Genomic DNA, 72089 nt, shown 5'->3' with positions numbered 1-72089 from the left:
GGACGTTTCGGTTCTGTTTTTGCCAGAAATTCTCCCGGACGACACCCAGACCAAAAGTCTTCGGGGACTAACAAAAACCCTGGACGGGGACAATCATATTAATCAAAATAATCAGGCAATAGGTCAAAGGAGTCCTTATCTCTTTCTACCAGTCGGCGTGTCCGTTCTGTTTTTCAAAATGTGCAAGGTGCAATTGCATTTCAGAGCACAACAGCAACGAACGAACGAACGAAAGGATCTCGTTCGTTGTGTTTGACTCGTAATACCCTAAAAGAGGAAAAACTAAAAAAAGACAGAAATAAATCTCCGTGAGTAAATGATTTTCGTTGCTGATAAGTCAATTAAATCCTGCTCTCCTCCGACTACGTATGTGTGTGTGTTTGCGATAGAAGTAAAACAATAAGCAGAGCTGTTCGATTTCCATTGAATAAGTTACGATCGCCATTGCTGGGATCGAGTTGCATTCGACGTTAGAGATGATGCCATTCCCATTCCTGGCTCGGTTTAATTGGCTTCCTTTTGGTCCTCCCGACGATTAATAACCTCTAACCCGTCGCGTGGTACTTTGTTGCAAAAGAAACGAAAACCCTGCCAAGTGTCACGAGTCTCGACCCGATCCAGACCTGCTCCCATTTGCCCTCTCCTCACTCGTGGAGCAATTCATTTGGATTTCGATAAATCAGGCCCAATTAAAGTCCGTGCCGCAAGACTTCCGTTCGTGTGTGTGCAACCGGTAGTCGGCGTCGGGCGCGGTTCAATAAATTTCCCAATGCCACCCGAAATCGGCCCGCAACGCCGCAGGTGCGCACATCCGGAAGGTGGCATAAGCTCGGCAGGGGACGCGTTAAAAACCCCCCTCCAGCTCCTTTTCCTCTACAACCTTTGGCCAAGGAGCAAATGAATGCATCCGCAAGGTAACCTCGCAGCATCGCGCTGGCGTCCTCCGGTGGTTCGGAGAAATACAACTAAATCTTCGACGCCAAAGGAGAAAACGGGAGGAAACCAGGGTCTGAAGACGCATTAAAACAAATGGTTATTACTTTCCACTCTCGGTTGCTTCCCTTCCACTTTGTCCACCAGACAAATTTCCCGCCGGACGGTTTCGGTTTTCTTATGAATGTTAATTAAATGGACTTTTAAAGTGCATCTGAATTATGCTGCACCGTGCGCCACTGGATCTGCGCAACTCGTGGCTTTTCCTTGCGAACCTCTTTTCCTCTATTCACTCCCCTTTTTCCTTTGACTCCTTCAAGGGGCTGCGAGTTGAAATGATTTACTTGAAGCAGTGATACTTTTCTGACATTCATGATACAATGCGCGGAGGTCTCGGATGAACCCTGACCAGGAACGAGAGAGCGAGTAAAGTCAAATCGTGCCTTCGACTGGCTTGAGAAAACAAAAACGAACACAAACATAGATATGGGTCATATAAGTGGGGCTTCTTAACACGGGAAGGGTGAAATATGAGTTATTATGTTAATCTTTAGCGACCATTTCTGCTGCCTCTCCTGTCTACGGCTGCGGACGGATGGAAGCATTTAAACATAAATGCATCTCAACTCAACAGTTTACTCATCTCTTCCTTTTCTCTTTGCATTTTGCCACTCGCAATTCATCCCCTTCTAGTAAAATAAGGGATGGGGAAGGAAAACAAAAGTCGAATTATCACCTAAAGTTGGTTGGTTTTGTATGGTAAATCTGTTGCCTAAAAGGAATTCAGTGTTTGTGATCGAAGCACGGTAAGCAAAACCAGGCACAAGACACAGGACACATGTGCCGGCCGATCACAAGGAAATATGATGGCAATTATTTTCGTATTTATAAAGATTTCAGGTATTCTTTTTATGGCCACCGTTTCCATTATCCTTTGTGGCTTAAACCGAGGCAATAACCGTTAACGAAAAGTGTGGTTGCGATCATAATATTATTCTTTTTTCACTTAACCCCCTCAGGCTCACTGGCTTCCATTTCGGACAAAAGATTGGCAAGTGCAAAATCAGAGAGGTTGTCCGTCTCTTTTCATCGTCCTTTCAAGGCCCTGGACCACATCTGATCCGACGCAGCATCCGATAAGCATCCGAAGAGCCACCGTCACCGTCAAACCAATAATTTACGATCATTTAGTGACCGGTGGACAATATTTTATTTTTATTTTTCTCTTCCACACATTTTGCGCGAAGTTCTTTCGATAAAGTGGAACCTTTTTGATCCGATACCGCCGCTGTTCAAAGCTTTTTCGCCATAAAAGCAGCTACAAGAATCATATCGAAGACTAATGTACACGAGGTGGCTTCGGTTTGGTTGAATCCCTTTTGAATCGCTGCATCAGCGCAACCTCATCTGAAGCTGCTCATCGAACATCACAATTCCATATTCATAAAACTTGTCGAGTATCGGTGGAGACTTTATCGAATGGGATGTTTTACGACCTGGCTACTTTGATAATTTTCGGGAAGGATATTGAAATTGAGGCCCAAGGTGAGCTACAAAAATAAATTACTTCAGCACAAGATTAAGCATTTTGAGTGTGTTGGACATGCAACAAAGTTCATTAAATTAACCTTCTGAGCAATTGATTTACTTTGCTCCAAATGACACTTGTAAACCTTCTTTCAACCTAAACATAATTTTTCCGACTCTCCCGGGTTGTAATGTTGTGAAATTTTCTCGAGCGCGAGGTCCGATGAGCTCCCGTACATGATTTATAAAATCGCCCCCCAGCAATACACACCTCGCGATCGGGTAACATTCCGCATCAGCCGTCCGATGTCGGTCAGCGAAACATACTCGACACGCGCAAGGGACAGACCGAACCGCACCCTCAACTCCCTCCCTACCCTCGGCGAGATAGGTCGATTAGATGCTGAGTACTGTCTATTTTACTTATGAAATATTGCCCTCAGATTACATGCCATAAATAAGTCCCGCAGCAGCAACCGCACTTTATTAAGCGATCCGGGCTTCATCGTCGGCAGCTTGAGTTTAGTCCCTCCCTCCCGAAAATGGACCCCTCCCCCGCGAGGGTGTAATGCTTTCCCCCCAGCTTCAGCCCGAGACGACGTGCGACGGAAAGGAAAAACAACCAAACGCACCCAAACTGTACCACTCCACCTATCGTCCAATGTTTGCAGAGCTGAAGAAAAAGTAAAAACCCGCACCCCCTGCTCGAAATGCACACCCACGCACGTCCATGTCGGAGGCCGCGGTGTGTAATTATTATAAGTTAACATGTTCATTTGCATTGGAAGTTTATTGTGCGGCGAACAACAAACCCGCAAACCTGCAACCAAATCCCTGCAGGCGACGGCCGAAGAACGACGCTGGCGCAACGATGGCCGATGATTAATTGGACAACCTGTCACCGAAAGTATGAGTTTTTGCTCCCCTTTGCAAGGGCGTTTGGCGTTGCGAAAAAGGCTGCAAAGTCTTCTCGTTCTTCGGATTGTGCGTCTGATCTGAACCGAAATGGAGGTAATATTCGTACCACACACACTCGAGTCGAGCACGCTGTTTCTTTATCCGTGTTTTCACACGCTATAAAAGCAATCAATTCAACAACACCAACAATAATACAAACAAACACAAACACCTCCTCCGGCGACGCGAAGAAGCCACGGACGGCGGGTGGCAATGAATTATGCCCGCAAACATGTTTCAAAAATAAATAAGAGATCTTCAGGAAGCCGCAGCCGGTCACGAGTGTTTCGGTCGTGTGCATCTGCATCTGCACTCTGCAAACTCTGGAATGGCTTCAGTATCCTCATGCAGACAAGTGTGAAACGACCCCGTTTTTAAGCCGTCCTCGACACGACAACGAAAAAGCTGGTGGCAGATTGGGCAAAGTGGCAAAAAAGATGATATATTGTTATATCTTCCAAACATGCACGTTCTTCCACGCGCGAGAGAGAACCAACTTGTTCCTTTTGATCCGGTTATTCGAATATTTTGGGGAAGATGTAAATAAAACCAACAAGCAAATAAACGAACGAACACAAAACCAACAAGCGATCTTGTTCTGATAAATGTGAGAACTTGTAACACCGGACGTTTATTGACTTATGATGTTTCAATTTGGTGTGAAATAATCGGATTTGCTGATATAACTCATCGCATGCACTTTGGTTGAAAGGTTCTTTCTTGTGTCTTTCTTTCATTTTAAATTCAAATAAATCATCATGCTGTAAGGTAAATATGGACCATCTGGTCTTCAAAGAGCTTCTTAAACTCAAGCATGAGGGAATGTATGATAAAGAAATGCTAAGAGGAGTAAAGAAAGCTTAGTTTTGAACACAAACAGTGAAGATGATCGATGTCCGTTCAAAACCATGGTCAAATTTTTGCCAAAACTTCCAAAAAGTTTATCAATCTCAAAGCGTGACGGCAGGGATTTCATACTCGAGCGAGGAGAACCTTCATGGCGCAATTATCTAGCAAACATCACCAACAAACGGCGAATGAAATGACATTTTTGACGAGCAGCATTTCCCATCAAAATCTTCCAAATTTCTCTGAAATTTCGAATGGACATCATGCGTTCCGTTGCTCCAACAGTGAGCTGTGAAGCTTCAGCCTCCCGCAGGGAAGTGTCGGATTTAAACATAAACACAAGCGAGTCAAGAAGAAATAACAATTCGCCGTGATTATGAGCAGAGGAAGCGCAACGAAAACGAATCCAACACCCTCCCCGGGTGGCGGGTGAAAACCGAAGGCCAGCTTCCCGTCAGAAGCCGCCTCATTAGACGACATTGAAAAGGCCCCGAGATAGTATCTCCGGCTCCAGTCTGTCAGCCCTCGTTTGTCTCGCTTGTTCATTAGCTGCCGAATGAAGGCGGAATTGGAAGCCGTGGGAATTTCGTCCACAACTGGAACGGAGAAACGGAACATTTGAACCCAAAATCGCCCAAAGGGATATAACTCGTTGGTGTTCGGTAAAATTAGCAAAACATCGCTTGTTCGCAATTCATTCCATGCAAAAGAACTTTTTTCGTTCGCTATATTAAAGTTGGAATTTGACTTTCTCTGCATTGGATCAACACTTCGAGTGATCGTCTTAATCATGGTCGTTTTATGGTATCTCAAAATTCAATCAACTCGAACAAAATGACAGAAGAAGATTGTGGAAGTTGATGGACGGTAGTATGGCAAGGAAACATAAAAACAAACTGGATAAAGCAATGAAGGACTAATGCGACAATCCGCATTCCCTTTGGATCAACACTAGTTTCATTCATTCACCCATTCATGCTTATGCTAACAAACCTTCCCTCCTCCCATCACCTGGTGGTAGTATATGGAAATGAAATGTTAATATAATCAGATTCCATCGACCGGCGAAGTTGCATGCCGGCTTTCGGACGGCACGGGTCGATGGACCCGATGGATCGACGGTGCTATTTGCTTCCCGCCCAATCGGACTGTCATGATGCGCCTCAAATTCACACCGAATAAAATAAACATTAGTTTCGAACGAGCCACTTGAGCTGCTAATTCGCGTGCCTTTCGGAACGCTCGATCGGATGCGGATAACGTTCGCGGTGACTTCACGCGCCATAAGCGACGAACCCTAGCTCGGTTCAGTCGGTTCGGTGTTTCAACAGAGGTGTGGGTGTTGACTCCAATTATGTCAAAAAGTCATGCTTCATTAGGATGGTATGCATTAGGAAATATGCAAAAAGGAGTGCTACCGGTCTCCGAAATGACCATTTTCCACGGCGACGCCCCTGTGCGAACATTTGAACTGGTCTACTCATGCTCTGACTCATACTTGTTTACGATCGCTTCCAATGGTGTTTTCTCGGGGGTTCGTTAGTATTCGTATTGTAGACTCGTATGGCGAGCTCCACCGACTTCGTTTTCCCACCAGTGATGGAAAACGACACTAGTCGCCAGGGAAAGCCCCAGCGCATCGTCAAAGCACAAGTGGCTCGCAGCGATAATCATGTGCGTGCATCTTTACGACCTTGGGACGCGAGGCAGCAAGAGATATCACCCCGAGGGGAAGCTGGAACGAAAAGAAATGGCTTAAGCTGGTGAGAAAAGTCAGCAAAGATCAATTTCATGTGGAAGTGTTCCGAAGTCGGCGTGAGGAACTCGGCAGTAATTGGTTTCAGCTCGCACTCTTCCTCAGTGTTCAGGTTGATGGCAAGTGCTGCAACATTATTTATGCGCCAACGAGCATCGTGTGTCCTCTTCCTCGAGTTTCTAACTGGAGGTCTCTGGAGGCAAGACACGCAAAAATGTGCCTCGGTGGAAAACGGAATCACACATCACAACGACTTGTTTCTAGCGCCTCGGTTACAAGAAGTGGCCATCCTCTCAAAGGAGGTCTGGAGAGCAAAGAAGTTCCCAGGGCTCAATCAAATTACTGCCTCACGTTCGAAATTCAACACCCGAATTACACAATCCACCTGGATCGCAATGTCTCTGTGGAATAATTCGGGTTTCGAGCCCTAAAGCTTCAATGTTCTGCAATTCTACGACACAAGCACAGATACATATATGAGTCGCGGGTTATCGTGTGGCACCAGAACCGACGCTGGTCGAGATCGTGATGTTGGACTTATTTATGGCACTCGAAACTTATTAGTCCAATGGTTAATGATACCACGAGACGGGACGGAAGATGGGCCTCCAGATTGCCCCGGGAACTCGGTCTTATTCAGACATTCCCCATCCACCAGATGGCAGCTCGCGTGATTTACGTAACTCTCTGAGGCGACGACATCGAGTCTCCGTCAGTGAACCCAAGTACTTCTGCAGGCTGGGACCGTGGCTGCACCGCTGTGTGCCAATAGCGTGACACGACCCGATACTGACATCAACACACTGGTACTTTGGGCGAAAAGATCGCGACACGCCGCTCGCGTCGGTCTAGTTTGCGGACCAAATTACCAGATCTGGTACGTGTTGAAAATGACGCCAGTTAGAACTCGCACGTCAACTTCAAAAACACTCCTTCGGTGTGGATTGGTCTACATTTCCTTCGGATCCCAACTCCTATTCACACCTTTCTTGAGAGAGCACGGAGACTCCACGGGGAGGGAACACCGATGAATAATTCATCGGACGGCGCGATATCGGACGGTCGGTATCGGCCACGCGTTCGGTAGCGGCATCCGGCGCTCCGTGCTTAATCATCTGCGCACCGTCGGTACGGCTCCACACGTCACCATATTTCACCGGGTAGCCGCTTCCGTGAGCCACCTCCAATGTCGTGTGGAAGACGCCTGCCCTGGGCTTTTCCCACCAAACCACGGAAGGGCTCCGAGGGCTACCCACGCTGACACGAACGAAACAGGAGGAGAAGAGATAAGGAAATTTTAAACAGCGAAATACTCATAATTAATTGGTCGCCGTCAAACGCGTCGCCTACCGGATAGTGTTCGCTTCGCCCTCCTGCGACGTGAGCGACCTCAACAAATCGTGCTTCAGCTGTCACATCTCGGAATCGGATGGAGTAGGGATTTTTCCGTTAAGCGTGGACCTTTCATGGTGAGATTTTGAGAAAGCCATTTCTTTTGTCTCCAAATGAAACGAACCTTCCATCGATCGACCGAGTCCTTCGCCCCCTGCTGCGTGTCGGTTCGGGTTCGATTGTGGCCATCGCGTAAATGTTCCGTTAGGTGTTGGTTTCTCACCGTTTATCAGAGGATTTTATTGGCTCTTCGAGTGATATAAAATGGTCCGAACCAATGGTTGGCTCCAAAAGGTGTCAAAATCGTGGCTCCGGGGAAGAGAAAGAGGGTGAGAGTGAAATGGAAAAAACAAATGTGAACAAGCATATTAAAACTATGGTTCCATTTGCATAAAATGGAGCCTCCGTCGTTCGGGCTGTAAGGCGCTCGATAAGGCGTCGGCTCGGGATCATCTGGGATGGTTGGTCGACACGCGTTATCGTCATGGCATTCGATTGTGGCTCTCGCTTAGATATGATGGCTACCAAAGTGTTTAACAGCTACAACAAGGCGAATTATTGCTCTTTGGATTTAGTCATATTAGTGTTGAAATTACGTCACTGGTTGGCTCCGGTCGTGTCTCCTGTTAGCTCCTCTAAAATAGCAAAATTCTTCGTGTTAACAGTGTCCTATCGCCCAACATTACCGTTCGTGCGTGTTCATACCATTGTCCAGTAGTGCTGCACCGTGTATCGTGTTATCGTGGTCCGTTTTCACCGCTATCCTGTGCATTCCGTGCTGCTGCCCTATTTCATCATTTTACCCGCGCCTCGCTGGAGCAATGGCGGCTGTTTGTTTTGCTTGTGCGAACGATCTCGCCCCGGGCTCGGATACGACGCAGTGCTCCATCTGTGAGGCTTGGTTTCACGATGCCTGCACTAAGATCCCGGACTCCATCCTGGCGGACATCAAGCTACACTCTTGCCTGCATTGGAGCTGCCCCGGTTGCACGAAGGCCCTCTCCAACCCCCGTAGCAAGGCCCTAAAGGACATCGGACTGCAAGCGGGTTTCCAGTCGGCGCTTGGCGCACTAGTCAACTCGCTTAAAGATGCTATTATCCCGCCGCTCACTAGTGAGATGCATTCATTGATGAAGGCGAGCACATCTCACTCTGCCAACACCGCACCGAATGTCGTCACCGCACCGATCGTTCATTCTTCTCCAGCACCTCGGTCCCACCGGCCTGCTTCCTATGCCGCGGTTGCAAGCCGCACTAATGCACCGGCGTACGAGGCGATCACGGGCTCGAGCACCGCATCGCCGAACTTAGTACCCGCACATGAACGCGTTCCACCACGGTTTTGGCTGCACCTCATGGGACTCGCAAATCATGTCACAGCCGACCAAGTGACAGCATCCGTGAGTCGTCGACTTGTCACGGAGGACGTTCTTGCCTTTTCACTCCTGAGCAGAGGTATTAGCCCAGCGTCGCGACGTACCCTTTCGTTTAAGGTGCGCATCCCCGAATCCTGCCGTGAGAAGGCTCTCCATCCGGATTCCTGGCCAGCAGGTGTGCGGGTGAGAGAGTTTATCATTGCTCCCCGCCGGGACACTCGTGCTCCGGACTTACTCGAGTCACCGCTACAGCCTCTCACTGATGCCACCCACAACGATATGTCCAGCCACAACCGCACACTTCTACACACAGGCTCACGCTCACCGTCGACACCACACACATCTGCACCCACTGAGCTGGGCTTCGTCGCCACTCCGAGACGGTCCCCTCTGCCGCCCGCCGCTCCGGCCAGCAGGAGACAAAGAATGCTGACTCGTAGTCAGAATACAGACGTACTGAGCCAACCGTTTCGCTCCTAATGCTGGCCCGAATGCTGCACCGAGGTGCTCGGAGCTGCACTGTTTTTATCAGAACGTGCGTGGCCTCCGGACCAAACTCGATTCCTTTCGCCTGGCCGTTTCCTCGTCGGACTACGATGTGATCATTCTCACCGAGACCTGGCTAGACGACACCATCACATCCTCATTACTGTTTGACGATGCCTTCGTTGCATTCCGATGTGACCGCAGCAGCGCAAATAGTACTCGCTCTCGTGGCGGTGGGGCACTTATCGCGTGCTCCTCATCGCTCGCTGTGACCCAAGTCAGTTCTCCTCTCCCGTCTCTCGAGGCTGTCTGGGTGCGCATCAAGCTTCGCCACGCACTCCTGTTCCTGGGTGCCATCTACATCCCACCCGACCAGAGCAACAACCCGGCTATCATCGAGCGACTCTACGACGGCATTGGAGCCCTAACTGAGCAACTTGGCCCAAACGATCTACTACTCATTGCCGGTGATTTTAACCTGCCATCCATCGTCTGGGGTCCTGACCCTGCCGTGCCGCCGTTCTATCGTCCGTCCTGTTTCGCCTCGAGCGACGTTGCGTTTATCGACGGAATGAACTTTAACGGACTCACGCAACTCTCGGGGATTCTCAACTCTAACGGACGACAACTTGATCTGATCCTGGGCAACACCCCGGCCACCGAGGTAGCTGGCACCATCTATCACGCGGCTCTGCATCTGCTACCCGAAGATGTGCACCACCCAGCATTGGAAATGTGTCTTGCGGTTGACTCCTCCTCGTCCGAGCCTGTCAGCCACCCCGCCCCATCCCCAGGACCGCCAGCACTGGACTACCGCAAGCTTGATCGAGCTAAACTCGCCCGCCTCATCTCAGAGCATGACTGGAGCTTCCTGGAGTCGGACTTCTCCGTAGACGACGCTGCTGCTAATTTTACTTCTGTGATCTCGTCTTTCCTAGTCTCCTGCTGTCCCGCCCATCATCCCCCTCCCCACCCGTTGTGGTCTGACGGTCACCTCCGTGCGCTTAAGTCCGGATTCAAGCGGGCGCTGCGAGCGTACCGCGTCTCTCGGTCCCAGTACCATTTGCGGGTATTTAAGTACGCAGCGTCCGCCTATCGTAGCTACAACCGGGTACGACTCAGGACCCATGTCTGGCGTATTCAGGGGAGGCTGTACTCCAATCCTCGGTCGTTCTGGCGGTTTGTTAACCAGCGCAGAGGCCAATCCCGTATCCCCTCCACCATGTCCTCGGGCAACCGCTCGGCTTCCTCACCCCAAGCGATCAGTAACCTGTTTGCTGAACATTTTGCTGGGCTTTTTGTCGACCCAGCGCAATCTACGGCGTCCCTCTCGTCAGGGGTGGCGAATGTACCGTGCGATGCAGTCAATATCGACGCCGTGGCCATTGATGTCCACTCGGTGACTGCTGCCCTTAACCAGCTGAAATGTTCCTATTCTCCTGGTCCTGACGGCATTCCTTCCTCGGTGCTGATCCAGGCCAGGGAAGCGTTCGCCCCCGTCCTTGCTCGGCTCTTCACTCGTTCGATCAGGGATGGGAGCTTTCCCACCATGTGGGCGTCTGCTTGGTTGGTTCCTAGGCATAAGGGTGGATGTCGTACGGCCATCCCTAACTACCGAGGCATTTCCCTCCTTTGTGCTGTCTCTAAAGTCCTCGAGTCTATTATCCACTCAGCCATCCTTCCTTGTGTTCTGCCTATCATCCCATCCGCCCAGCATGGTTTCATGCCTAGACGCTCCACTGTCACTAATCTCATGTCTTTGTTGCAAGACCTGTACCCGTGCCTGGCTTCTGGGGGGCAGGTCGATGTCATCTACACCGACTTCAAGGCGGCATTTGACTGCTTGCCCCACCAGTTGCTGTTGGCCAAACTCGAGCGGATGGGTTTTGGGGGGGCACTCCTGAGCTGGCTCCAGTCCTTCCTATCGGATCGGACGTACAGGGTCAGGGTCGGGAGGTCCCTCTCCGATCCGTTCATCGGCCTATCCGGTGTACCTCAGGGGAGCGTCCTGAGTCCTCTCCTTTTCACTCTTTTCATCTCGGATTGTGTCTGCGCCCTCCCACCAGAGGGCTGTTTGATGTACGCCGACGATGTCAAGTTCTATCTTCCTGTGTCCTCGTCCAGTGATCCCCTCTCTCTGCAAACCTTTGCAGATTCCTTCTCAGCTTGGTGCATCGCCAACGGTCTGGTGCTATGCGTGGCGAAGTGTTGTGTCATCTCTTTTGGTCGCTCTCCTGACAAATTGGTGCACAACTATCATCTCAGTGGCCTGCCCCTCCCCCGTGTGACTGTAGTCAAGGATCTGGGGGTGTGGCTGGACGATAGGCTGACATTCAGGTCACACCTGGACTCAGTCGTCGAACGGGCCAACAGGCTGCTGGGACTCATCGCCCGCATGTCATCAGAAATTCGCGACCCCCTATGCCTGAAGGCGTTGTACTGCTGCTGGGTTCGACCTATCATCGACTATGCCTGCGTTGTCTGGTCACCCGCGGGCGTCACAGCGATGGATAGGTTGGAGGGTGTGCAGAGGAAATTCACGCGTCTTGCCGTTAGGCGATTCCTGAATGACCCCTCTGCTACCTTGCCTCCTTACCCGGTCCGGTGCCGTTTGCTGGGGCTGGTTAGCGTCAAGGACCGCCACTGCCACGCTCGCTCGTTGCTGATCGCTAACATCCTACATGGCCATATTGACTCTCCTGGCCTTCTCGCAGCCATTCCTTTCTACGTCCCGTCCTACAGGTTGCGAGTCCGTCCTCCTCTTCACATTCCTACACGCCGGACTCTGTTTGCCCAGAATGACCCATGGCTACGTGCATTGTCCGACTTTAACGCCGTCGGTCACCTGTTTGACCACCACATGTCCTTGGTCAGCTTCCGTTCTCGTCTCCTGTCCACCGTTTCCTAATCTTTTTTCGTTACCCCTATCCTGTTCCTGTTGTAACCCCTCTAGTCTGTGTTTATCCTTCTGTTAGCTTTTAAGTTGGACTTTGTATAGCCACACGGCGAACAATTTGATAATAAAAAATAAAAAAATAATAATAATAATAATAATTACAGACAGTTTAATAATCACTGATTTTCTGCAATTCGCAAAGGCCTTCGAAGGGTTTCTCTACTGATCAACGTGTTCCAACAGGTTCAGCGCTAGAGATTTCCAGTCGGCGTGCTAAGGAACAGCATTGAATCATCCACTTGTAAGACCTTGTTTACAACATGAAGGAAAACACGAGAGAGCATAGATAATCTTCCGGAAAACCCGTCGAACATACGAAAGTCCATAAGATTTATATTCTGTAATTCGCATCGGATAGCTTCGGCTTCGGCATGTATGTGATGATGAAGAGTTTAATTAGAAGCTTCTTCAGTGCGGTCTTCACTGCACGCGGGACTCGGCGGGTATGGTTGGCCACGGTGGAGTCGGGAAAACGGTCCATAATTTATGCCATGCAACCAACACACAACAACTATCGGTGGCTGAAGAAGCTCACATTTTTCCATCTTCTGCCCTCAACACAGATCTCTCTCCCTAGTCTCTAGTATTATTGGACTAATGTATCCCCTTCCCTCCAACCCAACACCAACTCGGGAAAGCGTGATGTGTAATATTTTGACATTATTACACGACCATAAATTAGCTGATCGTCCTGCATTAACTAGAAAGGCCATCTTTCGCTGCGAGCTATAGATAAAACATCAATCAGGCAGCTTCACAAACGTTACAGAATATCAGAAGGCAGAAGAGAAAAGCTGCACCAACACGACCTTGAACATACGCGGAAACATGCATTAGATTTCATGCAGACGACTCTCTAATAAGACGTTCATTGATGAATAGGATCAGTTGGTAACTTTGTGCACGCTGCAAACGTCCTCTCGGATGTGACGAGATTTTAGATACACTCAATATTATCCGACGATCGATCGAGAGCTACATTTTATCGAGTGCTATGGAGGAAAACCCGCGGGAAAAAATATCCCAAGTACATGCAACATTGTAGCACGGTTTTTCCGCAGCCACGCAAACCACAGATGAGAAGTTCTCGGTGTTGCGTGACGGAATTTTCTTCGTTATGTTGGATGTTTAAATGGAAGGAAAACAGTTTGATCGACCATAGCTTTTCCAAACAGGTAATTTAAGTGAAGGTCGAATCGAATGACACAAAAAGAATGATGATAATTTTTTTACATGAACTTGCATGAACTACCGGTTCAACTGCATTCCATTTCACTTTCCATTTTCCTCAAAGGGAAATTTTTATACAAATGTGTTCCTTTCTCCCTTTACATTCTTGCCCGAGCAATTTGCTCAAACGCATCCCACGGAAGTCTTAAAAAGAGCCGAAACTATTCCCTCCTGGCGAGCTAGCCTAAGGTCGAATGGTACTGCAGCCCCTTTTGGACCACCTCGGAATCGATCCCGTGATAGATGTTTGCCTATTTTCCTTCTCAAAACAGCACAACTCGCCCATCGATGACGAAAAGTCGTTCGAGTTCGGCCGCAACACACAAAAACGCCTCAAAAACGAGAGCACTCGCACCTTCCGGGCATCACGGAGCACGCGATCGCGCCTTTCTAGATCACGACCATCGCCAGGTAGTGGCCCGGGCCCCTAACGAGTCGAAGCCGGCCAACTCATAAGCACCTAAGCACGGCGCGCGGGTTGTAAAATTATCATAGCCATTACCGTTGCTCGCTAAGCGCGCGCGGAATTGCCTTTTGCGTTGTAGATTTTATTAAAACACTTCTTACTACGGATGTACCTTCGAGGGGAGGAGGTGGAGTTGGTTACGGGGCAAATTGGGGGAGGACCGCGAGTTCTCGCGCTTTCGTTTTTTTTATTGCTCTCGACTCTTTCCATGTGTTTTGTTGCGTTAGGAGCTCGATCTTTCCTTGAAGGGAACGGGAGAAAACACCATTCAATATGTCAAAGAGGTTCATTATGTTCAGGAGAACACCATTCGAATGGGGAGGGGTAGAGGTGGCTGGTCTCTCGAGACGTAATTTGTATCAACCAAATTTGTTCAAATTGAAATCGCCAGCTAATTTTCAAATGTCAACTCACCCAATAAACAAAGGTCCAATTGCCTGCGCAAGTTCAGATTAGAAAAATTACATTAAATTGCCTTCAGCGTTCAAAGCAATCAAACGTTGTGCAAAAACAAAACATTAAATCCATTAGAGCGTTAGCAAAACGGATCGAAAGTTCAAACGCATTATCGATGGTTGTACTGAATTTATTTCGGTAATGAGTTGCACAAAAACTTCATTTGGACACGAAGAACAATTGAAATGATGTTTTCGTTATGTATTTGTTTGGGTTCGAATTGTCGTTGGTAATTTTTCATCAAAAGACATAAACACGGGTTAACTCTTTACACTCCTACACACACGATCTACTTTTCAAACAACACTAGAACTTCCCTAGCATTAATCTACTGATCTACCGAATTTCAAACTGAAACAAACCGTTACAGTCTCTCTCGATGCATCCGATGAAATTAATCTTCCAACCAACCAGAGATTATTTAAATTTCATTCCCACAACGTCCACCTTACGAAGGTGAAAAATAAATCATCACCACTTCATGGGAACGACGGGACACATCTTTCCAGTGCCTCGATCATCAATTCGATTGGTTTGTATTATTATTGATGCCCTTCTTGCAATTCAACAACACATCGCACTTCTTCTCCCTAAAACCTTAGAATGGACCTTCAAGCACTTTCACGGAAGAAGGTTGGGGTTGTTGGAGAGGTAAAATTATTAATTGAAAACCGATTGCGCGACGGGGGAAAAAGCGTGCACTTCGTCTCGATCGCCTGCCGTGTTGGTGGCGTGGAAAATCGGAAACATTATTAAAACCCGCACACCATGATTGATCGAAAGAAAGTGACCGCGGAGAGAGTGAGAGACTGTCGGGACGTCCCGCGGGACTCACCAAATGTGGCCAACACTGTGATGGATGTTACACCGATCGCAAAACGAAGGGAGAATCTCCCTTGCGTTGAAAAATCCCAAATCCAATCTGCCGCCGGCCCAAACATTTACGCGATCGAACCTTTATGGTTTTTGCGATAACTTGCCATGGTTGCTGGTGCGAAGTATGGAGTGGGTGTTATTGCCTTCACGACCACGAGTGGGTGGACAGACTGGCCAGAGAAAAGAATTCCAGGCCTCAGGTTGACGAGAAGGTGGGAATCTGGAAGGAAAGGAAAACAATATACACATCCATTAACCTTTCGCGTGCCTTATCAAAGCTGCCCATCATAATTCACCCCCTCGGAGGTATGGCGGCCTCGATCTCCACGGGGGTGAGGTCACCATTTTCCGCAAGTTCATCCGCGAGCCAAACTGCCGAAATGTTGGATCGCACGCAAAACTGGAGCAAAACAGCGAACGTCGTCGTCGTTGGAACCTGCAGGCGGTACGAACCGAAATGGATGGATTGAAGTCGGTGTCGGCAAGATGTGTGTGTGTGTGCTTTCGTCTTCGTCTTCGTCTTAGACCACAGGCCCCAAAACGGTGGACGACGGGGTCAAGGCTAATTTGAGCGTCCAATCTGGGTTAAGCTGGTGTGATGGAATTTCTATACTGCGCTGTCCGTTCGGCTTGAAGTATGACTTGACAATAGACAAAGTTGAGGGGGAAAAGGCCCGTGGACCGACCTACGCCTTCTCAGGCCGACCCTTCTGTCCCCAAACCCCCTCCCACCAGGAACGGACCGTTCGGTCGCGGACAAGTTCCGTGTAATTAATCATAATTTTTGATGAATCTAATTTCACCTCTATTCAGACGAGTGGGTTTTGTGGCTCTGTTTTTCTTTTTTTCGGCCATTTCACGTTCTTCACCTCCCTTTTTTCTTGTTGTTTTTTTGTCTGCAAGACGAAAGTATCTATTTTCTCGCTCCGAAAACGACAAGATTAACGTTGTCCACATCGGGTTCACAGCATGCGTGTGTGTGTATGTGTGTGTAAGTATGCATAATTATCAATTTTTCTCCTCCATTGATGCGTTGTTGACGTTTTGAGGCTCCCAAAAATCTGTCGAACGACACCGACCGACGGACCCAATTTCTCCCCCAAATTTGTGGAAGACATTTCTCGCTGCTTTTTTTTCGGGTTCAGAAAAGCTGGTGGCACACGCGGATCCAATGAAAAATGGTTGACCGCAGAAGGGATTGATAGTTTTTCGTCCGAATGCTCACACGCAAATGCGCGCCGGTGGAAGTGGATGATTGATTGTGTGCCGCACGCCCGTTAGCGCATCGTCTTGGTGTGGTTGACATTCCGCCATTGTCCGGCACGAGGACGAATCGGTTTCAACGCTGCTTGCACGCCTGCTCATACCCACGCACACAGTTCCAAGATGCTTTCTAATTCGCTTCGATTTTGCAGGAAAGAAAGCCACGGACGGGACGTTTTCACTCCTAATTCCCTAATTTACCTATCCGCTTCGGTCACTTGCTACCGCGAGTTGTTTGACGACCGTAACCAAGAAGTCCCCGTCGTGCGTTGTTTGTTATTAAATATCAATTTCGAAATGACTTCTCAAATTATAAATACTGCGTCGGTTAAAAACCACATCCACATAATCTACTCCGGAATCGCTTCCCACCGCAAAACAAACGACTTCGACGAAAGACTCAAGCGACGAACCTCTTGGACTTGCATGGCACGCTTAGATGAACCTCTTTCAGGAGCTCGGTTCCTTCGGTAGTTACGGCGCGCATTGTTATTTTAATGAATTACATCCAACACGGCTAATCGTGGAGTTTGGGTGACGTCTGGCCATCGGTCAGCATCTTTTTTTGACTGGCTGTCGTTACGCGTCGAAGCTCGCGCCCTCGGTGAGCCCATTTTCATGATGATTTCGGGAGTTGGCAGTCAGTGAGAAAACGACGTCCGACTGTGAGATGACCCCATCATGGAGAGCCCCCGAGGGCCACGTGATTGCGATGGGAGTCATTAGTTAATTTGTGAATTAGTCCTACGGGGGTTACCTCGGGGGTTTGGTCCGGTGGCCAAAATTAGTCCTCCCGTTCCTCTCTCCGAGTCTTCTCTCAACCGTGGAGTTGATACAAGTTGCTGTGGAGGGGCATTTTCCGTCACCACAGGGGAGAAAGTGTCACTTCTGAGATGGGGAGGTAACGGCGTTGGGGTGTATTATCGACGAGGGGATGGCGATTGGGTCAATTGTGGGTCATCTATGCACCCGCACGCCATACTCACCATCATTTCGAGAGGTTTTGAGGCCAAGAAAATAGCAAGGGGAGAAGACCTGCGAGATCATCACGAAACATTACACGAGTTCTTTCGTTCCCCACGCTTTCTTGTCATTTGAATTCGGTAAATTTGAATTTGAATAGCCGCCCATCAGCTGGGGCAAAGGGAAAGAAACACGCCGGATAAAATAAACAGCTTCCATCGCACGATCCACAGCGAGGTGTCACTTACGAGGGCGCGTAATCTACCCGTGCCCGTTCGTGTTTACTTTCCTGTATACTCGTTCGCCCTCGCCGGTCGGGAAAACCCATCGACCAGAACCGACCCACAACCCCGGGGAGACCCGATTCAATTCATGCGAAAACGCAACGACACGCTCAACGCCGACGGAGAAATTATCATAATGCGATGCGATGTCGTTTGAGAAATTATGCATTTAGCATCAGTTATTGCTTCTCCCATCGGGCGAACAATAAGCTGGAGGAGCATTTCTTGAGTGTAACGAGTAGAGTGTGCAAAATAAAGCCCACAACCTGGCCGAAGAAACACAGGAAAGCGGCATCTTAAGCCAGAGAAGAAGATACACCGAGGCATAAGAGCACTATCCACTTCAGGACGAAGTTCGCCGCTCGCGGTTCATGGTTCTAGTTGCAGAAGAAGTGCAACTGCTTTGCATGCAATATTTTATGTATCGCCACTTGCTGGTGCCGCTCCCTCCAAGGGTCCAGGTGCTCGGCACGACTCCCCGCCGTCGTCGGTGGTTGAGACTTTTGTTTTCATTTGTTCTCGATTTGTTTACCAGCTCGGTTGGTTTGTGTTTTTCTAATCAGAGTCTCTTTCTAGCCCGAAGCTAGGAGCAGGGAGTGCATAACAATGTGTGGAGTGCTTGCATAGACCTCACCGACCCGCGGCATCAACCTTTCGTTGGTTCGCGAAGGCGTGTACACGTGTGTCGAGCCGGATTATGAATCGTTTTGTCTCGTAAGCTATCGACAGGTCGAAAGAAACAGCTTACGGCGCAGCAGGAGGGCCGTTCGGTTGGGTGCAGTCACCACGAACACTACAATTCTATGGAAATGACGTCTGGCCTCAACGCTAGCCCATGGAGCGATTGAATATAAATATATTAAACCAACCAACAACATTAGAATATTTACTTACTCTAGGAACTCCTCAGTTTCATTATTCAGAGAAAAGCTGTTAATTTTTTTTTGAATAACATTATTAGCATAAAAGCAAATTAAAGCATTAAAAATACGGTTATACGAATATTCGCTCCCTTGCAAGTGTTTAAACTACGACTTGCAAGTAAAAGTGTCGCTTAAGATAAAAGTAGAAATTTCTTAGAGAAATAGAACAAGTCTTTCAATCGCAATCTCCAGCTTGTCAGACAAACTGTGTAAACAAATGAGTGCCCCGCTACACTTCTCCTATAGATGGATTGCATCTCGTGGGAGTGTTGGTAGTTAGTGCACAATTTATGAGTCTCTATGCACCTTTATCTCACACGACCGCGTGACGACGTGCAAGGCGTGCTTGCGGCACTAAACAATGCTGTCAAGATCAGGGTAACGCCTGGTTTGCAGCTTTGGTGGTTTATTAGATAACCGCAAACATGGCACTCGGCCGATGGCGCTCCGCCTTCAAACACAACCGATTAGTCGTGGACTGTGCTCGATCACTTGATCAATTATTCAATTCCATTAAGTTTGCGTCAAGAGCGCGGCTTAATGGCGAAGAGAAGTTGTCGTATTTCTTTCATGTTCTTCTCAATCGAATGCAAATTTTCAGTGCATTCAACTCCTTTGCGCCATGTCCAACCTTCCCGACAAACGCCGCCGAAAACGAGGATCGAAGATTATTTTCACAGTAATCGATTGAAGGCATATTTAAATCAGAAGTGTAATTCCAATCGCATATTCGCGGGAAATCGAACTGTCGTTTTCCAATGGCGGTTAAGACGTCAACCCGCTGCATCTTCTCAAGAAGCCAAAAACGGTCAGCTAATAAAACGGAAGCCAAGATGAAATCCCATCGAGGGAAATGGGTTGGGGAAGCGGAATGAGTCGCTCTGTCAATAAAATTTTATCGATTCGAAGAATTCTCATTAGCATTTCCATTAACATTTCCTCTTCCTGTCGATCTGTGATTCGCATTCGGTGCATTTCTTAGTTTTCGGGAGTATTTAATTGTTTTATGTCCCTTCCTCTCCACCTCATGCATTCCGCGTTTGAGCGTTTCCACTGACGTGCGTGGTTCATGTTTCCATCTTATTCTCATCTCTTTTTCCAGATGTCAATAACCTGACGTGCGAAGAAACCACACCGCAGCATCGCTGGCCGTCCGGACGAAAAAGCCGAGGAACGGAAGATCACCGGGTCAGCAGTCGCATGCACCTGCACTTTACGCTGCGTTCAGTTTTCGGACGGCGTGTCGTTCCCTCGTTTAAGTTCGATTGATTCAAAGGACCAAGCATTAAGCCAAAGCAAAGGAAAAGAAACCGACACGTACACAAACACATACACATGCATGTTGATCTGCCCATTCTGCATGCACGTGCGTGTTAATTCGACGTTGCCGACGAAAAACAAACCGCCCGAAGCCATTTCGGAAATCAGAGTGGTTCGAACTCGGACCGTGACCCTTTTCCTGACGCGGGGTGTCGGTCGGGGGACAGAGCCATCAACGGTCACTCCCAGAGTGCTGAGGTTTCCCGAAAAATAAACTCAGCCTACTGTGGATGGTATCGGAAACGCATTAACGTAAACGAACGAATGTGAGAAGCATTATCGACTGACCGACGGACGAAAGCGAAGCTGCCAATTAAAACGTGAGCGTCGGAGCGTCCACACCCACTTCCTACAGCCCTTCTTCGGTGCGGTTCACTTCTCAACCCATTTGTATGTATCCACCTTCATTCCGGTTCGTCCCCATCCGAAGGAGATACCAGGATCCAACCAGAACGAGGAATCATTCATCCTGAAGAGAAGCCACGAGGCTCTCCACCTCTTCACGAAGCCCCCCTCAACGACATCCCGACCCCCGACAACCGCATGCATATGTTGGATCTGGTCACCGATATCGTGATGGCGTCCTCGTCGAGCCAAATGGAAATCAGCGAACCATTCCGGACCGAGGACCTCTCGAAGACGGATTTCTTCGACTTCGTCACCGGCTCCGCCCCGGACATGGCCATCACCAGCAGCAGTAGTGGCGGCAGCAGCGGTAACACCAGCAACGGTGGAGGTGCCAGTGTGGCGATGCCTGGTGGCAACTCCGGCAACACCTCAGGCTCGAGTCGAACCCTTTCGAGTGCACTTCCGGGAATGACGGGGACGACGGTGACGGATCGACCGCCGGGTGGACGAACGGGTGGTGGGAACGAGGGGACGACGATGGACGTAAGCCGAGGTCAACCCACCGCCAGCAACACTGGTCCCGTCCCCGACAGCAACGATCAGCCGCTGCAAGGATTCGATCAGGTGGGGTTCTTATTGGGGTCGAATGAGAATTGAGATTGCAAACTAAATGTCATTTGAAATATCAAAAACAGTTTCTATGAGTGTCCAGTAGGTCTACCTTTTACTTGCTAGAACCACGAGACAGCTCTTAATTCTGACAACCGTGGAATAACTACCTAACATCCTCCAAATAAAACTGAAATCAAGAGTTGGTCACTTCTCTGACCTATTAAACATACATGGACTTTTAAACAATCGCTCTCCTAATGAAATTACAGACAATTAAGTCCTCACTTTTCTTGAGCCTTTGAAGATTAACAACTCCCATGTAATTCTGGAGAGTGATCACTGCATTGCGCCTGTAACCATCGTTGCAAATTATATTCTTGGATCTCTAAGACAGCATAATAAACACATTTCGATTCTTGCTTGCCTGCGGGACGACAGAGAAAATGTTGCATTTCGTCGTGCCAATGTCGGCGCAATCACCATCTTGCCTTGAAAGCTTGAGAAGCTCGTCTGGGCCGCTACCAAGATGGTCGCATCTTCAAGGCACCTTAATGATCGATCGTTAATAAAGAAATTATTATTATTTAAGAAAAGCCGACAGACACTGTCGGTCGACGACTCTCCAACTCGGTGCCGATTCTGCAGTTAGAGTTATGAAGAGTGGTTAGGTTGGAATATAAAATCCTCCGGCCTTCCTTCCTGCGTACGCGTTCCCACATGCGAACTGGCTAATCCAACCAGAGGTGTCCGACTCCGAGGATCGTTATAACGAAAGCGAAACTTAATAACAACCCTAACGCCGACTTCCTCCTTGCTCCGAACGTCTTCCTAGGTGATCGTTTGACGCGAACGTTGCTATTCGTGGTGAAAGGAGGATGGACTCGGTCGGCCAACCTTTCATCCCACCTGCATCCCGAGGAGGAAGCTTCTTCTACTTCTGCCGGCAAATAGTACTAATACAATAATTGGCAGCGGGAATGGAATGATCGCAACGATCGCGCGCGATGTAATTTGTTTGAGTACTTCAGAGCCGTAGCTGCGGTATGTTCGGATCGGCCATAAACCACGTACACACCGGAGGAACAGAACGGGACGGGTTTAGGTTGATCGGAGCGAGTGGTCAGCGGTGAAATGAAGAAATAAAGATCTTCCGTTCGCAGTCGCTGATGGACGGCAGTCACGAAGGGTGCGAAGGTTTGATTGATGGATGCGGAAAACTGGTGGAAAACTCTCGCCATCTTCCGTCACACCGCTGCCGTCGCCTCGAGCAACACGAAAATGGGGAGTTCTAGATCGGGAGCTGCATAGTTCACACTGAGCTCGGCTTCTGAACGTTGGGTTGGGATGTGAAACGGATGAATGTCTTCAATCTCCCGAGGAGGGAGGGACTCGAGTCCGGTGGACCGCATCGTATAGTCTGCCCGATCGTTAACAGCTTAATTAATTTAATTACTTCTCCCGAGGGCCTCCCCACCTCTGAATAGGATTGAAATTGAACTGCGGCATTCGTCATCGTCAGTCCTGCCTGAATTAAGATCTTAGCCTCTCGTCCGTGGAAACAAGGCAAAACCGACACCTTGGGCTCGCCGTTTCCCCACATTTCCACCCCATGCTCTAGAGTTGCCGAGATAAGATCGGACTCGAGTGTGTGATCGATTTTTCTTATTAAAAGTCCATGCAATACGGTTTTCCAAACGAACACTCCGTCGAGGACTGTTAACGAACGTATGATTATGCGATTCATTTTTAAACAGACCGTGTTTTACGACTGAACGCATCAATTCGCCGGCCTGCGGAAAATGACTAACGATGGAAAATTACGATCAGATCCGATCTGCATTGTGTCATATTCATTAAAATGAGACTAGCAACAAAGTGAGGAAGAAACTCACTGTTTTGTGCAAAGAAGAGGGATAGCTTGGGTTAACTAATGAATAATAACGCAATATGAACTGACTTTTGATCAGGTTGAAAACAAACAAGCTGTTGGATCAAATCTTTAGTTGGTTATACTCTAGTGTTCATGAGATGACTTGAAGAGAAATTACAGAAATATGCTGCTTGCTCACATCGGTTCCCAACCTTAAATTGTGAAGCAGTGTTGAGAATCTTCTAGTTTAAACATTTAAAGTTACTTGTTTAGGATTAAGATGGCGTTTGCAACTCAACGTTGAAGGAAAGTTGTTGTCATCGAATGGAGTTTGAAAATATTTTCTACTCAACCTCACCCAACGGTAAAAAGAAAAACCAGTTACACCCAAGCGCCGACTTTTCTGAGTGATCATTTAATGAGACATTCATCCACCGTCATTTCTTGGCTGATCGAAGTTAAGATATCGCGACCGAAACGTGCCGCTTTCCTACGCTTGACCGCAGGACGCCACCGATTGTCACCTATCGTTATGCGGAGTATCTGCAGGAAGCGATCGTCGTCGTCGTCGTCGTATTCGTGGTCGTTCCAGAGATTACATCGCCCATGGAGGGACCAGTGTCATGTGGCCACGAGCCCACGCACTCCTCCAGGGAGCGATGGTTGCTGGTCCTTTGAACCGGGCCGCATCAACAACAACCGCACGGACTCCGTCGTGGGAGACGAAGGTGATTCGGTTTAGTTTTTAAACTCCTCTCCGCTCCGGCCTCTACATACGTTTTACGATTTCTGGGTGAAAACTCTCGATGCCGTCGCGTTATCTTCCCCGAATGCACCTTTCTACCTTCTTCCCCCGCCAGCGGAGGAGTCGGTGATGATGATTTAGTGCCATTAGGCCACAGGGCCACACTACCGTCGCAAACTACAAGTGCACGACTTCGCCTTCGTTCCATCCCGCACCGACTGGGCCGACTAATCAACCTGAAGGCAGGAATCCTCGCAACCCTGTTCGAGCAAACCCGTTCCAAATAGATCCTCTCGCATTCGTCAATCAATTAACGCGCGATGTACGCGCCGTGCACGCCAACGACCGACGCACGAAGCGTCCATTTCCCAGCGGTCGTTTTCTTTTCGAAATGACTTTTAGATGAAACTGAAAGTTGGACCACCGGTAACCGAGGGAGGGGGGAAGGAGAGGGAGGCCCAGTGGCCGCCCGAAGGGTTGCAAGTCGTAAGATTTATTAGCAACGGACGATCGGCTCGACTGAGCGCAGGCGCAAACCACAAGCCAGTGCAGATCATTAGCTTCGAGGGGGAAATCTTTAGCGAGCCCGACTCGCTGTTCCGTTGTACGACCACCCTGGACGAGGAGCGCTCGCTGCAAATAAGCATCTTCATTTGGAAGCCGTAATGCTTAGGTTAATCTAAAGAAAATGGAGATGCAAATTTTAAACTATATTCCTGGAACGTGGAGAGATTCGCCAGTTAACGGCTAATTTTCCCCAACTTAAATGAATGCCTCACCGACAGTTCTTGTGCCACCGATTTACGCGAACTAGCGAACCCGCCCTCGATCATCGAACCGACGAGGCTCGTGAATGGATACACCCTTTGTGGCTCAAATTTCTTACTTGGGTGAATTTAATCATCATCTTCGTCAGGTTCACCAAGTGGCAGGGTTTGGCCCATCTATTAAAAGTGTGTGCTACACGTGCAACCAGTTATTCAACTTTGAGCCTATAATTTACCGCTTTATTGCAGTCTGGAAAATAGATTTAACGCCCAGGTCTTACTGCTACTCTTATGTTTCACTCCAGACACAACTCAAGAAGAATTAGGTGCGAATGAATTTCATTTCATTTATGCAAAAGTATTGATGCTAACTCGCTCGATTTTTCCTGAACCTTATCAGTTATTTGGAACATCACAACTTACAGTCGCATAACCGTTTGTTTATGAAAAATGTGTTCTATCCTTCCTTCCTGACGAGTCGTCAGAGCCTTCGGTAGAGTAGGTAGTGGTGACTTTATCTCATCATCTCGTCATCCTTCTTCCTGCATAGTGCTGTCCGTTTGGTCTTACTCGGGGCCTTCAACTACGCCTGGAACAATCATTATCGCCCCGCATCGCAACGTCGCGCACGACCTGCCGATGTCTCGCGCATGAGCTGGACACGCTGTGTTCATCAGCATTTTTATACGCGAATCGTAAGCATTAGGTTGAACTCGTAAAACCGTAAAAAATCTCCCGAACCCCCCGACGACAGGAATTTATGGCACTGCAAACACCGAATCGAAACGGAAATCGAATCCAAATGCTATGGAAGGGCACGAAGGTGCATCGGAGAAGCGCATATAGGTGCTGGGCAAATAGGCATCGAACGGAGTAGGCCATAAATCAATAACATGTGGCCGCTTCATCGATCCCGCAACGGTTGAATACATTAATTAATGAAACGTTTTGCTACAATGCAAAAGATGTTTTTCTATTCGAGTGAACAAATTCTTTCTTGAAGTTCAACGTCGAGGCCACAGACGCTTCCATTTGTCCAGTGAATCTTAGGGTTTTGTCACAGAAATTGCAGCACAAATCCTTTAAGTAATCTGAATTATTAGTTATTCATTTGATCAAGAATTAACGGTTTCTTTCTTTTCGCTTACTTTGCTTCCAGTTCTGGGGCTCGGATAAAGACCCCAACCGTCTCGATCCTGCCATGTTCGAGGACCTCAACCGCTACTGTTGGATACAGCAGAACAACAACAATAACACTACCAGCAACAACAACAATAACAGCAGCAACAATGGCACCCTCGCCAACCAGGTGGCGGATACCGATGGCCAGGTAAGTGTCGAAATTTGTCCAATTTCTAGATGATTCTTTTGCCTAAGTATGTCCTGTTGATAGCCTACCGATCCTTTAGCTGATTGCTGAAGATTCCCTCTTAGCTTATCGTTATTATCAGGCTGTCTGTTCTCAGCCGGAATGACAGCTGATGCTTGAAAAGAAGGCGTTTGTTACAAACAAGTCCCTTTAACCCCTTTGGGAACATTCTTATTCATCGACAGATCTACACCCTAACAGTATTAAACGGAGCACCCGAGCCGTGGGTCCTAAGGAAGGACCCATCCACCTCGGAACCGTCCGCGCCCGCCTCCAACCTCGATCTCGACACGATCCTCGGTGGCTTTCCGGGCTACGTCAAGACGGAATGCTTTTCCTACGATGACAGTGGCTTCGGCACGGATCACCACGCTAAGGATGACCAACACCACCAGCAGCAGCAGCAACAACAGCAGCAACAGCAACAGCAGCAACATCAACATTTACTTGTGCAACAGCAGCATGCACATCATACACAAACACAGTCTCAACTGCAGCAAGTACAAGTCCAGCAGCAGCAACAGCAACAACAAATGCCGGTCACGTCCTCAAGCATCGTGCTGTCGAGTAATCTGCTCGACCCGAACAGTGTGCTGGCGTACCAGAACAACAATAACAACAACGACTGGCAAATGTCGGACCACAACGTGATCCAGCAGGATACGACCGCTGAGTCGCTACTTCGCAGTGCGCTGCAGGGTAAGGGCTACACCAAAGGCACGAGTTTGCAGTTGCCAAACGGAACGGTTACTGTCCTACCCGCGCCCGGTCACATGAAGGATGACGAGCTGAGGAGGGTCCTCTATACAGCCGGAGACCCATCGGACTCTCTCGCCGCCTACGCCGACTCCACGCTGGCCAGCACCATCTACGACGAACCGGTGCTTCACTCGCCGGTCTCCACAAATCAACCCAATTCCTCCCAGCAACAGGTGCAACAACATCAGCATCAACACCAACAACTCTCGACGGGGGACATCGGGACAGACACGGGAACGGGTCCAGGCAGTGTGGTGGTCGACGACATGTTCCTCACCCTTGACGCTGCCTTCCCGGACGATTACGAGAAGTTGAAGCGGATAGCGACGGAAGTGCAGCAGTTTTGTACGGACAACAACAACTACACGGAGATCATCGTCGAAGCCCCGGCGCTCGGGAATGGTCCCTCGCCTAGTAGCAACAACAACAACAACAACAACAACCACCTCCATAGTAACAACGCCACAACGGTTCTAGGGCTAGGACAAAATCATCAACAGCAACAGCAGCACCATCAACATCAAGGGGCGTCCCCAGCGATGGTCCTATCGCCGAATGGGAGCTTGAACCGGCAACCGGTGTCGACAACCACATCCTCCGACGTTGTCACAACAACGTCCACTACGAAAGCGAAGGCACCGCGTGTCAAGAAGAACTACAAACGATCTCTCAGTAACAGTACCGCCAGCAACAGTGGCTCCCCGAACCCGACCAACGGTGGTAACGGACCCCTCAGTGGCCCCAACCTGGCCTGCCTTACCACCAACAACAACAACAACAACACGAGTATGTCTAACCTCAACACGGTGGCAGGGACTCCGGGCATGCTGAGTCCAAACAGTGTAACCGGATCGGGGAGTAGTACAACGACGACGACGACGAGCACTTCCACAACAAGCCCTACCCAGTGTGGCAATGGGCAGCGTAAGGAGCGGTCACTGCACTACTGCTCCATCTGCTCGAAGGGCTTCAAGGATAAGTACTCGGTCAACGTGCACATACGAACGCACACCGGCGAGAAGCCATTCGCGTGTTCACTCTGTGGTAAGAGCTTCCGGCAGAAGGCTCACCTTGCCAAGCACTATCAAACACATCTCGCGCAGAAGAACCCGGCCGGTGGTGCCGTTGGGAAGCAGAGCAAACAGAGTCGGATATCGGGGCCCGCACTTCCGGATCCTACCGGGCAGCTGGCCTCACCACTACCACCACCACCACCACCTTCATCCAATCCCGCACCTGCCCAATCGGTGTCGATATCGCACACCGTCGTTTCCAGCATTCAACCCACCGGTCCACCCCCGCCAGGGGTCACTGGCATTGGACCACACAACCCCCAACCCCAGTCACCCCCGATGCTGCTCAACAACACTGCCACAATCGTCGCGAGCAGGTGAACACTGGGAAACAGCTAACAGCTAAGGTAGGATCCGATCATATTTGACAAATTCGACTTGTTGTTCCTATTTTAATGTATTTACAAGCGACACGCGGCACCACACCGAGCCTTCCTCACAAACAATCACGCGTGTGTGCATTTATCGTAAGAATGTGATAGTACGAAGCAAAAGGACGGACAGACCATGTGTAAGGCTTCCCCGTTCCTCTGGTTTTTTTTTTTGTTGGGGTTTTTATTGGGGAATCGAAATTACTGTGATGATAAACAGAAAGGTGAGAGAGAGGGGGAGAGTTTCATTGCAAGCAGGACTTTAAGGCTTCATAGGAGGATACGCAAAGGTTCACATCCCACACAAATACATTTAGTAGTACCGCCTGTCCATAGTTTACGTGTAGGTCCGAATCGTAGTACCGAATGTGCAAATATTTCTATCATCATCGTCATTCTTGCCATTTTTACTAGTAGGAAAAAAGTTCGGGGTAAAAGAACGACACTGCCCTTAAATTAAATAATCGTGTCCGTGATCGACATGGCGACAAGTTCGATGCGTTCGTGCGATTAGAGTAAGGAAGCTGGGAGGAGTTCAAACCAGGCTCCCCAACAATACTGCCGAGGCCGCGTCTAGCCTATTTTTTTTTCTTCTTCCCCAAACTAGTTTGTAACTTGTAAGTGTACCTCTAGACTAGTTCTTAGCAAACTAGCCCGCTAACCGAGCTTAATGGAACCGTTTTAGGATAATTATTATCGGCTTCCACGTGCTGGAGCGACGCGATCCTGTATTTGGTTCGATCAAACGATTAGATTCAGGCACGTTCGATTTCGTTCGATATTGTTTATTTGTTTATTTTAGAACAATTTTTCTCAGTGTTTTATTTTATACACATATATCATTAGTAAAAATGCGATCGTTGTTTTCCTCGATGTTTGCTAAACAAATCGACCCAATCTTTTTTTTAACGGAATTGGTGGTTCGAGCGAGGTGCGTGCTAGCAAAGGTAGAAAACGGAACATATAGGAAATTGTTTGTTGAAATTGTTTTGTTAAAATTATTTGTTGATCCAGACCAAACGAGAGAGATAAAAAAACGGTTTTGTGATTGGAAACGCAAAACATGTCAAAAGTTGAGATCTATCAGCAAAGACAAACGAGGGGGAGATGAGATTAATTAAGTTTGCTACCACAACCTCCTGTTTGTTGTATCATCTAATGAGATTATGCTTACCGACAAACGGTGTCAGAGGCGGGCAAAATGAGCAAAATGACAAACTAAATTTGCCATTAGCGTGTAGCGAATCAAATTCATAGTAAATTATTTAGTTCGATGTGATTTGTAAGAGATTATTATCTACTGTTTCGTTTCGTACGTGTTTATGTTTGTGTTTCTTCTATTGTTTTGTTGTTGTTTACGGTTGGAAGGAAGGCGGCAGCAATCAGGCAGCTAACAAACGTTCAAAACACTCCCTAACCTCAAAGCTTAGGAAAAGTTGTCTATCATACACTCAAGTACTTGAAAGCCTTCGTACTTCTCCTTCGAAGGAATCATGTTCAACTATTTCATTTCGTCCACTTTGAACAACTCCGTCCATTCTGATCAAGCTGTTAGGCAATCGTTGTTCTAGTTTCTTAGAAGGATAGATTTTTTTTACATAAACTTAAATACTTATTATACATGCACTATATCTCATCGATAGAGCGTTCGTTAGCATGTTAATGTTTGGAAAATATTTGTTTAACGGCTATAGACATATTTTATAACTGCGTTCAACCTACTAAATACTTTATTTAGCTTTAGACGATCCATGAGGTACAGAGAGAAATGCGGAAGATTAAATCTTATGTAGTTGAAAAGTATAAAATAAATAAAACCGGTTGGTATTGTGAAAAATCCATATTTTTTCGTCGTGTTCATTATTTCAACAACAGTATAATCAGGTTCGTTTTTTCCTTTGTTCCGCTCTAAGGAGAGTGAGGAGGTTCTTCAAAGCGTTTAATATGATGGTTTGTATTACTTTACTTATTTATAGCTATTTAACAAGTATAACTGAAGAAAGGGGCAATCATGAATGAGAGTGCCATCACCACTCGTCAAAACTCCAAACAATGTAGTGGTTTTCCATTACCTTAAGACGGTGTACGACTTGTTAGGATAGTCTGGTATTGTCTCACACAATTACTAGGCCCCGAGCATTTCCCTCCTGCGTAATACTCATCGATCATAGACATTTATTATTTCGCTAAGCAGTTTTTTCACCTCGTCAGCAGTTCGTGCAGGGATTCTCTTCTCGAATATTTCATCTCACCTCTTTCAGGACCTGTTGGATAATCGAGGATTTCAGCTGGGGCCTCATTTAAACTTATACTCACCTGATTGCACCAAGTTTGCAATTCAACGTTGAGACAAGAAGCCCTGCCCAAGCGAAAAACATTTCTTTCTTCCATTTTATTCCATAATAAAATACCAAACCTTTACAATTTGACTTTTTAACATTTTTATTTTCAAAACAAAAAAGGAACATATGGTACATATCTTAAGCAATCTTTGGTAAACATATAAATTCAGTCTCACAAACTAGTATCAGTCTTAACACATCAGTTGTATCACAAAGAATGACTTAATAACAAAAAATTGAATGTAGTTCTGCTGTATCCAACAGTAGCGGTTGAGGTCCTCGAACATGGCAGGATCGAGACGGTTGGGGTCTTTATCCGATCCTCAGAACTGGAAGCAAAATAAATGAAAAGAAAGAAACCGTTAATTCATGATCAAATGAATAATTAATAATTAAGATTACTTAGAGGATTAGTGTTGCAATTTCTCTAACAAAACCATAAGATTCACAGAGCAAGTGGAAGTGTTTGTGGCCTCGACGTTGAACTTCAGGAAAGAATTTGCTCACATGAATAGAAAAACACCTTTTGCAAGGTAGCGAAGCGTTCCATTAATTAATGTATTCAACCGTTGCCGGATCGATGAAGCGGCCACATGTTATTGATTTATGGCCTACTCCGTTCGATGCCTATATGCCCATCGTCATTGCTTCTCCGATGCACCTTTGTGCCCTTCCATAGCATTTGGATTCGATTTCCGTTTCGATTCGGTGTTTGCAGTGCCATAAATTCCTGTCGTCGGGGGTTCGGGAGATTTTTTACGGTTTTACGAGTTCAACCTAATGCTCACGATTCGCGTATAAATATGCTGATGAACACAACGTGTCCAGCTCATGCGCGAGACATCGGCAGGTCGTGCGCGACGTTGCGATGCTGGGCGATAATGATTGTTTCAGGCGTAGTTGAAGGCCCGGACTAAGACCCAAACGGACAGCACTATGCAGGACGAACGATGACGAGATGATGAGATAAAGTCACCACTTCCTACTCTATCGAAGGCTCCGACGACTCGTCAGGAAGGGAGGATAGAACACATTTTTCACAAACAAACGAGTATGCGACTGTAAGTTGTGATGTTCCAATAACTGATGAGGTTCAGGAAGAATCGAGCGAATTACCATCTAGACTTGTGCATAAATGAAATGAAATTCATTCGCACCTACTGCTTCTTGCGTTGTGTCTGGAGTGAAAGATAAGAGAAGCAGTAAGACCTGGGCGTTAAATCTATTGGTCAGACTGCAAGAAAGCGGTAAATTATGGACTCAAAGTCGAATAACTGGTTGCAAATATTATAACACGTGTAGCACACACTTTTAATAGATGGGCCAAAACCTGCCACTTGGTGAACCTGACGAAGATGATGATTAAATTCACCCAAGTAAGAAATTTGAGCCACAAAGGGTGTATCCATTCACGAATCTCGTCGGTTCGATGATCGAGAGCGGGTTCGCGGCTAGTTCGCGTAAATCGGTGGCACAAGAACTGTCGGTGAGGCATTCATTTAAGTTGGGGGAAAATTAGCCGTTAACTGGCGAATCTCTCCTGGAAAGTTCCAGGAATATAGTTTAAAATTTGCATCTCCGTTTTCTTTAGATTAACCTAAGCATTACGGCTCCCAAATGAAGATGCTTATTTGCAGCGAGCGCTCCTCGTCCAGGGTGGTCGTACAACGGAACAGCGAGTCGGGCTCGCTAAAGATTTCCCCCTCGAAGCTAATGATCTGCACTGGTTTGTGGTTTGCGCCTGCGCTCAGTCGAGCCGATCGTCCGTTGTTAATAAATCTTACGACTTGCAACCCTTCGGGCGGCCACTGGGCCTCCCTCTACTTCCCCCCTCCCTCGGTTACCGGTGGTCCAACTTTCAGTTTCATCTAAAAGTCATTTCGAAAAGAAAACGACCGCTGAGAAATGGACGCTTCGTGCGTCGGTCGTTGGCGTGCACGGCGCGTACATCGCGCGTTAATTGATTGACGAATACGAGAGGATCTATTTGGAACGGGTTTGCTCGAACGGGGTTGTGAGGAGTCCTGCCTTCAGGTTGATTAGTCGGCCCAGTCGGTGCGGGATGGAACGAAGGCGAAGTCGTGCACTTGTAGTTCGCGACGGTAGTGTGGCCCTGTGGCCTAATGGCACTAAATCATCATCACCGACTCCTTCACTGGCAAGGGGGAGAAGGCAAGAAGGTGCATTCGGGGAAGATAACGCGACGGCATCGAGAGTATCCACTCCAGACATCGTAAAACGCCAGTAGAGGCCGGAGCGGAGAGGAGTTTAAAAACTAAACCGAATCACCTTCATCTCCCACGACGGAGTCCGTACGCTTGTTGTTGATGCGGCCCGGTTCAAAGGACCAGCAACCATCGCTCCCTGGAGGAGTGCGTGGGCTCGTGGCCACATGACTCTGCTCCATCCATGGGCGATGCAATCTCAGGAACGACCACGAATACGACGACGACGACGGCGAGCGCTTCCTGCAGATACTCCGCATAACGATAGGTGACAATCGGTGGCGTCCTGCGGTCAAGCGTAGGAAAGCGGCACTTTTCGGTCGCGATATCTTAACTTCGATCAGCCAAGAAATGACGGTGGATGAATGTCTCATTAAATGATCACTCAGAAAAGTCGGCGCTTGGGTGTAACTGGTTTTTCTTTTTACCGTTGGGTGAGGTTGAGTAGAAAATATTTTCATACTCCATTCGACGACAACAACTTTCCTTCAACGTTGAGTTGCAAACGCCCTCTAAATTTTAGACAAGTAACTTTAAATGATTAAACTAGAAGATTCTCAACACTGCTTCACAATATAAGGTTGGGAACCGATGTGAGCAAGCAGCATATTTCTGTAATTTCTCTTGAAGTCATCTCATGAACAAAAGAGTATATCCAACTAAAGATTTGATCCAACAGCTTGTTTGTTTTCAACCTCATCAAAAGACAGTTTATATTGCGTTATACTATCGTTATTTGCATCGATCGCGGATCCTGCTATTGCTAATAATGCATTATTATTAATTAGTTAACCAAAGCTTTCCCTCTTCTTTGCACAAAAAAGTGGGTTTCTTCCTCACTTTGTTGCTAGTCTCATTTTAATGAATATGACACAATGCAGATCGGATCTGATCGTAATTTTCCTTCGTTAGTCATTTTCCGCAGGCCGGCGAATTCATGCGTTCAGTCGTAAAACACGGTCTGTTTAAAAATGAATCGCATAATCATACGTTCGTTAACAGTCCCCGGCAGAGTGTTCGTTTGGAAAACCGTATTGCATGGACTTTTAATAAGAAAAATCGATCACACATTCGAGTCCGATCTTATCTTGGAAACTCTAGAGCATGGGGCGGCACAGAAAATGGTGGTGGAAATGTAGGGAAACGGCGAGCCCAAGGTGTCGGGTTTGCCTTGTTTCCACGGACGAGAGGCTAAGATCTTAATGCAGGTAGGACTGACGATGACGAATGCCGCAGTTCAATTTCAATCCTATTCAGAGGTGGGGAGGCCCTCGGGAAAAGTAATTAAATTAATTAAGCTGTTAACGATCGGGCAGGCTATACGATGCGGTCCACCGGTCTCGAGACCCTCCTTCCTCGGGAGATTGAAGACATTCAACCGTTTCGCATACCAACCCAACCTTCAGAAGCCGAGCTCAGTGTGAACTATGCAGCTCCCGATCTAGAACTCCCCATTTTCGTGTTGCCCGAGGCGGCGGCAGCGGTGTGACGGAAGATGGCGAGAGTTTTCCACCAGTTTTCCGCATCCATCAATCAAACCTTCGCACCCTTCGTGACTGCCATCCATCAGCGACTGCGAATGGGGTTGAATCGTAACATCTTTATTTCTTCATTTCACCGCTGACCACTCGCTCTGATCAACCTAAACCCATCCCGTTGTACTCCTCCAGTGTGCGTGGTTTATGGCCGATCCGAACATACCGCAGCTACGGCTCTGAAGTACTCAAACAAATTACATCGCGCGCGATCGTTGCGATCATTCCATTCCCGCTGCCAATTATTGTATTAGTACTATTTGCCGGCAGAAGTAGAAGAAGCTTCCCCCCCGTGGCTGCGTCGGGATGCAGGTGGGATGAAAGGTTGGCCGACCAAGTCCATCCTCCTTTCACCACGAATAGCAACGTTCGCGTCAAACGATCGCCTAGGAAGACGTTCGGAGCAAGGAGGAAGTCAGCGTTAGGGTTGTTATTAAGTTTCGCTTTCGTTATAACGATCCTCGGAGTCGGACACCTCTGGTTGGATTAGCCAGTTCGCATGTGGGAACGCGTACGCAGGAAGGAAGGTCGGAGGATTTTATATTCCAACCTAACCACTCTTCATAACTCTAACTGCAGAATCGGCACCGAGTTGGAGAGTCGTCGACCGACAGCGTCTGTCGGCTTTTCTTAAATAATAATAATTTCTTTATTAACGATCGATCATTAAGGTGCCTTGGAGATGCGACCATCTTGGTAGCGGCCCAGACGAGCTTCTCAAGCTTTCGAGGCAAGCTGGTGATTGCGCCGACATTGGCACGACGAAATGCAACATTTTCTCTGTCGTCACGCAGGTGGGCAAGAATCGAAATGTGTTTATTATGCTGTCTTAGAGATCCAAGAATATAATTTGCAACAAACTGCTATGGCTTCAGGCGCAATGCAGTGATCACTCTCCAGAATAGCATAGGAGTTGTTGAACTTCAAAGGCTTAAGGAAAGTGAGGACATAAATGCATGCCATTTAATTAAGAGAACGATTGTTAAAAAGTTCATGTATGTTTAACAAGTGAGAGAAGTGACAAAATCTTGATTTCAGTTTTAGTCGGAAGATGTTTAGTCAGAAATAGGATTCATAGGTTGTCAGAAATAAGAGATTTTCCCAGACAGACCTACTGGACACTCACAAAAACTGTTTCTAATATATCAAATGGGATTTGGTCTCATTCGACCAAACCAGAAATTAATGAGTAAGAACCCCACCTGATCGAATCCTTGCAGTGGCTGATCGTTGCTGTCGGGGACGGGACCAGTGTTACTGGCGGTGGCTGGACCTCGGCTTACGTCCATCGTCGTCCCCTCGTTTCCACCACCCGTTCTTCCACCCGGCGGTCGATCCGTTACAGTCGTCCCCGTCATTCCCGGAAGTGCACTCGAAAGGGTTCGACTCGAGCTCGAGTTGCTTCCAGCCATCGCCACACTGGCACCTCCACCGTTGCTGGTGTTACCGCTGCTGCCCCCACTGCTGCTGGTGATGGCCATGTCCGGGGCGGAGCCAGTGACGAAGTCGAAGAAATCCGTCTTCGAGAGGTCCTCGGTCCGGAATGGTTCGCTGATTTCCATTTGGCTCGACGAGGACGCCATAACGATATCGGTGACCAGATCCAACATATGCATGCGGTTGTCGGGGGTCGGGATGTCGTTGAGAGGGGCTTAGGGAAGAGATGGAGAGCCCCGTGGCGTCTCCTCAGGATGGCTGATTAATCGTTCTGGTTGGATCCTGGTATCACCTTCGGATGGGGACGAACCGGAATGAAGGTGGATACATACAAATGGGTTGAGAAGTGAACCGCAGCGAAGAAGGGCTGTAGGAAGTGGGTGTGGACGCTCCGACGCTCACGTTTTAATTGGCAGCTTCGCCTTCGTCCGTCGGTCAGTCGATAATGCTTCTCACATTCGTTCGTTTACGTTAATGCGTTTCCGATACCATCCACAGTAGGCTGAGTTTATTTTTCGGGAAACCTCAGCACTCTGGGAGTGACCGTTGACGTCTCTGTCCCCCGACCGCCGCCCCGCGTCTGGAAAAGGGTCACGGTCCGAGTTCGAACCACTCTGATTTCCGAAATGGCTTCGGGCAGTTTGTTTTTCGTCGGCAACGTCGAATTAACACGCACGTGCATGCAGAATGGGCAGATCAACATGCATGTATGTGTGTTTGTGCTTGTCGGTTTCTTTTCCTTTGCTTTGGCTTAATGCTTGGTCCTTTGAATCAATCGAACTGACTGACGATCGAACTGAAATGAGGCAACGACACGCCGTCCGAAAACTGAACGCAGCGTAAAGTGCAGGTGCATACGACTGATGCTGACCCGGTGATGTTCCGTTCCTCGGCTTTTTCGTCCGGACGGCCAGCGATGCTGCGGTGTGGTTTCTTCGCACGTCAGGTTATTGACATCTGGAAAAAGAGATGAGAATAAGATGGAAAAATGAACCACGCACGTCAGTGGAAACGCTGAAGAGAAAGACATGAGGTGGAGAGGAAGGGACATAAAACAATTAAATACTCCCGAAAACTAAGAAATGCACCGAATGCGAATCACAGAACCGACAGGAAGAGGAAATGTTAATGGAAATGCTAATGAGAATTCTTCGAATCGATAAAATTTTATTGACAGAGCGACTCATTTCGCTTCCCCAACCCATTTCCCTCGATGGGATTTTATCTTGGCTTCCGTTTTATTAGCAGATCGTTTTTGGCTTCTTGAGGAGATGCAGCGGGTTGACGTCTTAACCGCCATTGGAAAACGACAGTTCGATTTCCCGCGAATATGCGATTGGAATTACACTTCTGATTTAAATATGCCTTCAATCGATTACTGTGAAAATAATCTTCGATCCTCGTTTTCGGCGGCGTTTGTCGGGAAGATTGGACATGGCGCAAATGAGTTGAATGCACTGAAAATTTGCATTCGATTGAGAAGAACATGAAAGAAATACGGCATCTTCTCTTCGCCATTAAGCCGCGCTCTTGACGCAAACTTAAAGCAGTTGAATAATTGATCAAGTGATCGAGCACAGTCCACGACTAATCGGTTGTGTTTGAAGGCGGAGCGCCATCGGCCGAGTGCCATGTTTGCGGTTATCTAATAAAGCACCAAAGCTGCGAACCAGGCGTTACCCTGATCTTGACAGCATTGTTTAGTGCCGCAAGCACGCCTTGTCGCCGTCACGCGGTCGTGTGAAATAAAGGTGCATAGGGAGTCATAAATTGTGCACTAACTACCAACACTCCCACGAGATGCAAGGGGTTGTAGTAGAGGTCCATAGAAGAAGGGTAGCGGGGCACTCATTTGTTTACACAGTTTGTCTGACAAGCTCGGGATTGGGATTGAAAGACTTGTTCAATTTCTCTCACAAATTTCTACTTATATCTAAAGCGATACATTTACTTGTAAGTCGTAGTTTAAACACTTGCAATAAAGCGAATATTCGTATTCCATCCGTATTTTTAATTCTTAATCAACTTACGGTTACTGATACGTTTCAAGAGGATAATTTTTTCAACCAATTATGTTATCTAAAAATTAAATAGTTTATATCTGTCTACATAATAAACCGGAGGATTTCCTAATGTAAGTTTATATTCTAATATTGTTGGTTTGAAATATATTTAAACCAAATCGATTCATGCACTAGCTTTGCGGCCAGACGTCATTTCCATTGAATTGTAGTGTTCGTGGTGACTGCACCCAACCGAACGGGCCTCCTGCTGCGCCGTAAGCTGTTTCTTTCGACCTGTCGATAGCTTACGAGACAAAACGATTCATAATCCGGCTCGACACACGTATACACGCCTTCGCGAACCAACGAAAGGTTGATTCCGCGGGTCGGTGAGGTCTATGCAAGCACTCCACACATTGTTATGCACTCCCTGCTACTAGCTTCAGGCTAGAAAGAGCCCCTGATTAGAAAAACACAAACCAACCGAGCTGGTAAACAAATCGAGAACAAATGAAAACAAAAGTCTCAACCATCGACGACAGCGGGGAGTCGTGCCGAGCACCTGGACCTCGGGGAGGGAGCGGCACCAGCAAGTGGCGATACATAAAATATTGCATGCAAAACAGTTGCACTTCTTCTGCAACTAGAACCATGAACCGCGAGAGGGGAACTTCGTCCTCAAGTGGATAGTGCTCTTATGCCTCGGTGTATCTTCTTCTCAGGCTAAAGATGCCGCATTGCTGGGTTGCTTCTGCCACGTTGTGGGCTTTATTTTGCACACTCTACTCGTTACACTCAAGAAATGCTCCTCCAGCTTATTGTTCGCCCGATGGGAGAAGCATTAACTGATGCTAAATGCGTAATTTCTCAAACGACATCGCATCGCATTATGATAATTTCTCCGACGGCGTTGAGCGTGTCGTTGCGTTTTCGCATGAATTGAATCGGGTCTCGCCGGGTTGTGGGTCGGTTCTGGTCGATGGGTTTTCCCGACCGGAGAAGGCGAATGAGCATAGAGGAAAGTAAACACGAACGGGCACGGGTAGATTACGCGCCCTCGTAAGTGACACCTCGCTGTGCATCGCATGCGATGGAAGCTGTTTATTTTATCCGGCGTGTTTCTTTCCCTATGCCCCGGCTGAGGTGCTGCTATTCAAATTCAAATTTTCCGAATTCAAATGACAAGAAAGCGTGGGGAACGAAGGAACTCGTGTAATGTTTCGTGATGATCTCGCAGGTCTTCTCCCCTTGCTATTTTCTTGGCCTCAAAACCTCTCGAAATGATGGTGAGTATGGCGTGCGGGTGCATAGATGACCCACAATTGACCCAATCGCCATCCCCTCGTCGATAATACACCCCAACGCCGTTACCTCCCCATCTCAGAAGTGACACTTTCTCCCCTGTGGTGACGGAAAATGCCCCTCCACAGCAACTTGTATCAACTCCACGGTTGAGAGAAGACTCGGAGAGAGGAACGGGAGGACTAATTTTGGCCACCGGACCAAACCCCCGAGGTAACCCCCGTAGGACTAATTCACAAATTAACTAATGACTCCCATCGCAATCACGTGGCCCTGGGGGGGCTCTCCATGGCGGGGTCATCTCACAGTCGGACGTCGTTTTCTCACTGACTGCCAACTCCCGAAATCATCATGAAAATGAGCTCACCGAGGGCGCGAGCTTCGACGCGTAACGACAGCCAGTCAAAAAAGATGCTGACCGATGGCCAGACGTCACCCAAACTCTACGACTAGCCGTGTTGGATGTAATTCATTAAAATAACAATGCGCGCCGTAACTACCGAAGAAACCGAGCTCCTGAAAGAGGTTCATCTAAGCGTGCCATGCAAGTCCAAGAGGTTCGTCGCTTGAGTCTGTCGTCGAAGTCGTTTGTTTTGCGGTGGGAAGCGATTCCGGAGTAGATTATGCGGATGTGGTTTTTAACCGACGTAGTATTTATAATTTGAGAACTCATTTCGAAATTGATATTTAATAACAAACAACGCACGACGGAGGGCACGACGGGGTTCTCGGTTACGGTCGTCAAACAACTCGTCGAGCGAGTGACCGAAGCGGATAGGTAAATTAGGGAATTAGTAATGAACACGGTCCGGCCGCAGCTTTCTTTCCTGCAAAATCGAAGTGAATTAGAAAGCATCTTGGAACTGTGTGCGTGGGTATGAGTAGGCATGCAAGCAGTGTTGAAACCGATTCGTCCTCGTGCCGGACAATGGCGGAATGTCAACCACAGCAAGACGATGCGCTAACGGGCGTGCGGCGCACAATCAATCATCCACTTCCACCGGCGCGCATTTGCGTGTGAGCTTTCGGACGAAAAACTACCAACCCCTTCTGAGGTCAACCATTTTTCATCGGATCCGCGTGTGCCACCAGCTTTTCGGACCCGAAAAAAAAGCAGCGAGAAATGTCTTCCACAAATTTGGGGGAGAAATTGGGTCCGTCGGTCGGTGTCGTTCGACAGATTTTTGGGAGCCTCAAAACGTCAACAACGCATCAATGGAGGAGAAAAATTGATAATTATGCATACTTACACACACATACACACACACGCATGCTGTGAACCCGATGTGGACAACGTTAATCTTGTCGTTTTCGGAGCGAGAAAATAGATACTTTCGTCTTGCAGACAATGTAACGACGTGGAATTGTCCGATCAAGCGCGAAGGTAGCTTGACCGTGTGCGTTGGTCGTCTCCAACGCGAACACCTTTTAACGCACTCGACTCCTTCGGCTTTAGTATCAACGTGTTCGGTCCGGGCCGTGACTATGCCGACACCGGAGAAAACAACGAGTGATACTAAAACCTGGACTTGACGATAACCGAGAATTCGGTCCGCGACGTGACTATGCCGCCAACGGAGAGAGATTCCAACGAATTATCGTTAAGTCTTTCGGATAGGGTTAGGAAGTTGGCTTTTCGGTACGATCGGTCCGCGCCGTGACTACGTCGACAACGGAGAAATCGCGACCGAGGATGGGATAGAACTTTGGATCTTTCGAGAGTTTGGTCCGTGCCGTGACTACGCCGACGCCGGAGGAGACGCTCTCGAATTTTCCTAAGTCTTTCGGACTGGGATAGAAAGGTTGATTTGGTACGATCGGTCCGCGCCGTGACTACGCCGACAACGGAGAAATCGTAACCGGATTGGAATTGGACTCGCGGATTTTTCGGGAGTTTGGTCCGTGCCGTGACTACGCCGACGCCGGAGGGGACGCTCTCGAAATTTCCTAAGCCCTTGGGGTAAGGAGGAAATTGAACTTGTGGATTTCCCGAGAGTTTGGTCCGTGCCGTGACTATGCCGACGCCGGAGGGGACGCTCTCAAGATTTCCCAAGTTCTTAGGGTAAGGTTGCTGAAAGGGTAAAAAATAATTAGACCGGACTTCCTTTCCTCTAAAACGTCGAGGTTAAGATGATGAGAACATCCACGAGCCTCGTACCAAGACGGTCAAGGTGACCGCCTCGGATGGATTCCCATGAAAGTCTGATTTTATTCCAAATTTGTCCGTCTTATATACCTAAATGGTTTCTATGGACTAAAGAGCGCGAGCGAGTTAGAAGATCTCACTCCAGAATCCAGATTTGTTTGCAGTTGCGTTAGATTAACGTAAATTCCTGTTCCAACTTGTTCATTCATGTTCGTTCGAACATATTCGCAGTTTTTTCTGTTGAACTTGAAATCGAACATTGGGCTTTGAGACTACATTGTTGTCTAGGCTTAGATGCTTATGTTTTGGCCTGACTCACTGACTTTCGCATGATTTGGTCACGTATTCGGATCTTATGCTGGCCATGTACTTGAACTTATGTCGATCGCGTAAACAATTGAAGATTGTTTACGAGGTCGATCGGAGCGCAACGTTCGTCAACGCGCTCTCGCTACGTTCGATCGTTCCTTCTACAATGTTGTATCGTTGGAATTCGGTTATCTGGATTTTGTACTGGATAAAACATTGTTAGATCGTGCACGCTCGCGATTCCTTCTACAATGTTGGAATTTGGTTATGCTGAATTTTGTACTTGTTAAAACATTGTTAGATCGCGCCCGCTCGCGATCGTTCGTTCTACAATGTTGGAATTTGTTTATGTGAAATTTGTTTCGCGTACGCACACGTGTGGCGTCTTGACTTTGTAGTCTTAAGCGATCCCGCTTTCCCGGTCTTTGCTCCCACGCGTTGAGCAAGCCATGTTTTGATTTAATTATTAATGTTTGTCGCGCCATACGTTTAGCGCTGTCGTTGCACGTATGCTTACACATCTCGTTCCCGATGAATCGTATCCGGGAAGTCATGTGTATTTTGATCCACGATTGTACTTGGTACCGAAAGTAACAATCGTTTCCTTTACCGTTATCTACATGCGAGTTTGCATTGGTGCAACGACAGCGGTAATCGCTGTTTTTATGCTTTTGCGTTTGTCCTAAACTTTACTCGTGGTTGTTCTGTGTTAAACCAACAACCTTTTCTGGCCAATCCAAGCATTTTATGGCCATCTTTGTTGGCTATTTGTTCCTTCCTTTACTTTAATTCTTGTCTGTGTGGTTTGTGTATAAATTTTATATTTTGACATGCCAATTTGAGAACCGATTTTTCAACTCGAACGAGACCTATCGTCCGTCCGCAACAGACAACAAAACAAAAAGGAAAAAGGGAGGTGAAGAACGTGAAATGGCCGAAAAGAAGAAAAACAGGGCCACAAAACCCACTCGCCTGAATAGAGGTGAAATTAGATTCATCAAAAATTATGATTAATTACACGGAACTTGTCCGCGACCGAACGGTCCGTTCCTGGTGCAACCCGGGAGGGGATTTGGGAACAGAAGGGTCGGGCTGAGAAGGTGTACGTCGGTCCACGGGCCTTTTCCCCCCTCAACTTTGTCTATTGTCAAGTCATACTTCAAGCCGAACGGACAGCGCAGTATAGAAATTCCATCACACCAGCTTAACCTAGATTGGACGCTCAAATTAGCCTTGACCCCGTCGTCCACCGTTTTGGGGCCCGTGGTCGAAGACGAAGACGGAGACGAAAGCACACACACATATTCCGTAACACCGACTTAAATCCATCCATTTTGGTTCGTACCGCCTGCAGGTTCCAACGACGACGACGTTCGCTGTTTTGCTCCAGTTTTGCGTGCGATCCAACATTTCGGCAGTTTCTGCTCGCGGATGAACTTGCGGAAAATGGTGACCTCAGCCCCTTGGAGATCGAGGCCGCCATACCTCCGATGGGGTGAATTATGATGGGCAGCTTTGATAAGGCACGCGAAAGGTTAATGGATGTGTATATTGTTTTCCTTTCTTTCCCGATTCCCACCTTCCCGCCAACCTGAGACCTGGAATTTTTTTCTCTGGCCAGTCTGTCCTCCCACTCGCGGTCGTGAAGGCAACCGCCCACCAACCACCCACTCCACAGTTCGCACCAGCGATCATGGCAAGTTATCGCAAAAACCATAAAGGCAACACCGGCGGCAGATTGGACTCGGGATTTTTCAACGCAAGGGAGATTCTTCCTTTGGTTCGGGACCGGTCGCACATCCATCATAATGTTGGCCACATTTGGTGAATTCTGCGGGACGTCCCGACAGTCTCTCACTCTCTCCGCGATCACTTTCTTTCGATCAATCATGGTGTGCGGGTTTTAATAACGTTTCCGATTTTCCACGCCACCAACACGGCAGGCGATCGAGACGAAGTGCACGCTTTTTCCCCCGTCGCGGAATCGGTTTTCAATTAATAATTTTACCCCCCCCCCCCCCAACAGCCCATACCTTCTTCCGTGAAAGTGCTCGAAGGTCCATTCTAAGGTTTTAGGGAGAAGAAGTGCGATGTGTTGTTGCATTGCAAGAAGGGCATCAATAATAACACAAACCAATCGAATTGATGATCGAGGGACTAGAAAGATGTGTCCCGTCGTCCCCATGAAGTGGTGATGATTTATTTTTCACCTTCGTAAGGTGGACGTTGTGGGAATGAAATTTGACTTATCTCTCACCATTGGGTGGAAGATTAATTTCGTCGGAAGCGTCGAGAGATACTCCTACGGTTTGTTTCAGTTTGAAATTCGATAGATCAGTAGAGTAATACTAGGGACGTTCTAGTGTTGATTGAAAAGTAGATCGTGTGTGTAGGAGTGTAAAGGGTTAACCCGTGTTTAATGTCTTTTGATGTAAAATTACCAACAACAATTCCAACCCAAACAAATACATGACGAAAACATCACATCAACTGTTCTTCGTGTCCAAATGAAGTTTTTGTGCAACTCATTACCGAAATAAATTCAATACAACCTTCGATAATGCGTTTGAACTTTCCATCTGTTTTGCTAACGCTCTAAGGGATTTAATGTTTTGTTTTTGCACAACGTTTGATTGCTTTGAACGCTGAAGGTAATTTAATATAATTTTTCTGATCTGAACTTGCGCAGGCAATTGGACCTTTGTTTATTGGGTGAGTTGACATTTGAAAATTAGCTGGCGATTTCAATTTGAACAAATTCGGTTGATACAAATTACGTCGCTAGAGACCAGCCACCTCTACCCCTCCCCATTATCCCCATAATCAACCTCTTTGACATATTGAATGGTGTTTTCTCCCGTCCCCTTCAAGGAAAGATCGCGCTCCAAACGCAACAAAACACATGGGAGAAGTCGAGAGCAACATAAAAAAGCGAAAGCGCGAGAACTCGCGGTCCTCCCCAATTTGCCCCGTAACCAACTCCACCTCCTCCCCTCGAGGGTACATCCGTAGTAAGAAGTGTTTTAATAAAATCTACAACGCAAAAGGCAATTCCGCGCGCGCTTAGCGAGCAACGGTAATGGCTATGATAATTTTACAACCCGCGCACCGTGCTTAGGTGCTTATGAGTTGGCCGGCTTCGGCTCGTTAGGGGCCCGGGCCACTACCTGGCGATGGTCGTGATCTAGAAAGGCGCGATCGCGTGCTCCGTGATGCCCGGAAGGTGCGAGTGCTCTCGTTTTTGAGGCGTTTTTGTGTGTTGCGGCCGAACTCGAACGACTTTTCGTCATCGATGGGCGAGTTGTGGTGTTTTGAGAAGGAAAATAGGCAAACATCTATCACGGGACCGATTCCGAGGTGGTCCCAAAAGGGGCCCCAGTACCGTTTGACCTTAGGCTAGCTCGCCAGGAGGGAATAGTTTCGGCTCTTTTTAAGACTTCCGCGGGATGCGGTTGAGAAAATTGCTTGGACAAGGATGTAGAGGGAGAAAGGAACACATTTGAATCAGAATTTCCCTTGAGGAAAATGGAAAGTGAAATGGAATGCAGTTGAACCGGTAGTTCGTGCAAGTTCAGGTAAGAAAATTATCATTATTCTTTTTGTGCAATTCGATTCAATCTTCATTTCAATTACCTGTTTGAAAGAGTATGGGTCGAACAAGCCGTTTTTTTTCCATTTGAACATCCAACATAACGAAGGAAATTCCCTCCATCACGCAACACCGAGAACCTTTCATCTGTGGTTTGCGTGGCTGCGGAAAGACCGTGCTACAATGTTGCATGTACTTGGGATCTTTCTTCCCCCGGGTTTTCCTCCATAGTACTCGATAAAAAGTAGCTCTCGACCGATCGTCGGATAATATTGGGTTTATCTAAAATCTCGTCACATCCGAGAGGACGTTTGCGGCGTGCACAAAGTTACGAACTGATCCTATTCATCAATGAACGACTTATTAGAGAGTCGTCTGCATGAAACCAACAGCATGTTTTCGCGTATGTTCAAGGTGTTGTTGGTGCAGCTTTCCTCTTCTGTCTTCTGATATTCTATAACGTTTGTAAAGCTTCCCGATCGATGGTTCATCTATCGCTCGCAGCGAAAGATGGCCTTTCTTGCCAATGCAGGTCGATCAGCTAATTTATGGTCGTGTAATAATGTCAAAATATTACACATCACGCTTTCCCGAGTTGGTGTTGGGTTGGAAGGAAGGGGATACATTAGTCCAATAATACTAGAGACTAGAGAGAGATCTGTGTTGAGGGCAGAAGATGGAAAAATGTGAGCTTCTTCAGCCACCGGTAGTTGTTGTGTGTTGGTTGCATGGCATAAATTATGGAACGTTTTCCCGACTCCACCGTGGCCAACCATACCCGCCGAGTCCCGAGTGGAGTGAAGACCGCACTGAAGAAGCTTCTAATTAAACTCTTCATCATCACACACATGCCGAAGCTGAAGCTATCCGATACGAATTACAGAAAATAAATCTTATGGACAATATGTTGTTCGACGGGTTTTCCAGAAGCATATCTATGCTTTCTCGTGTTTTTTATTTTGTAAACAAGGTCTTACAAGTGGATAATTCTGTTGCGATACGTTGATCAGAAGAAAAATCCTTCGAAGGCATTTGCGAATTGCAGAAAATCAGTTATTATTAAAAAGTCTGTAATTATGACTAAACGCCAAAGAGCAAACATTCGCCTAACAACACATTTTGTCGTAGGAGTTAAACACTTTGGTAGTCATCGAATCTAAGAGAGATCGCCAATCGAATGCCATGAAGTTTACGCGTTTCGACCAACCATCCCAGGTGATCCCGAGCCGACGCCTTATCGAACGCCTCACAGTCCGAACGACGGAGGCTCCATTTTATGCAAATGGAACCATAGTTTTAATATGCTTGTTCACATTTGTTTTTTCCATTTCACTCTCACCCTCTTTCTCTTCCCCGGAGCCACGATTTTGACACCTTTTGGAGGCAACCATTGGTTCGGACCATTTTATATCACTCGAAGATCCAATAAAATCCTCTGATAAACGGTGAGAAACCAACACCTAACGGAACATTTACGCCATGGCCACAATCGAACCCGAACCAACACGCAGCAGGGGGGAAGGACTCGGTCGATCGATGGAAGGTTCGTTTCATTTGGAGGCAAAAGAAATGGCTTTCTCAAAATCTCACCACGAAAAGTCCACGCTTAACGGAAAAATCCCTACTCCATCCGATACCGAGATGTGACAGCTGAAGCACGATTTGTTGGGGTCGCTCACGTCGCAGGAGGGCGAAGCGAACACTATCCGGTAGGCGACGCGTTTGACGGCGACCAATTAATTATGAGTATTTCGCTGTTTACAATTTCTTTATCTCTTCTCCTTCTGTTTCGTTCGTGTCAGCGTGGGCAGCCCTAGGAGCCCTTCCGCGATTTGGTGGGAAAAGCCCAGGGCAGGCGTCTTCCACACGACATTGGAGGTGGCTCACGGAAGCGGCTACCCGGTGAAATATGGTGACGTGTGGAGCCGTACCGGCGGTGCGCAGATGATTAAGCACGGAGCGCCGGATGCCGCTACCGAACGCGTGGCCGATACCGACCGCCCGATAGCGCGCCGTCCGATGAATTATTCATCGGTGTTCTCTGCCCGTGGAGTCTCCGTGCTCTCTGAAGAAAGGTGTGGATAGGAGTTGTGGTCCTAAGGAAATGTAGACCAATCCACACCGAAGGAGTGTGGTTGAAGTTGACGTGCGAGTTCTAACTGGCGTCATTTTCAACACGTACCAGATCTGGTAATTTGGTCCGCAAACTAGACCGACGCGAGCGGCGTGTCGCGATCTTTCCACCCCAAGTACCAGTGTGTTGATGTCAGTATCGGGTCGTGTCACGCTATTGGCACACAGCGGTGCAGCCACGGTCACAGCCTGCAGAAGTACTTGGGTTCACTGACGGAGACTCGATGTCGTCGTCTCGGAGAGTTACGTAAATCACGCGAGCTGCCACCTGGTGGATGGGGAATGTCTGAATAAGACCGAGTTCCCGGGGCAATCTGGAGGCCCATCTTCCGTCCCGTCTCGTGGTATCATTAACCATTGGACTAATAAGTTTCGAGTGCCATAAATAAGTCCAACATCACGATCTCGACCAGCGTCGGTTCTGGTGCCACACGATAACCCGCGACTCATATATGTATCTGTGCTTGTGTCGTAGAATTGCAGAACATTGAAGCTTTAGGGCTCGAAACCCGAATTATTCCACAGAGACATTGCGATCCAGGTGGATTGTGTAATTCGGGTGTTGAATTTCGAACGTGAGGCAGTAATTTGATTGAGCCCTGGGAACTTCTTTGCTCTCCAGACCTCCTTTGAGAGGATGGCCACTTCTTGTAACCGAGGCGCTAGAAACAAGTCGTTGTGATGTGTGATTCCGTTTTCCACCGAGGCACATTTTTGCGTGTCTTGCCTCCAGAGACCTCCAGTTAGAAACTCGAGGAAGAGGACACACGATGCTCGTTGGCGCATAAATAATGTTGCAGCACTTGCCATCGACCTGAACACTGAGGATGAGTGCGAGCTGAAACCAATTACTGCCGAGTTCCTCACGCCGACTTCGGAACACTTCCACATGAAATTGATCTTTGCTGACTTTTCTCACCAGCTTAAGCCATTTCTTTTCGTTCCAGCTTCCCCTCGGGGTGATATTTCTTGCTGCCTCGCGTCCCAAGGTCGTAAAGATGCACGCACATGATTATCTCGCGAGCCACTTGTGCTTTGACGATGCGCTGGGGCTTTCCCTAGCGACTAGTGTCGTTTTCCATCACTGGTGGGAAAACGAAGTCGGTGGAACTCGCCGTACGAGTCAACGGTATGCAACGACGCGAATACTAACGAACCCCCGAGAAAACACCATTTGAAGCGATCGTAAACAAGCATGAGTAGACCAGTTCAAATGTTCGCACAGGGGCGTCGCCGTGGAAAATGGTCATTTCGGGGACCGGTAGCACTCCTTTTTGCTTATTTCAGAGCAACAACGATTACGTATTCATCGATGTTCACGTTCGACCATCGGAGATCAGATCAAGATCAGTCCCACCCCAAGACCACCACGAAGCAACAGAGCAAGAAAGAGTGCCAGAGAGGGTGAGGAGTGGCCAAGAGTAAGCCGTTAGTGCTGCTTGGTCAAAATAAATTGATCTCGTGTTAGAAGTGGAGCCGAAGTGCAGTTAACTCCACCTCGATCGCCTCGTGTACGGCAGAAGTTAATTAATAATGAATCATAACCAATGTTTTGGCATTCGAGAGGGTGGAAAAGGTGGGCGAAAGGGTCTGGAATTGTTTCAATGCAGCCAACAAATTACTTCAGTTCGAGCATGTCAGCTGTTTACGTCGAGCCTCGCGACTTCTGACTCGGTCTCGGGAGCAACAACTTGGCGTCAAACGTACTGTCAAAACTGTCGTGTCGAGGTAAATTTACCAAACAGTTCCCAATAGCTGTGTGAAATGATCCAAGGGGAAAGGCGCGGAAGGTAGCAGAAGCAGGAGCACTGTATTAATTAATCCTCGTTCTCCCTCGAATCAAAAAGTTGGGCATCTGGGTTTATGTGTATGTGTAGGGTGTCGCGAACCAATGAACACGCCAAAGCACGACCATCCTAATGAAGCATGACTTTTTGACATAATTGGAGTCAACACCCACACCCCTGTTGAAACATCGAACCGGCTGAACCGAGATAGGGTTCGTCGCTTATGGCGCGTGAAGTCACCGCGAACGTTATCCGCATCCGATCGAGCGTTCCGAAAGGCACGCGAATTGGCAGCTCAAGTGGCTCGTTTGAAACTAATGTTTATTTTATTCGGTGTGAATTTGAGGCGCATCATGACAGTCCGATTGGGCGGGAAGCAAATAGCACCGTCGATCCATCGGGTCCATCGACCCGTGCCGTCCGAAAGCCGGCATGCAACCCCGCCGGTCGATGGAATCTGATTATATTAACATTTCATTTCCATATACTACCACCAGGTGATGGGAGGAGGGAAGGTTTGTTAGCATAAGCATGAATGGGTGAATGAATGAAACTAGTGTTGATCCAAAGGGAATGCGGATTGTCGCATTAGTCCTTCATTGCTTTATCCAGTTTGTTTTTATGTTTCCTTGCCATACTACCGTCCATTAACTTCCACAATCTTCTTCTGTCATTTTGCTCGAGTTGATTGAATTTTGAGATACCTTAAAACGACCATGATTAAGACGATCACCCGAAGTGTTGATCCAATGCAGAGAAAGTCAAATTCCAACTTTTATTAGCGAACGAAAAAAGTTCTTTTGCATGGAATGAATTCGTACAAGCGATGTTTTGCTAATTTTACCACACACCAACGAGTTATATCCCTTTGGGCGATTTTGGGTTCAAATGTTCCGTTTCTCCGTTCCAGTTGTGGACGAAATTCCCACGGCTCCTCCAATTCCGCGTTCGTTCGGCAGCTAATGAATAAGCGAGACAAACGAGGTCTGACAGACTGGAGCCGGAGATACTATCTCGGGGCCTTTTCAATGTCGTCTAATGAGGCGGCTTCTGACGGGAAGCTGGCCTTCGGTTTTCACCCGCCAGGGGAGGGTGTTGGATTCGTTTTCGTTGCGCTTCCTCTGCTCATAATCACGGCGAATTGTTATTTCTTCTTGACTCGCTTGTGTTTATGTTTAAATCCGACACTTCCCTGCGGGAGGCTGAAGCTTCACAGCTCACTGTTGGAGCATCGGAACGCATGACGAGCAATGTCCATTTGAAATTTCAGAGAAATTTGGAAGATTTTGATGGGAAATGCTGCTCGTCAAAAATGTCATTTCATTCGCCGTTTGTTGGTGATGTTTGCTAGATAATTGCGCCATGAATGTTCTCCTCGCACGGGTGTAAAAGCCCTGCCGTCACGCTTTGAGATTGATAAACTTTTCGGAAGTCCATCCTATGAGCAAAAATTTGACCATGGTTTTGAACGGACATCGATCATCTTCACTGTTTGTGTTCAAAACTAAGCTTTCTTTACTCCTCTTAGAATTTCTCTATCATACATTCCCTCATGCTTGAGATTAAGAGGCTCTTTGAAGACCTGGTGGTCCATATTTACCTTACAATCGGATGATTTATTTGAGTTTAAAATGAAAGAAAGCCCCAAAAAAGAACCTTTCAACCAAAGTGCATGCGATGAGTTATATCCGAAAATCCGATTATTTCACACCAAATTGAAACATCATAAGTCAATAAACGTCCGGTGTTACAAGTTCTCACATTTATCAAAGCAAGATCGCTTGTTGGTTTTCTGTTCGTTCGTTTATTTGCTTGTTGGTTTTATTTACATCTTCCCCAAAAATATTGGAATAACCGGATCAAAAGGAACAAGTTGGTGGAACGTGCATGTTTGGAAGATATAACAATATATCATCTTTTTTGCCACTTTGCCCAATCTGCCACCAGCTTTTTCGTTGTCATGTCGAGGACGGCTTAAGAACGAGGTCGTTTCACACTTGTCTGCATGAGGATACTGAAGCCATTGCAGAGTTTGCAGAATGCAGATGCAGATGCACACGACCGAAACACTCGTGACCGGCTGCGGCTTCCTGAAGATCTCTTATTTATTTTCGAAACATGTTTGCGGGCATAATTCATTGCCACCCGCCGTCCGTGGCTTCTTCGCGCCGCAGGAGGAGGGGTTTGTGTTTGTTTGTATTATTGTTGGTTTTGTTGAATTGATTGCTTTTATAGCGTGTGAAAACACGGATAAAGAAACGGCGTGCTCGACTCGAGTGTGTGTGGTACGAACATTACCTCCATTTCGGTTCAGATCAGACGCACAATCCAAAGAACGAGAAGACTTTGCAGCCTTTTTCGCAACGCCAAACGCCCTTGCAAAGGGGAGCAAGAACTCATACTTTCGGTGACAGGTTGTCCAATTAATCATCGGCCATCGTTGCGCCAGCGTTCGCTCTTCGGCCGTCGCCCGCAGGGATTTGGTTGCAGGTTTGCAGGTTTGTTGTTCGCCGCACAATAAACTTCCAATGCAAATGAACATGTTAACTTATAATAATTACACACCGCGGCCTCCGACATGGACGTGCGTGGGTGTGCATTTCGAGCAGGGGGTGCGGGTTTTTACTTTTTCTTCAGCTCTGCAAACATTGGACGATGGGTGGAGTGGTACAGTTTGGGTGCGTTTGGTTGTTTTTCCTTTCCGTCGCACGTCGTCTCGGGCTGAAGCTGGGGGGAAAGCGTTACACCCTCGCGGGGGAGGGGTCCATTTTCGGGGAGGAGGGACTAAAGTCAAGCTGCCGACGATGAAGCCCGGATCGCTTAATAAAGTGCGGTTGCTGCTGCGGGACTTATTTATGGCATGTAATCTGAGGGCAATATTTCATAAGTAAAATAGACAGTACTCAGCATCTAATCGACCTATCTCGCCGAGGGGTGGGAGGGAGGTGAAGGTGCGGTTCGGTCTGTCCCTTGCGCGTGTCGAGTATGTTTCTCTGACCGACATCGGACAGCTGATGCGGAATGTTACCCGATCGCGAGGTGTGTATTGCTTGGGGGCGATTTTATAAATTATGTACGGGAGCTCATCGGATCTTACGCTCGAGGAAATTTCACAACATTACAACCAGCGAGGGTCGGAAAAATTATGTTTATGTTGAAGGAAGGTTTACAAGTGAAGGTAGGTTTACTCAGAAGGTTAATTTAATGAACTTTGTTGCATGTCCTAAACACTCAAAATGCTTAATCTTGTGCTGAAGTAATTTATGTTTGTATCTCACCTTGGGCCTCAATTTCAATATCCTTCCCGAAAATTATCAAAGTAGCCACGTCGTAAAACATCCCGTTTGGTAAAGTCTCCACCAACACTCGAAATGTTTTATGAATATGGAATTGTAATGTAGATGAGGTTGTGCGCTGTTGCAGCGATTCAAAAGGGATTCAACCAAACCGAAGCCACCTCGCGTACATTAGTATTCGATATGATTCTTGTAGCTGCTTTTATGGCGAAAAAGCTTTGAACAGCGGCGGCATCGGATCAAAAAGGTTCCATTTTATCCAAAGAACGTCACGCAAAATGTGTGTAAGAGAAAAATAAAAATAAAATATTGTCCACCGGTCACTAAATGATCGTAAATTATTGGTTTGACGGGACGGTGGCTCTTCGGATGCTTATCGGATGCTGCGTCGGATCAGATGTGGACCAGGGCCTTGAAAGGACGATGGAAAGAGACAGACAACCTCTCTGATTTTGCACTTGCCAATCTTTTGTCCGAAATGGAAGCCACTGAGCCTGAGGGGGTTAAGTGAAAAAAGAATAATATTATGATCGCAACCACACTTTTCGTTAACGGTTATTGCCTCGGTTTAAGCCACAAAGGATAATGGAAACGGTGGCCATAAAAAGAATACCTGAAATCTTTATAAATACGAAAATAATTGCCATCATATTTCCTTGTGATCGGCCGGCACATGTGTCCTGCGTCTTATGACTTTTTTTTTCTTACCATCCTTCGATCACAAACACTGAATTCCTTTTAGTCAACAGATTTACCATACAAAACCAACCAACTTTAGGTGATAATTCCACTTTTCTTTCCCTTCCCCATCCCTTATTTTTCTAGAAGGGGATGATTTGCGAGTGGCAACATGCAAGAAGAAAAGGAAGAGATGAGTAAACTGTTGAGTTGAGATGCATTTATGTTTAATTGCTTCCATCCGTCCGCAGCCGTGGACAGAAGAAGCGAAAATGGTCGCTAAAGATTAACATAATAACTCATATTTCACCCTTCCAGTGTTAAGAAGGCCCACTTATCTGACCCATATCTATGTTTGTGTTCGTTTTTGTTTTCTCAAGCCAGTCGAAGGCACGATTTGACTTTACTCGCTCTCTCGTTCCTGGTCAGGGTTCATCCGAGACCTCCGCGCATTGTATCATGAATGTCAGAAAAGTATCACTGCTTCAAGTAAATCATTTCAACTCGCAGCCCCTTGAAGGAGTCAAAGGAAAAAGGGGAGTGAATAGAGGAAAAGAGGTTCGCAAGGAAAAGCCACGAGTTGCGCAGATCCAGTGGCGCACGGTGCAGCATAATTCAGATGCACTTTAAAAGTCCATTTAATTAACATTCATAAGAAAACCGAAACCGTCCGGCGGGAAATTTGTCCAGTGGACAAAGTGGCAGGGAAGCAACCGAGAGTGGAGAGTAATAACCATTTGTTTTAATGCGACCCTGGTTCCCTCCCCGTTTTCTCCTTTGGCGTCGAAGATTTAGTTGTATTTATCCGAACCACCGGAGGACGCCAGCCCGATGCTGCGAGGTAACCTCGCGGATGCATTCATTTGCTCCTTGGCCAAAGGCTCCCGACAAAAGAGGGCTGGGTGTGTGGGGGGTTTTTAACGCGTCCCCTGCCGAGCTTATGCCACCTTCCGGATGTGCGCACCTGCGGCGTTGCGGGCCGATTTCGGGTGGCATTGGGAAATTTATTGAACCGCGCCCGACGCCGACTACCGGTTGCACACACACGAACGGAAGTCTTGCGGCACGGACTTTAATTGGGCCTGATTTATCGAAATCCAAATGAATTGCTCCACGAGTGAGGAGAGGGCAAATGGGAGCAGGTCTGGATCGGGTCGAGACTCGTGACACTTGGTGGGGTTTTCGTTTCTGTTGCAACAAAGTACCGGCGACGGGTTAGAGTTTATTAATCGTCGGGAGGACCAAAAGGAAGCCAATTAAACCGTGCCAGGAATGGGAATGGCAACATCTCTAACGTCGAACGCAACTCGATCCCAGCAATGGCGATCGTAAGAAATTCAATGGCAATCGAACGACTCTGCTTATTGTTTTGCTTCTATCGCAAACATACACACACACGTACGTAGTTGGAGGAGAGCAGGATTTAATTGAATTATCAACAACGAAAATCATTAACTCACGGAGATTTATTTCTGTCTTGTTTTTAGTTCTTCCTCTTTTAGGGTATTGCGAGTCAAACAAACCGAACAGAACTCTTTTAGTCGTTCGGTGCTGTTGAGTCCCGAAATGCAATTGCACCTTGCACATTTTGAAAAACAGAACGGACACGCCAACTGGTAGAAAGAGATAAGGACTCCTTTTGACATATTACCTGATTATTTTGATTAATATGATTGTCCCCGTCCAGGGTTTTTGTTAGTCCCCGATGACTTTTGGTCTGGGTGTCGTCGGGAGAATTTCTGGCAAAAAGAGAACCGAAACGTCCGTCGTGCCCATCGAAACCTGATACATTTTTAATTACGAACTTTTTACCACCAGCTCCACGGAAACGAATAGCCCTGTGTTGGTGCTCGCAATAAAACCGAGAATAAAATGAAATCAGCAATTTTACCAGATTGCGATGATTTTCATTCCCTGAGACCGAGAGAGAGGGTGTTGAGGAAGGGCGGTAGGCACGTTTGAAGATCACCACCGCACCCTCAAACACCTCTGCGATCGCGTCTCGCCCACCTGCTCACGTCCCACGGCACTTGCGAAATAATTAATTTTAATTAACGTGAAAAACATTTCGCGAATCGTGAAAGCGTTGCACCGCGACCTTCGCGCGGGGTGGCGAAGCGGGGTCGGGTGTGACCGTGGGTTGTGAAAAATGGCGGCCTCGAAAGCCATCGCCCGAATTCTATGCAGCCGACCCCAACGAATGGCCGAAATCCGAGAAACTTATCGATCGCTATCTGCGAGGTATTGCTTCCTGCGGAATGTTGATCCCTTGGTCGGATTGCGTAGCCGACATTCGATTGACAATCAGTGGTTGGTTCTCGCATTGATTAATCAACGGCGATGTTTTACTCTCGGGCCCGACATTCCCTCGGCGCAAATGAGTGCTACCGAATTTTCAATTAAAAATGGGAATTTTAATTATCCATCGATTTTACATGATCGTGTTCGCGTATTCGAGGTGGCTGGAAGGTTGGAGCGACCACCTGCAGTTTGTCACCATTGGTCTTCGGCGGGAGCTCGCATGATCTTTGGCCGGATAGCGACGCATTTAAATTGAAGACAGAAAATATATGCTGCCCGGATCGAAAGGAATCGATTAGAAAATTATGTTTGTTCGTTCGAGTTTGCTGTTTGTTGCTCACCAGCCTCGATCGATGGCATTGAAGCTGACATTCACTCATCATGCAAAATATCGACGGTGACATAGCTTCAGCTTGAATTTACATTACTTTAATCGTTCGCGTCAAACATAACAGCGCGGAATGCGGCCGGACTTGTTTCCGATGGCATCATTCCTTCAGCGCTTCAACTTTCGGTGCGTACCGGCATTAATTTTTCTTCTCTTTAACCGACAGACCGTCAAGCTTGCGATTCCATTCCAAGAGCCGAACGTAAAAGGAGGTGCAAGAAAATTGCAAGCTCGAGCATTGCGAGCGTCGAGCGAATTGCAAATATGCAAGCTGCAGCTATGCAACGGCAACATCGCACCAAACGCGAGCAGCGGGAAGACTCTCTAAAAGGTGAGATGATTAAAGGCCGCTGAGCGTTGGTGCATCGGTGCATCGGAGTCGTGCGGTACATCACTTAATTAACACAATATTCCAGTTCCCTCTTTTTTTCTTAATGCTGCCTTTCGCTTCATCGATTGCGCTTGCACACACACTCGCTCAGCATGACACCCCCACGTGTCCGGGCGGTAAAGGGCGCGTGCTAGCTGCACGCATTTTCCGAGCCAGCCAGCGAAAAGCGAAAGAAGAAGACGCTGCGCTGCTTCGAGGTTTTATTGCTCGTGATCTTCTAATCGATGTTCGATTTGCTCTTTGCTCTGGAACGCGCGCCACATAAAATGCATTGCCTCGTATCTGGTGGGGTGGATCTGCACGAACCTCGGCACGGATTGCCGGAGCTCGCGGAATGTTGCTTCGTATTTCATGTTCATGACTTTTTCCCCGATCAGAACGATTAAATCGACATTTAGATGCATAATTCATGTTTATGTTCGCTCATCGTTGGAACCGGTGCTGAGGAAGGGAAGGTACGATACTTCCTCGCCGTTTGATGAACTTGTGAAATAAATTCGAACGAATATCTTTTGGAGGGTTACATTCAAATGTACCTATGCAAGATGAATTCATTCAATGTTGCACAGTTGACCTCGCGCTCATCATCGGACAAACCAGAAACCGAGTGTTGCTTGACATCACACCAAAAGGAGCCGCTTCAGCCATCAATCATTTGGAAGAAGTCCAAAGAAAGCGAGCTACCAACGAGAAAAGTGGACCGCTTCAGTTTGGTGCGAATAAATTATCCTCTTCTCGAAAAGAACGCCACTTTTTCCGCCCGAGAATCACACATACACTCCTGATCCTCCCGATGAAGGAAGGAAATTATTAATTCACGGCAGTAATCTCGCATTTTTCAGTCGGACGAACCGTTTTGTTCGGGCGCCCAAATGATAAATGGAGGGCGCTGTTTTCGAATAATGTTTTCTGCCCGTATTTTCCTGTTGGCAGCAAAACATCCTCGTGTTTCATTAACTCTTCTCTCCGTGCCGGTGGAAACATCAGGAAATAACTAATTGACAACATTCAATCATCGTCTCTGCTCCAATTTCGGGATCCCGACGCTTTGTGTTTCAATGTTTCACACGCGATCCGGGCGAAGAGCTTCCTTTTTTCATGTGCATTAGCTGCAACTGTTGATGCAACAACGCAAAGCACCTTTATCACGATCACACTCGCTCTGCTTCGCTTCGACGGCGGCGATAAATTGTCGAATGACAGCGCAACGATCGTGATAAATCGTGCCGCAAGCGATCGGTTTTTGTCGCAACTGTGCATCGAAATTGGTTACAAGTAGAGCGGGAATGTCAAAAACTAAAAGCAACGGGCGAAAACGTGCAATCGGTTGAATCATCTACGATCTCTACGATCGATATCGACGCGGAAAGGGGGTGATTTGGGGATGCTTGCACGTGATCGTTGCACGCGAAATCTTCACAATCCATGTTTACGAAGGGTTAAACGCCCCTGTTTGGCTCATACAGCCACATTTACATCAAAAGACTTCAACGGTTGATAAGCAACGAACCACAAATTTGATCAAATTTGAGAAGGTTATCGAATGTATTATTTCAGTTTTTGGAGATATTCGGTTTGGCTTTGAAAGAGTTACGATACTTTTTGTTTTTACTCTCGATTCATTCAGGTTTTAAGTTAATTCCGCTACATGATGTTTTAACGTCCAAACGCGGGAAGAAAGCTATCACTCAACGTTGGTAATGTGTTTTGTGTGCGAATTTATAGTCAGTCATTTAGTTTTCACTCGGCGTTAAGAGTGACACTTTTTTCGGCAGTTTTCTAAAATCCTTTTCGCTATGCCACCATGTTAGGTAAAAGACGGAAAAAGTAATACCTGACACATTAAACCGCCACATTTGTCACATTGCTCTTGGACTCCGGTGGGGCGGAAGGGAGAACAGGCGAGTTTGAATCGATAATCGACGAATTAAGCGTTCCTCCAAACTGTCGCTCCGCTTTTTATGATACGAGGCCGTAAAGTTTTATTCGCCCCTTGAAGTTGATTGCCATTAGTCTGGGGGTCAAATTGAAATCCGCACAACCGCTCTCCCTCTTGTCCGGCCACGTTATACTACCACGCGTATGTTCCCCGTGTTCCGTGGCATAGAGAGCAAAGCGGTGCAATCGCGATAAGACTTCTCCGAAAATGAAAACTCCCACCCCGAAAGAAAAACCAGCACACGTTTTTCGAAACCCGTTTTGTCAGTCGAGGATGGTGGGAAGCGGGAGTGCGTGGGATGCGTGATTGCGGATCTAAGGCAGGCAAATGCGGCTTATTTCGGGGTGGCGGCGATAACTGTTATACGGATAAAAATACAAAAAGGTAACGTAAAGGCAACGAATAGCAGTTATTTACCAACCAGGTTGTTTTATGGCGAAAATGTCGTTAAAACCGAAGTCGTCGAAATGAACAGACAGACCCTCAGTGAAGATTGGATTTCACCAAAACGTAGTTGACTTCTTCTGGTGAAGAGCTGGTTGAGGAAGAGGAAGGCATAGTGGCTCGAGAAGCAGGTACTCGCGAGGAAACACCACTCAAGCGTGTATCGAACTACGCGCATCATGATGGCGCATAGCGGTATCGTGCTTTTGATGAACTGCGATAAAGGGAACACATTTAATATCACTCGAAAGAAACATTCCCTTACCTTTGATAAGGTTTCGTGAAAAGAGGAGCAAAAACAATCGTCACCGCGATCGATCGAGCTGATGATCTCCTTGGAGCTCGAATGGGAACCTGTTTCAAGAGAGAAGATGCGCCGCATCTTAGCCGACATGAAGCTTTGGGGTGATTTATTGAGGCCGACTTCTCTCGGTGAGGTTTTCACTTGCGCAAGACATCGAGAATCGAGCGACGACGAACATTAATTGTGGGTTACGATCGGTTCGGTGCTCTCGATCAGAATCTCGGCGATAATCTTGCCCAATCAGCTAACCAATCATCCTTATTACAGATACACACACACGTTCGTGTAGGTACCGTTGGCCGAGTTTTGCTCGAAAACTACCCTAGACGAACCTAGACCGAGCGAAGAAGACGACTGTGTCTAGACGACGAGTCACCAGAGGCCCATTATGTAGCCGAGACTGATGAGAGTGCGTTTTTCTCGCTGCTCGAAGACCAGCGTCCTAACGTGGTTGTCATCGGACCCATCAGAGTCCTTCATTTTCCTCCATCGCAGCCGTCCATCAGCCAGTCAGTCAATGAGTCAGCCGAGTTGGAGCATTCCGCCACCTTTCCGCAGCATAAACATCCGGAACCAATTGACCCGCAAATGCCGCTGTCTGTCGCGCGGGCTCTCGGAGTCTCTGGTGCAGAAAACGGTGCGCGTGATAATGATACCTAAGCATGTGCAAATTGCTATGCAAATATGTATTTGTGCCGTTTGCACGGATGAATGGGCTGCCCGGTTGACCCCCGAGCAGATGTGTGATGTGTTTCTTCGCGTCTTCCACGAGTGCTTCCTGGTGTTTGCCGTTGGAAGATTGTGAAATGAAAACTGTGTGCGCAGAATAGAGTTGGCGATGCATTTGCATCGTGGGAAAATCTCCTGACCCTTGAAGGTCTTCGTGGGTGACGAGTCGATGACTTCATTCATTTATTCTTTGTTAATTAGACAATTATGCATTTTCAATTTCACTCTCAATCTTTGCGCCCTCGTTCAAAGAAGCATAAATAATAATCTTCCTGTTATTTACCGTCGTCCAGCTTTTTCTCACAATGAGCTTTATAAACATTCTAGCTCTTTTCGAACTCATCCCAAATCCCCATTCTTTTCATCGGGAACCATTCTTCACTTTCGGTTTGTTTTCGACAAACTGTGTTAAAACTGTTTAGAAAGTATAATGAGACGATTTTGTGAAGCAATTGAGAAAAGGGTTTTCCTACCGAAATGAATTCAGCGATAAACAATTTAACAACACAATTTATCGAACAGTTACCCATCCACCCCTTTACAAAACCGAGACGCAAAGGGTATGTAGTTAAAGGTTTTGAGTCTATTTTAGATTCAATTGCTTCCCAAGGGTCAGCTAATTGCTCCGTTCGAATGACGCAGTTTCCTCAGGAATGTAGAAGTGGAACAGATTTTTAATTGAGAAATTTGTCATAAACCCTGGTCTTTAGTTGAGAAGGATTGGCGTGGGTGATGGAAGGGAAACTATTTCAAATCACTCCGGGTTCGAGCCGTGCCCGGGTGGCCAATGCATCAACCGTCGGCCCGTTGGTGATTAATGGAGTCGCATCTAACGCTGGCCCCAAAACCAATGTTTCATGCGTTCGTGCGTGTGCGTGTCTTAAGCGCAATGTCCGGCCCTTGGGATCGAACTGACCGAAAAGAGTACGAAGCCCTTCCAGCTGAGAAATTTTTGATGTCGTTTGGTCAATTTCTGACTGATCTCTTGGTTCGATCCTCGATCGTCTCCATCGGGGGTTTCAGCGGTTTCGGTTTTTCCGAAACCACCATCCATCCATCCGGGAGATCTGCGCACATTCTCGGGCATTTGATTGACTTCGTGAGGGTCAACAATTTGATAAATGACTGAATAATTGAAATTGATTATGATTTCTTTGCCGTCCCTCGTCCACCCGGCCCAACCTTTCCCATATTATCGTCCATTTGTGGAGCCCAAAAAATCAACGAACTAGCTAGCCCGAGCTAGGATTCCTTCTCCCTCTCTGACAGCGGGAAGTACGTCCTCCTCGGAGCAATTTTGTTCACCCCGAAGATCTCCTCCACCACAAACCGGAGCGTCCGAAGATGGATAAAACTGGCCAATCAATGCCATCAACGGGGCGCGTCTAGTCGATCGATTCGATCGAAGCAAAAGGTAAGCACAATCGATGGGCGCATAACTGAAAAGAGCGACGAACGAAAACAGCGATGCTCAGAGAAGAAGCAGCTCGAAGGAAAAAAGCGGGAGAAAAATGTCATAAATAGTAATTGCGACATCGTGAACCGGAGGCACGCGCGTGATTTGCGGATTTTATGGACGGATGTATTCTTTTATTGATATTATGTTGGCCGGAATTGGCCATTGGAGGCTCTCCAGGGAACATCTTCCTCCGAAACGGAACATCTTTCTCGAACGTGGAAAACGTGTCGAAGAAGATTCAATGTTGTGCGTTCTCCCCCAACATTATTGGCCCGGTGGCGAGCTTTATCAAATTATGAAAATTAGGAAATTAATAATAATCATAATTGACGGTCGATGATGGTCGGGAGGAAGCGGCTTCCTCCCAACCAACGGGTTGTATCCGGTTTGGGGGATGATTATTAACAACTTTATTGCAATGTTGCTTGCCGCTCGGAGTAGGAAGGAAAACCAGTATCGTCTCTTTTTTAGTAAGGCTTCTTTTAGCGTCTCGTCAACTGAGTCATAGATAAGCGTGCTGAACTGTGCACGTGCATGATCACATTAGCCCCGGAACCGAGTGCGTTCTGGTGTTTTCTTCGCCATGTTCATCCGTCAAACGGTAATCGATAGCTGAACGACGGTGCGAGGATCGCTACAATGTCTCTAGACGCCTAGAAACCCGACGAGGTCTAGGGTAACAAATTGATATTCGTTCACGATGGGCTCATCGTGAGAAAAGCATCACCTCCAACGGCTTTCAACACTTCGCGCAGTCGCGCACAGTGGGAAGATAAATTATGCCGGAGTCAGCGGACTAATCCATCACACGTCATCGCATGTGAGGCGCAACACGCAAAGTACAACGATTTGTTGTGAGGGATTCTCACTACAACCTACCAAAGGCTCCAGACCGATTTCCTTATCACCTTGTCGAAGATCTTTGAAACCGGATCATGAGCCCAAATCGCGACCATCATCAACGAAAGTTGCAACAGTTTTGCTCTCCTTAGCTGTTGTTGATCATCAGAGGCGTGAAAAGAAAGGACCACGTACAGAGGAAATTTTCCCGTCTCTATGGAGGGAAGAAGACCGCGGAGTACATTACCTTACCCAAGACGAGATCTCGTTCGGTAGGAGTTAGTAAAATTGATTCCGATTGATTCAGACTCCCTGACATTCCGATTGATTCAGACTCCCCTCCCGATGAGAGGCTCGAAACTGTGCTCCAGATTGGAAGTTGAGTGTTTGCAGAGCACTTCATTCGAGGGCAAGAAGTCGCTTATGTAAGTTTGACTGAACGATCGGACTGCTCGGGAAAAGGGAGTTGGAGTAAACTAAGGTGCGCATAATTTATACTTACCATCATCATTACGGTTTAATGTTATCGGTCGGCTTTCGAACTCCTCGGGTTTGATCTCATGTTCTCCGCGCATCAGTCGCATCGGATTGGTACTTTTGCATCAGACCACCTTCGACTGGATCCCGGGTTATCTGTAAACGGAGACAGTAAAGACCAATGGAACGAGATTTAGTGAAGCAGAAAAGAAAAATAAAAAGTCAACGGTTGTTAAATAAATTTGCTTCCCAGCAAGTGGCGCAATTAGATTTAATTTAAACAAAACAAGCAAAAGGGAGCCGGAGGAACTTTGTAGCGCAGGGGAAAAGTGCAGCATAAACAGATGAACATGATTCATTTATAATCTCGCACTTCATGTGGATGCTTAAAGATAACTAATGTTAATGTTCTTCTTATCAGTTATACTTATGAGAGTATTAAACAACGATTGAGGAAGTCTAGTTTCCTATCATCGAGAGTTAAATTTAATCAGTAACAACCGATGCTTAACGGATACAAAATGTGTGATAAAGTACGACTTTTGATTTCAAACAAACTAGTTTCAACCAGACTTGTCTGTCTGGTATGTGAGCTTGAGATGCGAGAAATGAACATCATTCAAACATCTGATCCATCGCCAACGGAAAGGAGGTTTCGTTTTCGTGTAATTATTGACCGGCACATAATTTTCCTTTCTTTCTCATCCGGTCTCCGGAAAAGTATAGGTTTCCCTCGTTGAGCGTCTTCTGCACATTCGGATCCGGAAAACATTAGTTTAGTCTAGTTGGTACGTGAATCGCGGATTTAGTTGTAGGTTTCGATTTCAGGAACGCGTTCCTCCGGAAACGGAACCAATTTGGGCCGTCAAGTTCCGCTCGTTTGGGGTTCCCGAAAGGATGGTGCAACATAAATCAAACATTAATACATTAGAGGCAGCGGCGCCTTGTAATAAAGGGATGATCGATTGGATACGATCTCAAAATCGCCAAAAACTGAAATTGGTTGCTTGACGAACAATAATGGTGACTCAAAGTTATTGTGAAATAAAACAACATCTATGATTGTTTCCATTTACTGTTGCATTAATGGGCCAGCATCGTGCATCTCGATGAGCTGGAGAACGCATGTCCCTGACACGTTAAACAGATCGTGCAAAAACGTTCGAGTCCGTGCGCCAGTTCTCACGCGCTTTCCTGAATGAATACTGAACTGAAATGGGTTTTGTGCGCCATCACTTCCAGCTTGTACAGTTCGAGCCATTTGGAGTGGATCGAGATTTATGGGTGGCAAAAGGCATGACATGCTCCGCTGATGAGCACCAATGTCTCTCGCTAATGGAGCAGATCGCACACGACAGCCTAACGACCAGCTCTTTGAGGAGTTGGAGGCTGGAAGTGCAAGTGCGCCAAGTGACAAATCCCATTCCCACCTGTTGTTCATTCGCTGTCCGTGGGACGGTCTTTTGTCCAACCTTCCTACGAAACCAAAGCAACGACTGAAAGCACAATTTACTCCACAAGTGCTCGCTTGGCCAAGGCTTGGTCACTTCCGAAAAGAAAAAGGGCAGTGAAAAGGAACGGAAAGTGATGCGTCCAGGGCCCGGGAGCCCTTTTGGATGAAGTTTATGACTTTTCTCCGGTAAAGCGACCGCAGCCGACCTGTCTCGCAATGCGAATACATAAATTTCCCGCTGATTTAAAACGACATTTTCCATCAGGTCCGTGGATCGGATCGGCGTTGGTCCTCCATTTTCGTTCCATCGGTCGGCGTGGTCTCCGGAGTGTCTAACTTGCCGAGGATTATTGAGGGAACTCGAACCCGTCCGTTCGTTCCTATCCGTCCGACCGTACGTTGCTTTATGACAAATCGTAAATCGTTGCGAACGTAAAGATGTGGCGCGCTCAAACTCGGTAGATTTTCCCTGGGAGGCTCTTGGGAGGACGTTCGTTTCAACATGTCGTGCCAGTCATCGTAAGGTGTTTCAATTAGGTGTACTATTTCCGCCATCTGCGCGATCGACCGGTATGCAAACGATCGCACGAGAAGGCCAACAAATGACGAACAAGTATGCCATCAATTAGCCCCAAGACTCGAATCGAACGGGCTCGTCTTCGGATGCAATAAATCGGAAATGCTTTCCACTCGGACTTCATGGGACTTTTCCACTCATTGGATGTGGTTTGATTCGCTTCAGAAGAGAAAACGGAAGACTTTAGATTGCGGCTTTGAATTGCGGCAACTCGGAAGACACGTTGCATTAGGTTGTAGCCTAATCAGTGAACGAAAATACAACTTAATTTACTTCATTTTAAAAGTTGTAAAACTGAGAAATGCTGAACATGCGTGCTAATTAGAAGATTGGACCAGAAAAGGTACAGGTCGAAAGGCAAAAAGCTGAGGTTTTACATTAGACCGGATCAATTAGATGTAGGTTTCCCTTTGGATTTAACTGACATATTTTCTGATTTGTGTCTTGTTAAAGGTCAGACATAAAAATTAACAAGGGTGACACCCAATCGATAAAATCTCGAATCGTCTTCGAACCCGATGCTTGTCTTCGTCTTCAAAGATTTGCATCAAAGATAAAAGTACAGCGATAAAATGGGAACGATACCGATGGCTTGTCGATGACAATCGATGACATCAATTGGTTTTTCTTGATGATTCCGATGTGAAAAAAGGAAAAAGGAAGGCAATCAGCTGAAGAAGCGCCAACGTTTTTCATCCCCATGTTCCGGGAGTGTTTTCTTGTCTGTGTTTCTGTGATTTCTTTCCCAATGCTTCGGCCTTTTCTCATCTGCGGGAACGGGAAATCAAAGGACGTAATTTTCCTCCATTTCCGCGCCACCCATCGATCGATCGACCCCCGACGGTTTTTACTTTTTCGCGCACGAGTCGCGGACGTTGAACTTGTTTTATCATTCGAGCGAATGAAAAATGATAAACAAAGCAATTTAACATCAAATTACCCAAGCATTATCGGACTGCCTGTGTTCCATCATCATCACCAACATCAACAGCAACAACAGCGGCATCATGACCCCAGTCGGGTGGGACGGACAGGCGGGCAATGAAAGTGCCATAAAACACCGCATCCCATCGATGGAAAACGTGGCCCGCGCGCGCTTAATGGCGCGGTTTTATTGAATACATTCTCGAGGGAACAAATAATCATAAATCGTGATTTTATCATCAATAGAAATTGCCTCCTAATATGCGTGCAGGGCGAAGCAAATGTTGTGGGTGTGAGGGGGCGGGTGAATACCCAACGGGGGTGGGACAGGCGAAATGAATACATCATAATCGACGATGGTGGTCATGGAAACCGATACGAAGCGAAAAATGTCATTACTACGGTGGGTACTGTTAAGGCTTGTCTCTCGGTTCTGTGTCTTATTTCTCATGCTCATGCTTTGTGCCCCTTTCTTGGTATTGGAAGATCCCAAGGTACCGAAGTCTCTAATCCACGGTTCTCCGAAAGGAGGGTCATACAATCAGCAGGTGGATCCGATTTTATTCAAAGCGCCTCAGGACCTGAACCACCTGAAATACCTTTGGATCTCAAAATGGTGCCTGGAGTTCTTTTTCCAGCTACGCTTTGCCCACGGGGGCTACAACTCTTCCTATGAATCATCTACACCCGGGTTCGAAACGGTCTTTCACGGTCCACTGACCTTTTCTTCCAATCACGACGCCCGAGACACTGCCGGGGGCGCAGAAATTTGCATAATTCATGAGGACCGGAGCCGTTTTTGAATATCTGGAGCAGATTCCAGCCGGCACTTCCGCGACTTCGGACACCGGAAGACATTGGTTTGTCCGGTCTCGGTCTCTCACGCTGGGACTGAGACAAATCGAGACGATCAATTCGATTGGAATCTGATGCCTGCAGGCTCCGTGGGCTGAGGATGTCCGGAAAATTTGTCGCACTCCGGTGATTGGAGGAAGTTTGGCAACCAATCTGATCGTGGGGACGGAAACTGGTGAGATTTAGCACAGTTCTGACTGGCAAGAAACGGACATGAATAGTAAGAAAAGAAGGACAAAAGGCTGAAGTAGATCACAGCCGAAAATAAATGTTAATATTCCACAGATTAAACATATAACAAACTCACCAAACAGGCACGCTCTAGTTCAGTATTCCCTAAGGCTGCGCCGCAAATGCTGCCTACTTGGATAGCCTCAAAGCCAACCGGTAGATAGGTGAGATCATGGACGCGGTATGCGCAAAGTGTCGTACCGACCCCGAACAAGGAGTATAAGGTCTACTTCCTTTTATCGCCCGGTGCAGCCGACGCGGGAGAAACAGTTAATTTATTTAATGACTTCACAAACCATTATAATTATGATTGTTACCGGCACGGCAACGCGATCTGAGGTGGTGTGGGTCGATTGTATGCAAACAAAAAGGGTTTTCGCCAGCCCGGACTTGCTTTGGAGCTCGAGGTGGAATTCACCATGAAATTCTTTCTCCCTAGAGGAATCGTAGCGATGGTGGTGGCATTCAGAGCGAGGGACTTGCATAATTTTTCTCGATTTGGGACGCTCGATCGCGCCTGTTTATTTGACGGTTTTTGTGTGTGGATTTCCAAATCGTTCGAGCAAAGTAAAACTCGCAGCAGAAGGAGTGCATACGGAGGCCGAGTGTTGTCGCTATTAGTGATGCCATATTTGGCGCACCACCAGAGGCACAGTTGGACTTGGGCTGCTCCTATATCTACTCTAGGTGGTACATTTACCCCTCGGGGCTGGGAGAGTTCGAGCTGAGGAGACACTGAAAAACTGGGCAAACTGTGTGTCCAAGCTACTGGCGTTGCAAGTTGTGGAATTTCCGAGACATTCCGGGGTGCGAACTGCACCCAACGGTAGAATTTCGTTTTCTAGACAAGGGCTTGGTCATCCAACTGCTGGAGGGGCTTACGGGTCTCAGGTCCAATTACATCCAACCGCCAACAAGGAAGGAGGTTTCACGAAACGATGATTCACAAAGCAAGGGCACAACAAAAGATCGCACGCAAGGCACATCGTCTCCAGGAATTTACATACGATACATAGGTCTAGGTACGATAAGAAACACTTACCAGGATCTGCGCTGAGGTGCACGACCACTGACTCCGCTTCGGTGCGTCGTTTTATGCAAAACAGCATGTGGTTGAGGTTATAAATATTGCATGAATCATTGGAGGGACCTGCGTTGAGGCGAGTTCGTGGAACCAGCATTGTGCACCTGCGGTCAAGCCCAGTCACAGCTCCTTGTTTGGGGTATCGACTTCAGATGACCGCAACGGTTTGACCTCTGGACGATAGGAAAACCGCATCGAAGTTGTTCGACTACTGGCTAAATCCAGATTGTTTGGTCCTCGATACAGAGTTCAAAATGTTATATATTGACTTTGGATATCGTCGCAACATTGTATCGGGATGGAGCAAGTTAATTACTCCGATGTCACATTTTTACGCTTCGCAAGGTTCACTGATTCGAAGCAACAGGAAACAAGCGAGTTCACACTGACCTCCACGAAACCCTTTTTGTTCCCCAAGCGATGACTAAACAAACAAGAGTGCATCGAAAACAAGTGCACACACACACGCACATAAGCGCGCGGTGGTAATCCAATATTCAATCCAAGAACCGGATTGAGCTTCGATCAGTCACGAAATTTTGTCAGTGTCATGTGCATCGTCGTCGGAGGGCAGTTCCTGGAAAACAACAAGCGTAGACTCATGTTATCCTGTGTGTTGTGGCCAAACTGGCCCTTGGATCCGTTCGCCGGATTTTGCGCCGGGACACGCTCCATTGGCAGGACACATGTTTTAACGCTCGAGGCGTCTCGATACGCTTGATTGCACTCAAAATACGGAGGTTCCTACGGAGAAACCGCACATCAAAATGCACCACCACTCAGGATGCACCAACGGGTTTGAGGCTGCATCGCTGCGCCGCCAATGTAAACTGACTCCAAATTGAACCTTCCAGACGCGAGAAAGGCGAGCAAGGAGTTGGAGTTTTTCGGGAAACCGCTGCTGATGTCAATCTCGGTTACGATTTCTGGCCCAATGCACTTTGTGTCCGAACGTGGCAGCATACGAGGTGGTCGGTGCATCTCCCCCCAGATCATGTTTTGCAAAACTCTGGTCCCAAAGTGTCACACGATGCGCCTCGGACTGGTCAGTAATTCTTCTTTTTCCATTCCGTTTCTCCACCCAACTTCGTGTACGTGGCCAAAAACGATAAGCTGGAAAGCGCACCTCATCTAGAGTCTCATCTCAGAATTTATGATCATTGATCCCTCTCCCTCGCTAGCAAAATGTCGGGTCATTCCTCAAGGGCTCTGTTAGGGTTTCACGACCCTGACGAATCATTGATGGCGTCCGCTGACCAATTCCCCATTTACGCCCTTTGATTGATTCTAATTTATCTGAAGAACTACATGCGCTTCTTCATATGCAAAACAAGTGTGTGCTATTGGCGCGTTTTAGATAGGACGCGCCATGGTTCGTTGTCTTCGCCAATTTCGTCGACGGCTTCGCTCACTAGCGAATCATCCGCCTTGGGAAAGTGCGGACACTTCACGATATGGGCTGAGGCAAAGGCACGGCACGCTACACGGCACGATCTCATCCGGAAGATTGATCGCCGCTGATGATCAAGTGCACTACAGGTTTTCCTTTTTTGTTTCATTCGCTTGCCCATCATCTAAACCGCGGAACATGATAGAGGCACACACACACACACACGGGACGCGTGTGAAAATGCGCCATCGAAGAAAGTTCGTGCAAATATTTACATGCAAGCTCCCTCGATCCCTGCTCGGATGATCTCCATAAGGGGTCCAGCCTATGTCGTATCTCGATGGCTTCAAAGGGAGAGATCAAAGCGCAAGATTACCGGAGTATTCGCCAAATCCTCTCACCGCCTAGATCAAGTCCTCGGCTCGGGTGTGAATAGGACACGTTGTTCGCCGCGTTGTTAGGAGTTGTTCACGCGGACACACTCGAGCTGACCTGAATGTCCAACAAACATGAGAAGCTTGGACTTTGTTGCATCTCGAGTAGCACAGCTCACCGTGGAATCCCCTAGAGTCGTCACGTGGATGTCGCAAACCTGGCCGTTGCCATCGTCATCGACATGTCACAAGAGGAGGGTAATAGCAGACACCGCCGCAATGTACTATAGAGCCCTTGGAACGAGGAGTCGAACCAATCCCGGAAAAAGACCACACGTTTCATCGATGAGTCGTCTTGAACTGGACCAAAGCGGCGTTTGCTTGGTGGTTCGCTAATAAATAAATGCAATATTGCACGCTACCATCAAGGAGACGAGATGGAGTTGAAGTTCCCTTCGTCTCAGGAGTTGCTACCAACGGTCCCCAGACTAGCCTCAGACTGGTAGACTCCTTAGCCTTTGACACGCATTTCGCGATCGCATTCGGACGCTCGAGAGCGCACCAGAGGTGATGTTGGTAGTGGTGCATGATGCATGGCTGGTCATTTGAAATCGTGATTACGAAATAAATGTACTTCTTTCATCATCCCCGTGTCCCTCCGATCTCCCTAGCCCTCCGCCACTCGCCCAACGTAGGTTGATCCACTTTGGGTGGGAAATAAATCGACGCTGCGTGTCTTGAGGGGTGTCTCGACGCAACCGAATTGGAATGTCCGGTCGCACCGTCCCCCCGGTCGAGTAAGTGCTCTTCAGGTGTGTATCTTGCTGTCTTTAGTAAAACCCCACTCAAGAATGGTCTATGGCACCACGCCTCTGGTTTTCGTGTTTATATCCGTCCGTTGGACTCACCCTTTCCTTCCCTTCGGTTCGGTGTGATTTCTAGTGCAATTTTTCTTCTTTGTTGCTCATTAGTCACCACCACAACCACGCTCACGACAGTTTGCTCCCATTTCGGGAGGGGGAGACCCCATCAGTGGATCGATTTACCTCCGAAAGTCTCCAACGCAGCTAGGATGGAAACTAATTAGACAATCATGTCGGAATCCCGCGCGGTCCAATGATAAATGCTCATTGCTCGCTGCCTTTGCCATTGCCCTCGATGTGTCAAACCCGGTTTCGGTCAGGTTCGGCTCGATTTATCAAGCGATAATTGTTTTTCGTCTCACTTGCAGCGGTGTATGGATGCACTTTTCGGTTGTGGCGGGGGTGAAAAGTTATTAGTCTCAAGCAAAGAGGTGATCAGGTTGCATGTGTGCTTCTTCACACCTGGTTTGCGACGACGAACCGGCGGACCAATTATCGTGGACGAGGATGTCCTTTTCTGGAGTAGTCCGTGCGCAGGGGAAGGTGTTAACAAGCCAATTTGCGAACCGATGCAAAATGGTTTCTCCATCTCATGTGTGATTAATCGATCGTAAGAGTTGAAAACAAATTAAGAAAATCACCATGCAGTGGAACTTGTGTAGGTACGAAGAGTTGTGTCACATCTGAAGAGCTTTACGCTGAGGCTTCTGTCCCGAAGTAAACATAATTTTATCACCATTAGGAAAATTCATGCGTTCGAAGAAAAGGCTTAAAAATTATACTGTCACCATCTGTGCCATAACATATGACATCGGTTTCTCCTCGAATCTAATGCAAGTCATTCAAAACAACCATGTGAACGTGTGTTTCTCAGCATCTCAGTACGACTCACCGTCTTCCAACACTCGCTCAACATGAAAATCGAACCGTGCTCGAGCGGAATACAAACAACTCACCGTGACCTTTAACATCGATTGCCCTGGGAAGGGTGGATAAAAACAAACAACAAAATAGAAACAAATGTGTCCCGGTTTGCTTTGTATTGAGCATACAGTGAGCACTTCTTGGAGAGCTAGCAACCAACAACGATTCGCTGTTGAAAGAATGGGAGGAATTCAAATTGATGGAGCTTTAATACGCCATTTGTTACGCGCCTGCCAAGGAGCGTTACAAATGTGGGAGAAAATCGGATGAAAAACGCAAGCACAAACCATGTTCAGTAATGTAAGGTGATGGAAGGCAAGACAACGGAAGAAGCCAGCGATGCACCGATTCGGAACCAAACTTATCAGGACCACTCGTGCACCGCAACTTAAGCTGCATCTAACATGCAAGCAAAGGGAGTGTGTATAAGTTGATGTGAATCTACCAAACAATCTATTGGTATGTGCAGAAGACGAGCATGTGGGGCATGTGAGGTCTGTCAGTTTGTAAGATGTTTCCATTTTTTCTATAGTCGTTCCATTTCCGTTTCGGATGCCACATCTCCTAGCGGATAAACATTGGTAATGAATATTATTCTGAAACTCTGTGCGCTTGAGAAATGGAAGGTATTAGTGGGAAAATTAGTTTTCTTGTACGCCCATCGGTTTTCCTGTCGCTTCGGAGTGGGTTTACAAATAAACGCAACACCTGTGCAGTTAATTACAGTTTTTATCGAGATGTGTTATTATGCAGCGAACCTTACCAATGTACCGAGACATACGTGTAGTTGTTTGTTATCAGTGTTAGAAACAACTTTTCTAAGCCTGAAGGAAAAGTCCTAGAGGTCCGTTAGCTGAATTTGTGCTTTCAGAAATGGGGAAACATTTAACGGTGAACATCGTTATGGTAACTCCCCAATCAAAATCTCATCAGATGCGATTTGAGAACCCTCCGGTAGCTTCATTCGATGCATTAAACCTCCCTGAAGATGACTGATTCCTTTCATCGCCACATAATGGTCGTAGGTGACACATTTCCTCCAAAAAATTTCCAAGCTAAGAAAACCGTTCTAACATTCAGTAGTAGAACCTCCCAGCAAGTTCTTTCAGGCGTCAATAATCTTCGAATCCGTTTCGTCAGGGACATTTGGTGGCCTAGCCTATACGGGTGGCAAGGTGTATCTCTTGGGACTTGGGACCACACATCTGTCGCTAGCCCTTTGAAGGGCCCTTCAATGGACCATCGTTGGTCATCGGTGGCGAGTCATTCAGCTGCCATTAATCTTACCGCTAGCAGGCAGAACCCCCGCGAGTCTGCAGAGACTCCCTTCGAGTCCGAGTTGATCCGTGTAAATGGTTGGAATCAATTATTGTCACTTAGCGAAGCGTCGTAATTTATGTACTTGCCGTCCCGTTTTTGCATAATCCCTCCAC

General features: G+C 47.3%; 1 protein-coding gene across 1 annotated transcript; it reads left to right on the top strand.

Moving 5' to 3' along the window:
* The first annotated feature begins 20556 nt into the window (after nucleotides 1–20556).
* LOC131289164 (probable serine/threonine-protein kinase ndrD) lies at nucleotides 20557–27877 on the top strand. The gene is made up of 3 exons (XM_058318373.1): nucleotides 20557–20985; nucleotides 25515–25685; nucleotides 25910–27877. Exons 1-3 carry the CDS (start codon nucleotides 20557–20559, stop codon nucleotides 27875–27877), a joined length of 2568 nt encoding a protein of 855 aa, XP_058174356.1.
* Nucleotides 27878–72089: the final 44212 nt, after the last annotated feature.

Source organism: Anopheles ziemanni, chromosome 3 (assembly GCF_943734765.1).
Source record: "Anopheles ziemanni chromosome 3, idAnoZiCoDA_A2_x.2, whole genome shotgun sequence".
In the NCBI taxonomy this organism is placed as follows: Eukaryota; Metazoa; Arthropoda; class Insecta; order Diptera; family Culicidae; genus Anopheles; species Anopheles ziemanni.
The sequence above is the reverse complement of the archived record's forward strand: the minus strand, read 5'-3'. Positions and strand labels throughout refer to the sequence as shown.

Excerpts from the sequence above, each read along its gene's own strand:
- LOC131289164 (XM_058318373.1), top strand. The coding sequence starts at position 20,557 with ATGCATATGTTGGATCTGGTCACCGATATCGTGATGGCGTCCTCGTCG. Across the intron at positions 20,986-25,514 it reads CGCTGCAAGGATTCGATCAG|TTCTGGGGCTCGGATAAAGA; the intron begins GTGGGGTTCTTA and ends CTTTGCTTCCAG. Across the intron at positions 25,686-25,909 it reads TGGCGGATACCGATGGCCAG|ATCTACACCCTAACAGTATT; the intron begins GTAAGTGTCGAA and ends ATTCATCGACAG.